General features: G+C 35.9%; 1 protein-coding gene across 2 annotated transcripts; it reads right to left on the bottom strand.

Moving 5' to 3' along the window:
* Positions 1 to 855: 855 nt before the first annotated feature.
* Positions 856 to 48,242, bottom strand: LOC128263086 (roundabout homolog 2). Of its 2 annotated transcripts, XM_052997783.1 has the most exons (13): positions 48,105 to 48,242; positions 27,900 to 28,093; positions 18,623 to 18,725; positions 13,544 to 13,828; positions 12,926 to 13,066; positions 12,654 to 12,785; positions 11,242 to 12,546; positions 11,011 to 11,109; positions 10,377 to 10,617; positions 9,629 to 9,789; positions 7,821 to 8,118; positions 3,220 to 4,121; positions 856 to 1,568 (listed from the first exon to the last, which is right to left on the bottom strand). In XM_052997783.1, the coding sequence occupies exons 1-13, from the start codon at positions 48,220 to 48,222 to the stop codon at positions 1,498 to 1,500; spliced, it is 4,050 nt and encodes a 1,349-aa protein (XP_052853743.1). In that variant the 5' UTR covers positions 48,223 to 48,242; the 3' UTR covers positions 856 to 1,497. The 2 variants fall into 2 exon arrangements, with proteins under 2 accessions (XP_052853743.1, XP_052853742.1); XM_052997782.1 differs by lacking the exon at positions 856 to 1,568 and having other exon boundaries at positions 1,966 to 4,121.
* Between the last annotated feature and the right edge of the window lie 23,847 nt (positions 48,243 to 72,089).

Here is a 72,089-nt window from a genome sequence, read left to right on the forward strand (position 1 = left end):
CCATTAGTTTTGATTATACAATAGTTGGTGGGCGGGCAATGGAAGTGAGCGTGGGCGTGGATGGAAATGGACATGGTCCAAGGGAAAGGTCTACGGCCAGACGACATTCAATTGAACGCTTCAACGCCTATCGGGCAATTTGGTGCCAAAAATTATGAGGCAGCCATGGCTATTATAGTCCCACGATATATGGCAATGTGTATGCTCCATGTTCATGATAAATTTGGGCTTATTTATCGGCCTGGTGGCCAGTGCCAATCGGTGGCCAGCGAGTGTTTCGGACACTAAGGCTATTTGTAGTTTCGGCTTGGCTAGTCAGATTGGGTATGGGTATGGGTATGGCTATGGGTATTGGGATGGGAAATGCGTAGGACATCGGCGTCCATTTTCGGGGGGTGTCGAAGCTAATGGTGTGGGCCTGCTCACTGATACATTTGCCTGGGCATTCACATTCACATTAACATTCACTGCAGCTGGTGCTGTTCGAGCGGAAAAAGCTTAAAGTTCATCCAAATGTAATAAGCTGGCAGTGCTGTTAAAGCGCCAAGTTTGCCATGAAAATAGGAACCCAATTGGGGATTACCAATGTGTTTAGTTAGGGAAAGGTCTACTGAAGCTTAAAATTGTAATTGAGAGACTAAATATGTACTTCAACATATTGAATAAAGTAAATAAATTATAAAATTCAAAATCCTTACTCATTTGCTCATGCTGTTCTTCTCTTTTAACAAAAAAACCTGTTGATAAATCCTTTAAATACTTTTTGAAAGAACAGTCAACGAAAATCAACAAAATTTGGTATAAAGCCTTATTGTTCTATTTACCCCTATAGTAAATAGATTAAATTCTGTAAAAAAAGTATTTTTAATGCTTATTGACAGCTTTGTTTAGTATAATCCTTCTTGTTACTATTTAAAATGCTTTCATCTAAAAATAACTCCTGACATCTTATCAAACCCAATACCAAAAATAAATTTGTAAAAAACGTTCAATGTTATTTATTACGCTTCATTTAATCAAATTGATTTTCATTTCATTTGACTTCCCTCCATGCAAACATTTGTTGATTATTCAATTTTAATGCATCCTTTTGGATGTAATTTCAAAGAGCATGAATATGGACAACAAAAACAGACATACATAAACTGTCAATAACAATTTGTAACAATGCTTGCAATCCCGAAAACGAGCAGCAAAAAATCAATGATAAACAAAAATAGGCAGGAAACTGCATACATTTTGTTTATCATGAATTTGCAATTGCAAAATGTTTTATAACGAATGGTAAATGCAGAGAATCCGGGGCAAAAAGGCAATGTCTCATTAGGGAACCCTACATTAATGAATTTGTAGGACAAATTTGGTGTTTGGTGGGCAGGCGGACAAAGTGCATAATTAATTAGCTGCCCGGCGATGGAAATCAGTCGAAAGTTTTGTGGATAGGCCGCAGAAAAGCTGGCTTTACCTGCTTTTTCCACCCACGCCCAGCAAATGGATTCAAATCACAAAATCCATCGAGTTGTCCAAAACCATGTAGGCACAACTGTGCCGACGCCAAATGGTCCTTGCTGAAATGGAAAATTTGCGCACACATTAGAGCGGGATTTGCCCACAAAAATTCAGCTGTGTGGTTAAACTGTAGGGTACAGTTCATAACTATAATTTGGCTAATGGGAATTGGGGACATTTTCTTTATAGTACGACTATTTTATAAATAGCAAAAAAAGAAATACAAAATGTAATTAATTTGTTAACATATATTACTTTAAAAAGAAAGCAACATCCACTACAAGGCAATAAAGTAGTGTTTACAAAATCATGTTTTAAAAAAAATTAAATTCAGTTTGACTAAAATATTTTTAGGTCACAACTTTTAATTTATATCATATTTTAAAAAGAAAATCACAACAAAAATTGTATCCCCTTGTAATAAATGAATACCAATTAGTGCCTTTCGTAATAAACAATAAACTGGACTTAATTTTACGAAACGCATTGTTGTGGTCTGGTATTGTTTGCTTTTCATATTTTTGTCTTTATTTTTAGGTTTTTTCATTGCATAATTTATCAATTAATTGATTAGTTTAGTTTATTTTCTCTTTTTTCAGCTAAATTCTTTTATTTGCTGTAATTCTTCCACATTCGGTTTTTTTTTCTCTCTTCAGTTTTCTTTTTTTTTAGCTATTCAAACTAAACCTAGTGTCAGTTAATTACATTTTAATGCTTTAATTACATGGTTTAAATGTAGATTTAGTCATTCGTTCTTGAATCATTTATGATATTTTACATTTAACAGCCTTATTATTAGCATTTGTTTAGCATTCTTTTTTTGCGGGAGGTGAGTTTTTTTTATTATTTATCCAACACACAACTAATTGCATCGTGCTTTGCTTTTATTAATATCTAAGTAATATATTCTCGTTAGGGTTGGGTATTTTCGTTTGGCCTTAGCATTGGTTTTTTATTTCGTTTCTGTGGGAGCACTTTCTGCAAAAGTTCTTAGTGTTTGGCCACAAACTTTTAAAGATTTTACTTGCTGTACTTACTTTAACTACTTCTGTGCTATTTTGGTTGTTTTTGGTTTCTGGTTTCCTTTTTTCTTGTGTGTAAATTAATATTATTTTTTTGCTTGCTCCAAATGCAATATTCTAAATGCTTTAGGGGTTAGGTTTTTTATATATAGGATATAGTAAGGGCAATAATATTTACAAGCCAATCTTTCTGGGGTTTTCAGTGTATTTCTTTACATACATTTCGTTGTTGTTGTTTTTATGGTTTTTGGGGACTTTCTTTTGGTAAACTTACAGTGAAACTTGGTTGAAGTCTAAGAGAACTATGGGTTGGTTTTTAAGGGTGCGAAATTATTAGACATTAATCTAGGGAATTTCTAGAGCACATCATCTTAATTACTTTTGTTGTTTATTCAGTTACCGCTCTACAGAATTATCTTTAAATTTGTTTTAAGAATAAATATGTAATAGAATATTTAAGGAAATCCCCTTTTAACTACCACAAAATTCCACAACCCAATTTCCACCTGCCAACTGATGTATCCTTTAAAGAATCCTCTAACTTATTGAGCAACTTTCTATTGAACCAAGCCTTAAGTGCTGATTTTGAAGCTATGATCTTAGACATTGGCGCTAGAACCAAAACTACTCAGGAATTTGCTATCGCCAGCTAAGCTGTTTACACTAGCTAAGGACTTGTTGTTGTCACCTGATCCGTTGGCCAGAAATGGATGATGCTGCTGTTGGTGCTTGAAGGATTGGTAGGCATCCGAGCTGACGGCCGACCAGGTTCCATCCTTGGCCTTGACATACAAATGCTGTTTACTGGGCTGCTTGCTGCCAAAATGATAGTCCCCGGGCGCTGCAATCGAGGCACTGGAGGCCCAATCGTTGAGCAACTGATTGGTGGAATTACAGAGGCCCAGTCCAGAGAAATCTCCACCCTCCGATGGCGGACCTCCGGTTAGAAAGTCCATAGTTGCTGGATTTGTCTGCTGCCTCAGACCCTTTCCCAATATGTTATTCTCACTTTTGTAAAGCGTTTTGGGCTGTCGCTGGCGTCTCAGAGTTCCGGCGCCACCGCCACTGGCCATTTGGGCCGCCAAAGTGGTATTGGCATAGGCCCCGAGTCCCTGTTTCAGGGCATTGCTGGCCAAGAGAAGCTGCTGCTGCTGATTGAACGGATTCATTCGCTCCGATTTGCCCTCCAATTGATCCATCTGGTTCTCGGTTATATTGATCTTTTTCACCTTGGCCGGTGAGGCTGTCAAGATGGCCGTACTTGCCGTTGAAGTTGTCATCAGATTTGGCTGCTGTTTCTGCTCCAGGCATCCATAGTGGGCACTTGGTGGAGCAGAGTACATGCCAGTCGATTGATAGTCATTGCTCTGATGATTGTTGTTATTGGTGCTGTTGCTGCTGCTGTTCTGGGTGGGTTTTCCCGCATAGCGATTCTGGTAGAGCTTCACATTGGCCACCACATTGGTGGTGGCATACGCCCCACAGCTGTCGTACAGCGATGCACCACCCATTGGTGGTGCTCCATGGGTGGGACTCTTGAATGTGGAGCAGGCCACCTCCGCATAATCGGGCATATTCAGCGGCGACAATCTGAAATTGGAGGAAGAGTTGCAAAATCACCAGTTAAAAATTGATTGTGTACGGAAATGAGAGCGAGAGAATTGAATCCACTTCAAAAACGGATTTTTTTAAACCTTTTAAAAGCTAACTTTAATTAACGTTTCATTTTAATCAGTAAATTGGAGGGAGATTGTTTTTAAAAAGTTGCAAGGAAACAAGAGTAATTTTTAATCTTTTTTAATAAATTTTTATGAAGGCAATTAAATTTAATTAGGCCTTTAAAAACAGTTATAAAAAAATTTTTTTTTCTTAACAAATTAATTATAATAATAATATTTATTTTCCAACTAACTTTTGGACACTACCCATTATTGTAATATTTTCTTTCAACTTCATTGGCACAGCTCTAGATTTCGTTTGAGTGTAAATAATTTTCTGTGGATTTATGCTTGTCTGGTGCTCACGTCAACGATTTCATAAATCATTCGATGTTGTTGTTGATGGGAGGAAATTGCTTTTGTTAGGCAGTGAATGCAACTCCGGAAATTATTCCCCACTCACACCTACTCATTAAAAATTTTGTTGCAATTTCCCTTAGCCATAGCAATCGCAATTTGGTTAAATATGGCAAATACAATACAAAAATTCTCCCTATTAGCATTTCAACTTTGTAATTAGAGGGAGTGTGCTGCAGAGGAATTAAAATGGGGAAAAACAGGAAATGGAGAAAAAGTACGAGTAGCAGAAATACCGGACTGCCATTCAAATCAAACTTTTATCCATTCGAGTTGGCTGTAAACACAAAAAATTAACGTTCCCCGACTAAAAGCACGAAAACTTTTTTATTGCTCAAATTTTCGCACACTAATTAGCTAATGAGATAATGCTTATCTATCGTTTTGCTTTTTCCCAATGAGTTCTCGTAAAAATTTACTCAAATTGCGAGTGTGGGTGGAGTGTGGATGCCGAAAAATGCGAATAGTTTTGGCAATTTCATGGTGGTTTGTATAGTCTAGAAACTAAGAAGGGTGGTGGGACTTAAATGTTAGAGAAATTTTTTGTTTAAATTGGAATATCTTCTTTAAAACAAAAAAAATTGAAAATAAAATTTAGAAATACAAAAAAAAAACTTATATTAATCTTTTCCTAAAATAAAATTGTTTTTACTTAACTGTCCAAAATAAGTAAAAATTTTATCACATATAAACCAATACCGTTCACCCAATTAAAAGCCCACTTCTTAAGACGCCTGAGAATATGTCAAGTAATTTGAAATTTTTCAGCTATTAAGCTGTGGCCTTAAGGACACTCGGGAAATATGAAAAATATGCAGATCTGAAGAGTTTGTGTTCCTTCCCCGAGGACTATCAATTTTTAATTGTTAATTTAGCGGTGAAAATTGCGTTTTTTCGAGGTGGTGGTTGTTAAGAACTCTCGAAATCAGACAACAAGCCGCCAAAGAAATTAAATATTTTAATTGGAAATTTTAGGTAATGACGCAGCAGCTCGCACGTGTTTCAAGGGTAGAAAATTGTGGAGCGGGAGTGTTTATGTAAACAAGGGAAATAAAAGAAGATCCTGTTTTGGTTATTCCAGCGCTTGTATTATACTTTTTACGACTTTACAATGTTGTTAAAAGTGAGCAGCGGTTCGCAAAGAAAAATTGAAACGGAAATAATGAAAATCGCGTAACGGAAGTGGCAACGGTATTTTCTTCGTGGGGGAGGGGGTGGAAAAGCTATGCGAGGGTGGTAGGAAATGTTCCAAATTGTAAGTGAAGTGGAAAGCCAGTGGTGAGGGTTAAAGGTGGGCGTATACGTATATATTGTATTCAACGCAGAACGCAGAAGGGAAGTCTAAACAAATAAATGCGTAAAATGCCGCAAATAAATACGCAAAAGTTTTTCCTGCTTAAAAGAGTGAGACAGGTGTAAAAAAAAGAGCAGGATGGCAATATGTCGCCAGCAGTTGCCACTTTTTTATTGCCTCTTGTTTGGATTTTTGTTTTATTTTTTTTTGCATTACTGCTTTTGTTTTATTATTGCTGCCGCAACGGTACATTAAGCTTTAAAGAAAAGAAAGAAAAACACAAAAGAAAATTTGTTACTCTATATAAATTCCTAAGTAAAAAGAAAATTTTGAGAGAAAAGGAAAAGTACATGGTCCTTCGGATTAGGCTCAATGGAATTAAAGCGATTAAACGAGAATTTTTTTTGGCTTACGAAAAACTTTCTTTAGCATTTCCAAGAATCATTTGACAAAGATTTATTAAGCTGTAAGTAACAATTTTATGATTGGATGGAAAAGTTTAAGAGTTTTGCAGAGCTTACTGACAATTTAAGCCACTTGGACATTGTTAAAGGTTGACAAAATGGTGGGAATATTTTCGGATTAAACAAGTCATTATTGATTTTACGACGACAAAGAGCTTAATTTTATAAGCCAGGGTTTCAAAGTATTTTTAAAATATGTAAAATATTAAACAAGAAACCTTTGAAAAAAATTGTGCTTATACAACTTTTTAAAAACTCTAAAAATAAAACATTGCTCTTATTAAATTATATTTATTGGCACTGTAAAATCTTTTGTTTTAAATTTAACTCAAATTAAGAAAGATTGAAAAATGCATTTCACCCACAAGAAAATTCATTAGCCTTTAAAGGAAACTCCCTGCCAAAAATAAAAAATCAGCCAAAAGAAAACAGCGAGATAAAACAGCCCCGGGAAATATGAATGAATTGCATGTATGGAAATTAAATAACGGCTGCAGTGAAAAACCCTCCTGCCAAAGTAAACAAAGTTGGAGGTCGTGGTAAGTTACCATGGCCCAAAGTAAAACCCGTTCAAGTGTAACAATTTAATGGCGTTTGTTGTTGCTGCGGTGGTTTTTCGGATGAAGGTGGAATGGATGGTTCTCCATTCGAGGGTGATTCGGTTTTTTTGGTTGGGGAATCTTTATAGAGGCAGCGGTTGCAGCTCCACAAAATATCTTTTACGACCCCGCTCGTAAATAGTGCCATGGATCTTTTACTTACAGCAAAGAACTCCTTCTGTTGTTACACAAAGGGAAAATGAGCACCGCAATAAAATGCAGAAAATGCATTTAGCTTAAAATGACAATTCGCAATATATTTTAGCTGCAAATTATTCAGATTTTTTTTTATAAATTATTTATTGAAATTAGAAAAGTCTAAATTTTTAAATGAGTTTTTGCCTTGTTAGATCATGTTTAATTGTCAAATAGCAAAAGGAGTGTAAAATTAAAAAGAATTAATTTAATGTATATATTTTTAAATATTTCTACACACTTGCAAAGGTGTTTTTAAGTGCCTCATCGTTTCTCTGGCCTTCCTGCATATTTCAAGATTTTGTTAGTTAATCTTTTTTCAATCTTCATTTACAATACTAATTTAGTTACCACTAATAAAGGTGTGACAAATAAAATGCAATACAATATTATTTTTTAAATAGCAGTTACGGTTTCAAAACAAATTTTATATATTTCTAGTGAGTTCTACTCTGTATTTAAGGCTTTTGTTAGTGAATCCCTTTTCCTGCGTGCAGTTGCCTATCAACCTACTCCCCCCAATTCTTACCCCATATCCTTTTACCAATGTAAGCCTTCTGCTTGCCAATTTTTTTATTGTAATTAAACAGTCAGCGAGGCGTGGACAGGATATTAAGGCAACTTCCTGGGCAGATTACCAACAACCCGCGGAGACTACTCACCTCTCGTAATCGGGCAAAAGGGTGGGCTGTTGTCCCTGTGTGGCCTGTGCGTATCCCGGAAGTTGCTCCTTTGTCGTACCCATACCCGTATTTGAACTCGCTCCTCCTGGATTTCCATTCCCATTCCCAGTGCCATTGCCATTTCCCGCACCCTGTCGCCAAACACCGCCGCTGGGATCGATCCATAGGCCATTTTGCCCGTTTGCGGCTGTCGAATTTGAGCCGACGGCACCGACGGCTCCGCCTCCATTTAGCGGCAATGTTGGAAACTTTCGCACGGTTCCGATTGCGTGATTGCCTGAAATAAAAAGAAATATGTAGTTAGTATACGGGAGACTGAATATATCGAAATGGCTTCAATGTGTGGGCTGGCAATGATTACGGCTCGTTAAAACTAAAACGGAGAACTCGAAAAACTGCCCGTGGTTTTGCGCTCAGCCATCGCAGCACGGCCAACGTGCAAATAATAAAAGATGGAAATTACTTTTTATATTCAATTGGCAGAAGCTTCTGCACGCCCTTTTCTAACCGGATTGTAAATACCCTCTAGCTGTTAATGCTGACGGGTATGTTTAGTCTGTCTATGCTTTGATGTTGTTGTCCGTTTGTTAAGTATTCTGTCCTTACAATAATTTTGTCCGTTAGTCTATATAAAAGTTGCTCCTTTTTTATAAAATATATATATTTTCTATAAATACTGTCCATTCTATAAGTGTCGGATATTCTTCCCTCACTCTGTCGTTAGTTCTGTACGTAAGTCTGTCCATTAAAATTACGAAAATCTGTCCGTAAGTCTGTCTGAAATTCTATCCGTTAGTCTGTCCACTAGTTTGTCCGTAGGGCTTATTATTAGTCTGTCCAGTATTTCTGAATTTTGCACAAGGCCTCTAAACTTTATACGGTATATATGAAACTCACATCACGCAACCTAAAACTTAGTTTTCTTACTATATTTAGAGTTCTCCAGCCAGACAATTGATGTGATTTTCACGTGAGCATTTGTCGTTTTTTTATGCTGTACACAATCCCCTTTCCTCAGTTTTGTTACTACCCTTAAAAAGAAAAAACCCACACTTCTGCTCTAGTTATCGTGGCTTGTTTATCTTTTTATAGTCGGTTTAACCTTGGCGCTGTGGCTTACTGCCAAAGATTATTACCCTTGGGTTTTTGGCTCTTCAAGTCTTTACAATGTTATGAGTGCGTGTCTCGATGTCTGCAGTTATTGTGGCTTACAAAATGGCAACCTAATTGAGACCGGCCATAAATGCTCAAGTCATAAATCATAGATTACTGAGCGGAGGAGGAGGAGGAGGAGCTTGCATGTCCCGAAGTGGAATGAAGATTGTCCTATAAAAGTGGGGGAGTACTTCCAGATGAAGTAGCAGAGTGGTAAAATGCAGGAGAACAAATTTGGAAGTGGAGATGGGTTTATTTTTCTCCTTAAATTAATTTAACACAAATTTAAGCTTCACATTATTTAAATAAATAAATTTGGTGTAGTAAATAAAGATATTTAACTCTTTAAATGAATACATATAAATTTTAATTTTAATTCACACATAAAAGTTCCTGTCGTTTATTCTCTACTTATACTACACACCATTTAAGCTCCTTAAACCTTAAATATTATTTGCATTATCCCCATCCAAACATCCCCTATTTCTAGACTAAATTAAACCTCAATTCACCCATAAATCCTTACCCAAAAAAGAACAAGCAATTACCGGGCTTCCCCCCACCGAAAAGAGAAAAAAAAAAAACTGCTCGAAGACGAAAATAAGTATAAATTTAAATTAAAGTTCACTCACCATGTAAACTGCCCAGCGAGGTCTGCTTGATAAATTGATAGCGCTTGAATAGAACCAATGCGCCCAATAGAAACACAATTATGGCAATGATGGAGCCCAGCAGGACGATAAACCAGGTCTGTGTTAAAAAGTCATCGGCAATATCACGACTGATGGGATATCTGCAATAGACAACACAGCACAATAAAGAGTCCGGATGAGAACGGCTATCGGAGGATGGAGCTTTTTCTACGTGAACGTGCCCGGGCGGAGGCTTAGTTTAATGGTCGCAAAAGTCGTTGCCCATTGTCGTTGGCCGTTAATGGATTGATGTGGATGTGGATGTCGATGTGGACGTGGCCCTCAGTGCGACACTTGGCAGTCAAATGAGCAGCTCCACAATGCCCAACGCCAACGCAAACTCAAAAAAGGGAGCTACACTTTAAAAAATGCTGGGGAATGCATGGAACTTGTAAAATATAACAAACTAATGCACCAAAAAGAATCAATCAACTCAAACGATTTAATAATATAAAATGGTGTTAAAAGTTTATGGCACTATTTTTTTAGAAAAAAAGTTTTAAACATTTTTGTTATATTTAAAAAAATCAATCAACCAGCAATTTATAAGCAAAAGGATTATAAACGTGTGACAGATATATTTAAGTGTATCATTTTACAGAATTGTAAAAATTATTTAAAATTATAAATCAATTTTTAAGGTATGTATATTTGGTATATTTTTTTTCTGGCAGTGCATCGCACTCACCTCGTATAGCCGGTGTCCAGGGACTGGGTGCGTGCATCGATGCGAAGGACGGCGGGTTTGCTGAAGGGACCGACTCCAACCCTCGTGGCCGCCGCCACTGCGATATAGTAGGTGACTCCTGTGGTGAGGTTGGCCAGAAGCAGAGTGGGCGTGGCCGCGTCTATGGTCATATTTTTGAATATCCGCGTCGTATTGTGCACGTCCAGGCCTTTGACGACCACATTGTAGCTGGTGAGGATGCCTGTGCAGTGGAGATTTTTTGGGAGGTTGAACGGAGAGTGAAAATGAAATTAAATGTAAACAAAAGAGCAGGGAATTCATCCGCATCGAGTAGCTCTAGCAGAGATATTTACACAAAGGCACTGACTGGCGGTTAAATTATGAGGGAATCAGGAGGCTAACTGAATGGGTCTATCTAAATCTTTTATCTAAATGAGACCTCTATGACTATCAAAACAGGCAGGTCTAGAGCCAAGTACTTATCGTCAAAAGGTACACTTTCAAAAAGGTTTTCTAAATAATTTATATATTCCAAACGTTGATTATAAAAACTTATTATTATTATTTATGTTTTTTTTATAAAAACCTATTCACAAAATAATGTTTAGAGGTTTATAATCAAATAAATACGAACCATTGCGAGTGCGATTGGGTTGCGGTGGTAGCCATTTCAAAAAGACAGAAGTGCGATTGAATTGTATGGCTTCCATGCCATAAGGTGGTGCCTCCGGAACTGCGAATGAAATTAGAGCCATATGAAAACCAATTAACCATGAAAACTGTACACAATAAACCATTAAATAATATATTTAAAAAAAATATTATTTTAAAGATTAGAAAAAGGATAGTACAACTTAAGCCTTACCATCTTCCAAGGTTCTCACGCGTCGCGAATTCGAGGGCTTGCCTACGATGCTCTTGTAAAATGGCACAAGAAAAAACTCGTATGTGGAGGCTTTTGCCAAACCAGGCACTGTGCAGGAACTCAATCCCTGACCCTTGTTCAGTAGAGTCACCATTTTGTACTCGCTGGAGTGTAGTTCGCGGGCATACAGATAGAAACCCTCGATGTACTGCCCGCTGTCGATATCCCAAGAAAGTCGAGCGGTTGTGGAGTCACTGGCATTGACCTCTAGCAACTCGACGACATCGTTGGCTTGCAGCAAAGTTTCCACATCACTTAGAAGGAGTTGTGAGGTTCCAGAGTTTTCACTACCATCCCGTACGCCCACAAGTTTTCCCGCCGTAATGGGTTCCGAAATCGGCGAGGGTGGCGAGAAGCCCAGTGAGTTTTCGGCTCTAACTATGAACATATAAGCTGCTCCCTGAGTTAAACTCTCCACCGTGAAAATGGGTTCACTCAAACGCGACGCAATTGGTATCCAGGTCTTGCTCTGATTGGTGCAGTACATTTCCACACTATAGCCGAGAAATGAAGAGGCTCCTGCTTTATCACTTGTGGGCCAAACTATTGTCAAGGCCGAAACAGTGGCATTGAGAACTTTTGGTTGTCCCGGCGCCGAGGGGCATTTATTCTGCTCCGGTGCTCTGTAGAATTTAATATTCGGATTGGTGGGCAGCTCTATCCTGAGGAAACCACTCCAAGTGGATTTACCAGCCCGCGAACTGGCCACACAGGTGTATAGGCCCTGATCCTGTTGCCGATCTAAATCTGATATGATCAAATCCCCGGAGGTGGTTATATTCAGCTTGGAGCTGGGCTGCACTGGTATACCATCCCGATACCACGATATCGTGGGACTTGGCAGACCTATGGCCTTGCACTGCAGCGTGGCCAGTGATTTGATGGGCAGCGTTTGATTCACAGGGCCTGAGATTATAATCGGCGGTGGTCGATCCTCCTGCGAATCCAAACTCAGTTGTACCCTCGAAGTAATGCTGGCCACTTCGTTCATGGCATTGCATAGTATAACCAAATCTTTGTCCGTTCGTTGGAAACTGGTCAATGTGAGTATGGAGTGACCTTCTTCGGTATTTAAGCTATGAAATCGATCCAGGGGCGGTGCCCCCGGAAATATCAGTGTACTATTGTTCTTGATCGTCCAAAATATAGTTGGCTTTGGGTTTCCCGAAGCTCGACATTCAAAGGAGGTATCGGCGCCAAGTTCCACGGATTTGCTCGCAGGACGTTGGATGAATTTCGGGGGGGCTATAGTGTGTGAGTGCGGGGAGTAGGAGTATGGGTAGACTAATTAGCTAAAAGTGCCCAACTAGCGGTATTCTATAATTAGCTTATTGGATATTTATTGGACTTACCGTAGACAGTTAGAGTACCCATGGCTGTGATGGCACCCACAATATTATCCGCCTCACAGCTGTATTCACCTTCATCGGCAATGGTGACCCTTTCCAGTCTCAAGCTTCTATCCTCCAAGACACTCACGCGATCTTTAAAAGTAAAGGAAATTATATAAAATTATTTATATAAAAAATCATCAAAAAATTAGAAATTAACAGGATTAGGAATATTTTCAATTTATGCTTTTTTTGTATTATTTGTTTAATGATGAATAAATATTTAGACTTACCTAACGGCATATTGCCGCCCGAGGCAGTTCTCAGCCACAGAACATCCGGCATGGGGTCACCGCCCACTCGACAGGGAAAGGTCACCGAGGCGCCCTCCAAAACCGTTTGATCGTGTGGCCCACGGATGATGTACGGCTTGACTGCAATGGAACATGGAACAGCCAACATGGGAAATGATAAGCGGCAATTTAATCAAAAAACCTCAAACCAACAAACAAGCCCAACCCTAGTCACATTCCGGCAAATTGGACATGACACATTGATTGGAGGTGCTTGGATTTGGTACCAGTTAAGGGGCTTTTCCTAAACTTTAACCCTAGACGGAGCATAGGCTTTAGTAGCTTACAAATTTATATGCAACATTAAATTTTAATTTTAGTTTTAAAAAGATTATAATATTTTTAGCAATTTTTTTTAGGACTTACTAAAAGTTAAAAATTTTCTGTAAAAACTCTTAGCACTGTTTTGTTATATATATATATACAAGTTGCATTTATAATATTTCAAAGGAAAAGGAATTTTGTATGGGTTGTCTTAGAAACCATGATTATTTTTAGATTTTTTTTAGAGAGGGTCAAAAAACAGCACACTCCAGTCGTTAAGGGTTAAGGACTCACCGTGCACTTTGAGTGTGGCCAGCGAGGACTCGCGCACCCCGACGGGATTCTTGGCTATGCACTGGTATTGACCCTCGTCAGTCTGCCGGGCATCCTGGATGGCCAAATTGCCCCCGTCAACGATGCGTATACGCTTCGAGCCCTCCAAATCCAATTTCTGGCCGCCCTTTTTCCAGGTGACGGTGGGCTCGGGGATTCCCCGAGGTGCGGCGCACTCGAGCAGGGCGGTATCGCCCTGGGCGATCCGTGCGTTCTGTGGCTCCAGGCGGAACTCATCGCGGAGGACTGTGGAGAAAGTGGGGGAAAGTCGGTTGAAAGATGACCAAATGATTATTACGGAGAGTGTGTGTGTGCGTTTGTGTGTGTGTGTTTTGTGTGGCTTGGCTCCTGTCCATTTGTTGGTGGTTATAAATTATCTGGGGGTTTTTGCATGATAAATGCCCCACGTCGGTGTCTTCTACTGTTTTTTTTTTTTTTGTTGTCCCTCCTGCTTCCCTCTGACTTCTGACCCCTGGCCATTCCGCTTTCTCAAACGTGTGAGTGCGTGTTTGCGGCCTGACAGCAAAGATAAATTGTTGGTAAATGGCATAAATGTGATTTTTATACGCCAGGAGGAGTGCAGAAAGATGGCCCTCTAGTTTGTAAAAAATTCCATCAGGTTCACCGATTTCTACGCTGCTTTTAGGCTAATTTAATTATGTTCGATATTGATGGAATAACAAATAGAATACAATATATTTTAATAATTGAACAACAAAAGGCAGAAAATGATATGTAATACAATTTTAGTTTTTTAATTTTTTTTATTTAATTATTTCTCTTTTATCAAATTACTTAAATCAAAATCATTAATCAGCTTAATCGAACTAATAAATAATAAATAAACTAATATTTTAATTAGATTAAATTCCCATTGGTTTATTATTCTAAAGAAATAACTGTAAAACATTTTTATAATGTTTTAAGTCATAAAACTTATTATCAAATTTTGTTTAAATATAATATATTTATATTTAATAGAAATAAAATAAACCTTTTTTTTCAAACAAAGTATCTTTGTTAAACATTATTTCTATGTTAGTCTCCAAAGTAATCATATTTATATCATGAAAGTGTGCTTTTAAAGTTTTTGTCATCCTAAAAATTTCTTTTAGCTCTTTTTTGCCATTACTTTCAACGATTTGCAGTCACAATCATGGAAACTGGATTTGCTCAAAAGCTCTCTATTTTATCATCCGCTTTTTGCATAGTAAATCAGAGTATTATCAACATTTTGCTTTTGCAGTCGCAGATTTGGAGCGACAAAAGCGTAGAGCAGCAGGATAATTCAGCTTCGTCCTTTGTGTGTTTGGTCAGGGGGGAATGCTGTAATTTGCACACACCTCAGAGCTCTATTTGTCCTGTGTGCAATGCATATCACAGAAGGAAGTTTTTTCGGGGAACCGAAGGCAGCAGGCAGTTCAACTCTGGTGTAATAAATCAAGCAACTTTCAAGTACTTGAAAAGCGTAGCCAAGTAAATTTTTCCACTTTTTATTTCGGCATTTCTCGTTTGCCCTCAAAAGCAACCTTTTGTGCAATGAAAAAATATAGTATATATATATATATGTGAGCATGGATATTCAACGTATAAATCCATAGCGAAAGCAGCTTTTACGTAAATTAAATTTTCGCTTTTTCTTTATTTTTTTTAATCTACAAAGTGAATAAGCGAATTTTTTATTTCCATTTTGGGGAGCTCTTTTTATCGGTTGAGATTTCGGTTTTTGCTTTGGTTTAGTTTTGCTCTGTCTTGGTTATGCAAAAATGCTAAAACCATGACTTTTATTAAATTTAAAGTTGAAGCGTAATAAATCAGCGTGAATCAGAGAATTTCGTGAAGGGAAACGAAATTCAACCCCATATTAAAGTCAGGGCAAACTTTTAATAGAACCCTGTGCCAAACAAAAAAGAAAAAAAGTGAGGCCAACACAGCAGGAAACACGCTAACCATCAATAAATTAATCAATGTCATAATCAGTGTCAGGTTCAGTGCCATTGGGCAAAATTTGTGTAGGCCCTGCGTTATTCCTTCTTTCAGGGGTCAGGGGTCATGGGTCACGGGCTCGTCGGAGCGGAAAAGCGGCAAAGTCGCCGACACGAAAGGTGCAAATCGCTTCCAGCTACCGTATTCGGACAGCTGCTGATAATGAGTTAATAAATGACCGTTTATCTATATTTATCATGGCCGTATTATGTGTCTTCCCGTGTTCATGGAGAGATTTATGATTGGGATGCCAGAAATGGCAACTACTTCAAGTCAGCGACGTGATCAATTTAAGCTAATGAACAGACTGTTCTGGCATAATTGGGCAACACTAAGGTGAAGTTATGCGGTGATTACTTCTAATTGCGTAATTGGCAATCACTAAATTTAATTCGGTAATTTAAGGTGTTTGTTGGTCTTTAATTAAAATGAATTGGTTTTCAATAAAGCCAAGGTAATATGCTTTATTATAGGTCTTTTCATAGTTTAATTTTATTTTTTTCTGAGTAATTTCAGATTTTGTCCAAATTTTTGTGGTGTCTTAGAGTTAACCAAAATCACTTTGAAATTTGTAAGAAAATTTTATTTGTTTAATATTAAAATATAATCGATTCGATTTGTACAGAACTTAAAATAGTTTGTTAAATCGTTTCTTATATATGTATTTCCTACTGAATAACTGAATGTTTGACTAAATTTAATAAAAATCTATGATGTTAACCAAAATAATTAAAAAAACATTTTAAAAATGTTACAAAAAAGATAAGGTTTAAATTTGGTTCCAGAAATTAACTAATTTTATTCAAAGCCTCTTAAATAAAAATAATATGCTTTGACGAACATATCAAGGCCCTTCAATTATTTCTCGCTTTGTCAGCTTTTTATAGCCATAATCCAAATAAGTATGGCCTATATTAAATTATAGATATGATTGCGAAAATGGCGGAAATAATTTCCCTACAATTTTCTAATTCCTGCTGTTTAGCATGTGTCTCCTATATATCCTACATATTATTTCCCCACAAAAGGGAGTCCGTTAATATCAGGTCAAGGGATTCGTGTGTGTGCTGACAGCGCTCAAAGCGAAATTGCGCTGACAACATCAAATGTATATACTTATATGCCCACAATGTGCAACTTATGTTTACTATTGACAAACTCCCGGCCACAGGAAAAAAAACGGGTGGAAAAAAGCACGTGAACAAGTGTGCCCGCCTACGTTTCTGCTGGCTTTTCCCTTTTCCTTTGGCAGTTGGCTCTTTTATTGCCTAACCCAATCAATGTGAACGCCTTTTGCCTTCGCCTACAAGCTCCCCACCGCAAGCCGCAATAACGACGTTTTAACCAAGCAAACAAATTTGACGTGCTTTTCGTGATTTACATGCAAATATTGAAAAATATTCCCCAAGGATATACCGCAAAAAGCAAACCCAACTCGGTCTGCGGCTCTAAACAAGACTCGAAAAGGAGGAGAACGGAATATATAATACAACAACGTAAAAAATAGAAGGAAATCTAACATGAAGGCAAAATAAACTCCACGCTGAGCAATATCGATTTTCATGTGGGAGGAGATGCAGGATCCAGAACATGACAGGCGGTCGAGCAAACAACAGACATACAGGAATGAAAAGGCAGAGGCAAATAAAAGAAATATTAGCCAACAAAAGACAAAGTGGCGGTCTCTGAAAATGGGTGGCATCGGGATAAGACCCACTCACACCTGCTCCTTGAACTCAGTGTTTAATAGCACATGTTGGAGGTTCACCTGAAACAAATAATTTTAACTGAACTGATATTTCAATATTCCCAATTTACAAAAATAAAAAGGGGAAAAAACATTTAATAAAAAATTAAGATTATTAATTCAAATATTTTCTAAATTAACTAATAATTTTTTTTTAATTTAACATTGCCAAAATGTCAAGTTAGTTAAAAAAAAAAACAATAAAAACTATTAAAATTTCTTGTTCAAATAAAATAATTTTATTTCTTAGAAGTAGCTGCGTTTTAAATAAATAATTTTAACAAAGATGTTTAATTTTGCATAAAGGGCTCAAAAACTCTTTTAGAATTATAAGCTAGTTTTACTTTTACTTTGCTTATAAAAAAAAATTAAAATTAATTATAACTTGTAAGCCTACAAAATTAAAGTCTATTTTAATTAAATCCAGCTTCTGTTTGACCACGCATTTGACCATGACATGGGCCATCAAAATTCATTTCAGACCTGTCCCAACTCGGGAACGGATTACCACTGTCTTTTTTTTTTTGGCATATGGCCCAATAAATCCGGCACACACACAAATATTTCTAGCCTTCTCGCCATATTAGGCCATCCAGAAAAGGCTAAAAAAAGGCTTCAGAAACCAAAAAAAAGCTGGCAAAAAAAACCAAAAAAAAAAAAGAAAAAGGAAAAGCTGATATAAAAACGGGTTAATGGAGGCAGCAATAGAGCGTGCCGAAAGAGATGGCAATAGGGGGAAGGGAGGGAGTTGGCCAGAGACCTCTGGCAAGACAAGTGGGTGCGTTCGAGCGTAAAACTTGTAAACGCAGCAGCTCCACAGCTAGTTAGTTAAGTGGGCGGGTGTTTTGGACTGCTGGAAAAAGGGCAAATCTAGTACGCCCCTATTTTTCACCCCTGCCACCCCACCCCCTTTTGAACCAACAACAACAGGAACATCACGAGCAGCAGCAAAAATCAACATCAATTTAGAATATTAAAAACACTCTTTAAAAGAGGGGTAGAAACACACAAAAATTAATGTTTGATTTGATTGAAATTTTTTAAGTTCTTTTAACAAGGCATGTTTTTAATTAACATTTTTAAAGATAATTAATTGACATAAAAAAAGAATCAGCATTTTTTTTCTAATTCCTTTGATTTTGTTATTAATCATACGTCATTCAACATTTGTTCGTAGTCTAATTAATTCAATTTTAATTTAATTTTTCACTTTTAATCACATATATTGCATAAATTAGTTCAGTTGTGTTGTTTCTGTTTTTCGCAGTGTAAGGACATTGGGGGACTGTGGATTTGAGTTGACTTACCCGCCACTTGCAACGTGGCATTTCGACTCCTTGCCACGCCCAGTTCGTTTTTTGCCTCACACCAATAGATGCCGGCATCTGTTTCGCGACGTGAATTGACAACCTGCAAAAAGATGTAAGGGAAAAAAAGCCATGGTGGCATAAGAATGAGTTAAGTACTGAAGACATGATGGGGGAGTATTGTTTGGTTGGGTTCTGAGAACGAGAAATGAACGAGAGCCGGGGGCAAACTGTGAGTAATTTTAATTGAAATGAGCAAGTTTTATTAGTAAATGGAAATGGATTTTATCTTGGGCGACTCTCTGGATACATTAATTTTGTTATGTGATTTGTTTTGCTTGAATAATTTATTATTATTACTTCTTTGGCATTTCTTTAATTGTACTAAGAAGCATAGAGCAGAGAATTTTACATTATAAGAAACAAAAATTACAAAGGAAAATAAAAAAACTGTATATATATACGGTCTTTTTTTTTAACTTTTAATTGGAACGTTTGACTAAGTTTTCTGTTTAATATTTTTCTATTTTTTTGTTCTTCACTGTCAAACTTTTTTTAATAAATCATTGAAGCTGGATTTCTATAATTTGCTTAAATAAATAACAACTTTACTAAGAAATGTTGAATAGAAATTTTATTTTATTGTTCTTTCATTTTGAAAAAAAAATAAATAAACAATTTCTAAATTGTTAATGGAAAATAAGATGGGTTTTTTCTTTAACATTTGAATTAAAAGAATTAAGAATAGGTATTCCGTTTATATTTTTGTAAGTTTCTTTTCTCCGTCAAATTAAAGAGTACTTCCTCTTCGCTTTTCCCGGCAAATCCCTTCCTATTTGTAATTTCACAAATGGCAGCTGGGAAAGAGCTGGAAAATACAGAAGCCAGAGCTCCCTAAGACGATGATTTGCGGGCTCTTCAGGACCTTAAGGGAAGGGCTTCTCGGCATCCTCGAACCCAGCTTTTCTGGGAGGCCATAAAACAGACGGCAATCTGTTGTCTGTTGCGCGTCTGCTGCCTTCAAGTGCTCAAATCATAAAATGTCTCTCGAGCAGCTTTATAGTTACTATACTACATGTCGTGCTGGCCTGCTCGAACCCCTTCGTTGCCCTTTATTTGGGGGACCCTCCCCTTTTGTGTTTGTTGTCTACACTGTTTGTTTATTTGTTTTTCGGAGCACAAAAGAATTCCCCAACATGCGCTTAAAATTAAATGTCAAACTTAGTGTGTGTGCGTGTGTGTTTGTGCCATATTTATCTGCTCCTTGCAGCAGGAGAAAATGAGAAAGATGCGGCAGGAGCAACAAAGTTCGCACAATTTACACAACTTGTGTGCCTCATCCAAGTGAAATTAAGTGTTGCGCTAAGTGAAGATGACAAAAGGGTTCTTCAGCTGTATTATTCTTTCATTTAATCTTCCCTCGCCAGCTGTATACACACATGTCGTCCTGAGTTCTGCGTTCTGCGTTCTGCGTTCTGAGCTCTGAGTTTTGAGCCGCGGGTGCGCTTTATAAGACAAATAAGTTGAGGCACCTCAGGCTGCTCGATTGTCATACTTCATATATTGTATGTGCTGGTTACTTTTACTGGGGAACAGCGAACAGAAAAACCAAAACAACAGATAGAACGCCTCAAAGGCTACAAGATTACGCAGCACAATGTAATAGCAGCATGTATTGTAAAGATACAAGTCTAGATACATTTAATATGATATCCTTTGTGCTGCTGATTTAACATCAAGAACTAAGCCAAAGTCCTGGCTGTTTTGCAAAAGAAAATATACTTATGTAGTAGTAATAATCTATCTTATATGGAGGTCTTTAAGGTCTAAAATGGTATAAAGATAAATTTAAATTAAAATCAACAATTCTTTTGTCAACTCATCATCCGAAATTTTTGTTAGTTAAATTGTACATGTACATGAAAACATACATATTTTGATTTATTTGATATTTCTGTGTTGCTGAACTTTCATCAAACAATTGTTTTAAAATTCAGTCTTGCAAAAGAACTTATGCTCTATAATAATATAAATTCACAATAAATTGTGTAAATGTACTATGGCTGAGATTCATCCGTTTTGCTCTTTAAATTCAGAACAAAATCCAACTTTTTCCATATCTTTGCTTTTAAATCAGGTCAGATTAAAGTAAAACCATACTTTCCGCCTGAACTTTTACTTTTGCTCGGCTTTGTCAACTTTGATAAGCCAACTGTGTAGAGACTTAACCAACTCAATCTAACCATTACCACTGACCCATTTCCATCCGTTCTGCTCTATCATCAACTGGCGAGCTGAATATTCAGCATACGCAACGTGGTCCCGGGAAAAGGTAAGCCTGAGCTAAGCTCATTAGCTAGGCACAGGGCGGATTCCTATTAAAAATTGAAATGAATTACACGGAGGGAGGAGCACCTAAGGCTTTATACTCAGATTCGAGCTCACTATCCTTTCGAGGAAGTTTCGAGGAAGGCAGGAGTCTCAAATAATATTAAAGCAAAATTCGTTGCAATAGCAACCGTTGAGCAGACAATAAGTCCAAAGAATACGAAATTTATAAAGTGCGTTTCGGAAGGATAAGGATGTTGAGAGTTTTAAAAACAAATTTAAATGCGTTTGATTTTAGTTTAGTTTTTGATCGTAGTTCTTTTTCCTAAAATATTTATACCAAAATGTAGCTTTAATAACTTAAGTCAGTAAAATAAATAAAGAACACTCCCACATTAAAATCTAATATACGAATTGTAAGTGTTACATTATCAACAGTAAGATTTAAGATTTCTTGTTATTTTATTTTGAAACGCACTGTCCTTTTGCTGACTTCCAACTCCCACTTTTTCACTCTGCCAATTTTTCTTGCTGAAAATTTAATTTGGATTTGGCAAGTAACTGCCTTTCTGAGCAAAAAAAAACGATCAAAAATCTAGAAATACAACAGGAGAACGAAGAATACCCAAGAAAACATTGCCAAAAGTCACATAAATTTATTATATCTTTAATGACTTGAGCCAGGCGATTCGCTGCGAATTGGTAGCTTATATTTATTGTTGTTGTTATTTCTCCGTTTTTGTTGTTGTTCTTACTGTTGTTTTTGTTGTGCGTGCAAACATTGAAACTGATTTGACACCAAAGAGCAAAACATAAAGCAAAGGTAGCAACGGAAAAATATTTGCCGTGTGCTACGTGCAACTTTATGGGAGGTTTTTTGGAGGTGACAAAGGGGAAGCTATAAAATATATTGGCTGTATCTGTATTTGTATCTGTGTGACTGCCACAGTGTCTCTGTATTGGTGTGCTCCATGCTGCTGGAGGAACACGTTGGAAACACGCTTCCGTTTTAATTTAAAATACCCATAAATTTTCAAAACATTTCATTTGGGAGCCATTCCCGTTTTCATGTTGTAACATTTCGTAATTGTCTGCTCCGTGGGCCAGAGGGAGATGGCCTGCCTGCCGCCATCTCACTCGCACCCACGCACCCTCTGATTCTCGCTTTTTTGTGCGTACACTTCCCCCTCTAACTCTTGAGTGTTTTATAATTTGGTTTAAATTTTAAAGCTCGTGTAAAATGCGATGTGTAAATGGTTTTAATTGAGCCTGAAAACGATTCTAAAACGAAATGGAATTAGGCAAATCTGTAGGATGGTTTAAATGGGCAGGGTTTTTGGTTAAAACACTTTCTCTTTTATATTTCAGAAGTGGAACAGGAGGAAAACCAACAGGCAGTGTATGGCATTTGGTTTTTAAAAGGCTACTTTTAAGAACAACATTTAGGTAAGGTACGTTTTAAAATACTTTTTAGTTTATTCAAATTTATATAGAAACTTTCACTTAATCACTGAAATAAAATTAATTTAAAGTACGCATATTTTTGAGAATTAAATTTTAGCATAATTTAGCTTTATAATTTATACAACTTCTACATACTTTTTTAAACGACAAAAAATTCATTAAAACATCATGTACAACTTCTACATACTCTTTGTAAAAGAAAAACCAAAAACTCCATTAAAAAAATCATAGCCCAAAAGAGTACACTCCTTGTTTATTCCTTTTAATAAGACTTGCAGCCTGCAAGCTTAGCCCCCACTTTCCTGTTAATCTGCTCATTAAAAATCCGCCTTCCTGCCTCGCATTTTAACCTCTGCCTTGTTCCTTTTACTAATTCAATCATCCAAGGGATTTCTTAAGCCCCGTTTCCCCCCTTTCAACCCCTCGTCAACTTTTTTCCTCTCATTCATTAAACGCGGCTCAAAAGCATTTTTCACTCACACCTTTAGTTAATAAACAGCCCTGAGGCCCTGAAAAAAAAGTAAATAAAAACATGATGGGAAAATCGTCGCCCCGTTCATAAAAACATAACTCATACGCAGTGTTGGTCCCAACACCACTCAACTCGGCTTAAGCCCTGTACTTATTTATTTATGTGCATATATATAGAGGGAGAGAGAGAGAGATTTTTTTATGGGCCCGCGAATGTGTCGAGCGTTTGTAAACTCATTAAAATGTGCTCACTGTACAGTGAAGTGCATAAAGTTATTTTCAGCTTAAAAGGACCTTAACTTTTGAGTCTCGACTGGTTTTTAATTAAGACGTTCTCTCACACTCGCACACCTCGAAAATGCAATCAGCCTGGATCCAAAGTCGCGCTTTGATTTATTTGCCCGCCCTTCGCCAGTAGATTGCCTTTTTAAAGTTCCCTCCAGCGAAGGATAAGCACTTTGGAGGTGGAAAAGTGGGTCGAAACTATGGCCAAATGTGGCAGACATTTAAATAAACGTTAGGGGTGGACCAGAGGTGTGGAAATGGGGTGGCCCACAAGTAGATAGATGTATATAAGCAGAGACTTGCTGGCAAACACTTGAGAGTCAGACAGAGCTTGGATAACTTTAGTCAAGGACGTGGAAAAGAACGATGTCTCTGCATTTCACATCGGAGTAGTGCTTTACTCTTGTATGGTACACTAAGCTGGAAAAAAACATTAAGCAAAATTTAAAAAAAATTCAGGATGTGGTAATTTTGTAATACAAAAAATGTTTTTAGTCTTTATATGAAGAAATATTTTCTTAAGAATATATATATTAAAATTCTGATATTTAAAAATATATAAATAATAAAAACTGTTTTTTAGGAAAGATCAATATTTATTTTTTGGTTCAACACATTATATATTTTTGCTTAAATAGTGCAAAAAAGGTCGAAATGTGAAAATTTATACCTCGCTAAGCTCGTAATTTAATTCCCAATGAATTGGCATTCACATCTGAGAGATTTTATTTTTTCGAGTTTTTGACAAAAAATAATGAAAAAACCTAAAAATGACCAAAAATTGTATTATTTAAATTAAGCCAAAAAGTGATAAGAATTTGTAGCTTAGCTTGTGAGCTGTATAGAACAGTCTTTCTTTCAGTTATGGGACGGCGTTTGTCCAAATAAAGTCTTAAAAACTATTGAAAATATTTGGTTTTTTGCCATAAATAATGATTTTAATTTCGCAAATAAAAGTCTTGATTTCGACTGTTTTTTGTATATAAAAATGCCAATATTTTATCAAACTTGGAATGCCATACCTCGTTTAACTCGTAATCAAATTTTCTATCCATTGGCATTAAAGACTGGACATTTTAATTTTTTCGAGTTTTTGACAAAAAATGATGATGTTACCCCTTATGAAAAATTCAAAAATTGGGTCAAAATTTTATTTAAGCAAATCAGTCAAAAAGTGATGAGATTCTTTAGATTAGATCGTCGGCAGTGCAAAACAGTAAACATTTCCTTTTTGGGTTACAATTTGTCTAAATTACAAACATCCAACCTGATCTAGTTGTTATCAACTTAAGTTTGGCAGTATTAAAAAACAAAACACATTTTCCTTGGTTTTTCCAAAAGTACTGTAAGAGTGAGCTCAGCTTTAAGGATTCTTCCACCAGATGATGTGCCGAAAGTGCTGCTCACAACTACACACGCTACACCCACTTGGACACACACACAGATATTTGTTTCAAATTCTAGTGTGTGCGTTTCGCTCCGTCTACTTGCCTTCGATTCAGTTTTTTCCTCTTATTTTGCTGTCGAGCAAGTTACGTAAATTATGGTCTGTCTTCCCATCGCTCGCTTCTCCTTGTCACTTCGCTTCTAGCTTGGCGCTCCTTCTTTTACTTTTTTGGTCCAAAACTCCTCTACACATTGTACATGGTTTTGTATTTTATTGCATATTCCCCATTCGCTTGTACATTTTTCTCTACTCAGCTTCGCTTCCCTTCAGCACTTAAAGGCCCCCGAAAAAAAAACAAAAAAGAAAGCAGGGAAAACTTTCTTTTCTCCCCCTAAATTAAAGAGGGATTTGGTTTTCATCTCTCTGTATGTTTGGTCGGCACATTTGATAGTGTTGCATACTGGACTCGTCCTTACTATATAGCAATAATGTCTGCTTGAAGTTGTCTTTCGAAGTGGTCTGGCACTAATAAGTAAGATGAATTGTCCTCTTTGGCGGAGGGGGAAAGCTGCCGGAATTAGAATTTAAATTATGCCCCTGGGGAGCAATGAAACGATGTGAAATATATTTTTGCGTTGAGTTGGAGGAACATTTTTGGGAGAGTTAAACAAGCGGGAACAGTTGTAAATAACATACTAAAAGATAGGTCAGGGACCGGCCATAAAGTTATTAAATTTGGTCGAGAAATAGGCCTCTCCTTATCAGCTTGAAATTTAAAATTTTGTTTGTTTAAATATCTGAAAATCCGTTCTGGTTTATTGATTCTAGAAACAACACCACTATTTGAACATTTTATTATATTTTAAATGTACTTTTTGGTAACACCCAAATTTATACATTTATATATTTTTTTGACATATTTTTCCAATTGTTAAACATTTTTAAATGAGCTTCCGTCCTTTTGAGTTTACCCTTGGATTCTTTTTATATGTCCGTTTTAGAATGTTACATACTTATTATTATTTTTAATATTTAAATCCTTTTAAAGTGTTTTTCTAATTGTTAAAGGTTTTTAAATGAGCTTCCGTCCATTTGTACTTGCCCTTGGCATTAAATAAAATCCAAAGAAAAGCTTACAAATCCACCAGAAATTTTCTTTTACCACTAACGCCATAAAAGCTAGAGTGACGATGGCAAAGGACACATTAGAAGGCAGGATATGGTGCCAGGACAGCCGTGGAATTAATTCATTTAAAAGTCGTTAGAAGAACGCCACAAAAAAGATGGCATAGAGACATTTCGCAGGCATCATCAGCGGAAGCTGGAGTCTAGAGTCGGGAAATGCCAGTGGCAACGGGAAGCAGAAGGAAAATGCTCAAATCCCTTTTTGCACTTAAGTGATAAACAAATACAGTTGCATGCGGCAAGTACAAATACAGTGGCATCATAAGCGACCAGACACCCAGGCAGATCGAGTGTGAAAAGTGGCAAGCTCAGAGTGCCACCAAATCCCCGGTCCCTTGATCCTGACTCCTGAATCCTGAATCCCACACAGCCAAAATCCCCATCCCAACGAAATTAAGACTGCGATTTCAACTGCATCATCAGCATAATCAACGCGGCTCCCGTTGGCTTTTTGCGTCGTAAATTTGCTGAGTGCTCTGCTCTGCTCAGCTCAGCGATGAGTCCATATCCAGGGAGTCGCTCATAGCACTCACTCATACTTGCAGCACTGAGAAAAAAAATTACAAAACCTATGAGGCCACAGAAAACCAAACTGTGTTTAGAGTTTCTTATATAAGAAAACTTATCTTTGGAATTGATTAATTTTATTAATATATAATTGTATTATGCCATTATAGAGAAAAAAATTTTAAGAAACGGTGAAAAAAATATTTTGTATTATTTTGAGAATTTATTTACACCTACACTTCTACAAAATATCGAATATTTGCTTTAAAAGTATAATAAACAACTAAAAGAGCATTCTTATTATATATACTTATGAGTTTCTGTTTGAACAACTTAATTTTTAAAGAAAAAATGTACTTAAGACTCCATAAGGTTTCAGCTTAAAAATATTAAATAAATAATTAATAAAACTTGCTATATATAATTCCAATGCATTTCTTTCAGTGTTCCTCCCTCGCTTTCTCCCAATCAGATCTCATCAGGCTGCAGCTGACTTTTGCTGGCTTCACTTCTGCTTCTGCCGGCTTCCGTTACGTCTTTATTTGTCTGTCTGCCGCTTTCTCTTTACGCTCCTGCCCTTCTCCTTTCTTCCGCTCTCTCCCACTTTTTCCGCACTCTCTCACCCCGCTTAATGTTTGTTTACCTTGCGTTAATGAAGTTGTTGCCCACAGCCGTCGACTTCCAGCGAACAATTTTTCTGCAAAAATATATTTGCAGCTCGCTGCCAAATGATACAAAAAGGAAAAGCAGAGCGGGCAAAAGGAGACTTAAAAAAAATTGAAAATAAAAAAAATAAAAGCAATTAGTTCGTTCATCACTCAACAGATGGCCTGGCAAAATGAATATTTTTTAAGCAACTTTCAGAATTATTCCCTTTGCACCGCTCGCATTGTCTCTTTCATTATGAAAAGAAAGCATGGAACTGAAATAATAATTATGTATGCAAATAAAAAAACAGGACGAACTGCTGAAGATAATGCAAGTTGGGGAAAATAATGCAAATACACCGCAGGCCATATGGCTAGGACATGCGAATATTGGCTGAAAAGGAAATAGCATGGTGTATTTTTAAACTAGACACAAGACTCAATAAGAACATTAATTACAGATCGTAATGTAATGTAATTCGTTCATCTTCTTCAATAATATCTCCCTTTGGTTATATGAATTTTTAGAAGTATTTTAATTATTAAAAAAAATAATTTTTGACTATGATAATGACTGTTTTATGTAAATTATGAAGTTAAGTCATTGTAAGACAAATGCATTAAAATAAAACATAGTTTAATTTAATTTGTTTATAAATTGATAAACAACTAAATTGTGTTTTTCATTCTATGTTCATATGAGTGTCATTGTCTTATCATATCCTGAGTATTCCAATTTACCACCCCAGCTAAACTAAATCATTTTAGTTTTCCTAGCTTACCATAAGAAAAAACAATCGCTATATATAATTAATGAAAAATAACTATTAAAACAAAACAAACTTTAATTTCTTTTCTTTAAAATTGTTAGTAAACTAAACAAATTGATGTAAAATCTTTATTTTTTTTAACAAATTAAACCATTGTCATATCGGATCGTGGGTATTGCAATATCAATTTACCACCCCGGCTATGTTTAACCTTTTCAATTTTCGCTGCTTACCTTGAGGAAAAACAATCCGCCAGCTGGCAGGGTGATGCGATGCGAGCCCGGCAGGATCTTCAGGGGAACCCCGTCCTTGTACCACTGGATGGTGGGCGTGGGGCTGCCCTCGGCTTTGCAATTAAGCGTGGCTGGCTCGTGTCGTGGCACTGTCGTATCTATGGGATGCTCCACTATTCGCGGCGGATGGGAACCTGTGAAGAGTTGTGAAAAAAGTGGGGAGATATGGCGTTAAAAAGAATTGTGGAATATAAAAAAGAGTAGAAATGCGGGGCCTTCCGTTTTCCGCTGCGTCATCATCGTCAGCGGTTTGCTCAAATGCGAAAAGAAACGAAAAAATTAAAAAAAAAAAGTGGGAAAAACGCTCGTTGGCAAATGAAAACAATGTTAATGCGCATTGCCGTTGACGTTGCAAATGAAGTTGCAGCTGAAACTGCAGCAAATGGGGGAAAAATTGGGGGGCGGAGTGCTCGGCTCAAAGGACTCAGTTTGGAATTAATTTGTTTAGATTTGCATATGCGGCAAAGGAGGACCCGGGCAGCTTAGCTTGCTAAGTAGTTTTTTTCTCTGTGTCTATTTTCTACCCTTTTTGTTTTGTCTTTTATTTAGCATAATGCAAACGTTGGGGAAATTAACTGGGTGGTAGAAAGGTGGAAAAGGGTTGGGCTCATAGGTTAGATAAGCCAGGGATTAGCATAGTCTTTTGTTATTCCCTTGCTTTTCCACTAAGAACTTTATTTGAAAATTTAAATGCCAGAGAGAAAATACTATAAATAGAGAAGTTTAGTTCTCTATCTTTTTTTACAAATCTCTGTTAGTCCACCAATAAAATACTATTCCCTAATCTCTATTTTTCCACTTGATCAGCTATTTTTCACCCTACCACAATCAACCGAAAATCCATTTCCACTTGTTTCCAATGCTTAACACCCCACCGACCATATCTTCCAATCTTTATTTGCCAACCGCAGAAAAACTCTCGAGTGTTTGCTGCTAGCAATCTGTCAATGGCAAAGACATAAATTTCAATTTTCATGCCATATCTAAACAATTTGCTGTCACCCACAAACACCAAACGCCGAATGCCAAAAGAGAGAAGGGGCAAAGGCCAACGGGGCAAGATGCAAAACTTTATTCATATCGCTGCTGAAATCTATAAATATATTTGTTTTGCACTGGGAATATAAGAAACTAATTTTCCATAAAGAGGATTTAAAAAGCTTACATTTGGAATATACACTTTAATTCTCGATTGGTATAAAAATATAATCATATTTTAAACCAAATTTCCGTTCATAAGATTTTATAAGCTTACATTGGGAAAATTAATTTAAGTCCTAAGAAAGTGGTATAAAAAAACATTAAAAAAAGGATAATTTTAACCTTAAATATATTATTTACGTACTTTAAATTAAATGCACAAAAACTCCCTTGCTAACTTCAAACATAGTAATATCCTTCAAAAAAATTCAACATTTTGCCACAGTGCCTCACTTTATATATCTATGCAGGCAAACGCCGCGTGAAAATTGATATGTCAGAAAATGCTGGAATATTGAAACGTTATTTAATAAAAGGCAGCGTGGAGGCAACATTTGTTGCTCTACCAGTTTGTTTTCGATTGCAATACCACGACAACGACAACGAAAACGACAGCAAAAAACAGCTTGGGGCAAAAGTTGCATGTCATCCAGAGCGAAAAAACAACAAAACGAACAGACGTTGCACCAAAGTCGCAAGCTTGAAATCGAATTTCGGATCGCAGTTCAGAGCAAAATTTTCGAGGGGTGAAGTGTAGACGTGTTGCATGTCCTGCCCGGAGAACTTTCCACCCTTGAATGGGTGGCGAAAGGGGGTGGGGGAGGGGTTAGGGGTCAGGGGTCAACCAGCAAGACGGCATGTCAATGTTATTTCAACAACGAAAATGAAAATAAAACACCAAAGTGAACTGAGAATGGGAATGGGAATGTGAATCGGAGTTATGGCAGTCGAAAAATCAACATGCAAGGACAACAAAAAAGACCGAATTTCAAACAGTGGGGGATTATAAAAAAAGTGAATTTAATTGAACGTTGAAAAGACATTTCTAAAAGAAAGTTGTTTGAAATAAGGATTTTTTGATACTCTTTGATTATAAGTTACTAATTAAAGATATAAATATTGATTTCTTCAAGTAGAGAAAGAAATCATTTTATATCAATTTTACATCGTTCATAAATAAATATCAAATTATTACTTGCAACGTTTTTTGTGTGGTTGAATAAATCTAACTCTTAGTTGGCTTGTTCAATAATATTTATTTATTAGCTATTAATAATGCTGACAACCAAAATTGGATCGAGATTTTTATAGTTTGGGTATTTTATGTTTATTATTAATTTTATTGCATTGTTTGTGCCGCAATGATGTCATAAATTAAAGTTTTCCTCTGAAGCCACCTTTTTGCAGAGGAAGTTTTATTAATATTTCTAAACCACCTAGCAAACTGTTTTTTTATTGCACCTTTTCTACAACAAATCCCAAAGCAAAGGGAAATCTACTCGTGACCAAGTGTAAGCATTCAATGTGTCCACCGAGCACCATTCGAGGGTTAAATGTCGCATGTGGGTTTGACCAAAATAAGAAAAAAAAAAGAAAAAGGAAAAAAGAGGGCGTGTTCACAACGGAAAGTTGCTCAACCATGGACATAATTTTTTACTCCTGTTTGTGCATATCTTTGCTAACCAGGCGAAAAGGACCACGAACAGGACCAAAAAGTTGGCTTGTGCGGTTTTTGGCCCTGCGGTGATGTTCAACACCTCAAAAAAAGGGTTCGATGGATGGGGTCTTTTGTTTTGATTACGCTTCATTTTCCAGTTTGTTTTTGGGACATCGCCAACCGAACTTTTGCAACTTGCAGCCAAATAATTAAATTAGTAAACAGGGCAAATTTGCCAACAGCAGCGATTGCAACCGACCAGATGGCCCACAGGCCTACTAATTTAGTTTTAATTGCATGCCAACGAAAGTTGCACTCACATATATACACATATGCATATATGCATTTTACGGACGAAACTAAAACACGACGAAGAATGTAACGACATGGAAAATGCTTGAAATTTGCATAAAAGCAGCAAAGGCATTTGCCCAGCGCTTATGCAAAATGCATCAAATAGTGCTGGCTGTTGGGAAAACGAAAAGGGCGATGCTTTTCTGCAGTAAGCAACTAAAATCCAAGGAACCAAGGAACCAAGACGTTGTCGAAATGCCTGAAGAAATTGCTGGGTAAAACGTTTCGCCAAACTGGGTTTCACTTAACAAGCAAAATATTTGCTGCAATTTCCTTAAACATTTTCTTTTCCTTTTGGCAGACAGAGGAATATATAGAGTTGGGGGTCGTAAGTCGCCAGGCATGTGTATGTATATAATAACACACATTTGCTTGGCTACCTCTTGGGCATCTCTCACTGAAGTGGGCAAAGCCAGCTGATGGTTGATTTGAGTAATAATACATTTCGGAAGAAACTATTAATATGTTTTGTAATTATACCAGTTTTTTATAATACCAATCGCAAATGTTATATTTTTATATCACATTTTGAAGGATCTAGTAACTATACAAAAACTAAGAGTATTGCAACTTTTTTTTGATGTCTGAAGTTTGTCCATCCATATACATATATATTTATACAAAATCCATAGTTATATTGCTGTAACTATACGAAAAACCAAGAGTATTGCAACTTCTCTTTGCTGCCTGAACTTTTGCCTGCGATTCCTATTGTTGTTGTTTGTGGCACTGCATAGTTTGTTGCCGTCGCTGGCGGGTCAAAAAGAAAACAAAGGTTTTAAGGACCTGCACTACCCCCCACCTTTCCACACCACCCCTTTTACCCACCCAAAAGTGCGGGTTCCTTCAACGCCTTTGCAAGTTGCTTATGTGTTGCATACTTCAAGGGGCCAGCCGTAGTAGCTTTAGCTGCTTTTGCATCATCAATCAAAGGCAGCCCCATATAAGAAGGAGGTCCCTTATCCCCCTGCCCCTCCCCCCACTCCCCCTGACCAACTTGCCATTGTTGTTTTAATTATAGCCCCGCTCTGAGACTTGCTAATTGTTTTAGTAGCGTACTTTTCGACATACTATACAAGTTTTGTTGTAATCGTTTTTGTTGCTGCCTCCGGCTAAGGAACTATGTTAGTTGGCTTTCCCCGTCCTCGTCCTCGTCCTCGAAGGCAAAGTAAAGTAAAATAGAACGGCCAATGCAATAATTAAATTTTTGCTATAATTTACGTAAAAAGCAGCAACAGCTGCTAAGGAAAGTGTGTCTTATAGGGGGCGAAAAGCATCAATAATGGATGGGTGTCAGTGGGGCATTTAGTGATGGAGGAGCTCTCCAAATTGGACTGAATATATGTATATTTAATAGGCAAAAAGGTTCATCATCCTTAATTTTGTGTGTCATTCTTAAATATATACATTCTGCATGGGAGGAGAAATATTTTCTAAGAAGAGTAATAAAATTAACTGGAGAAAATTTGAAAGCCAGAAAAGAATGTGGCTTTGACTTGATTTAAAAAGTTCTACAAAACGTCCCTAAATTGAAATAAAGGATTTTTACAATAACTTTCTCAGGAAAACAATAAAATTAGGTTAAGGAATTTTTGTTAGCTGATTTATCTAAATATGCAAAAAAATAAACAAATGAACATTAAATAAAATATATGTTTCCTAACAACCTTCAAATGTGATTCCTTAAATTTCATATATTCAACTCAATAAAACCAAGTAAATACCAACAACATAATGACTGCATTTAACTCTGAAAATTCCGCAATTCCATCCAACATTATACATGTAAATTTCCAATGAAACAACAAAAAAGTGTTCAAGTTTTTTCCAAACATTTCCCTTATGCCAACCAAAAAAGTGAGTAAAATTAAACTTTTGTAAACGCCTCGTGTTCGTGTGCCGCAAATTGTTTCCGGGGATGTTGTCGAGAAGTTGTTCTTTGGTTGTTCTTGTTTAGTTATGAATCATAACGACGCACACCCAGCACTATAACAACCCGAAACAAACCATAAATTGTACCATTTTACTCTTCTCTATCGCAGACAAGGGTGTTTGTTTGGCCATGACTCACTTGATTTTATTTTTTTATTTTGTTTTTCTGTTGTTTGTTTTTTTTGTCCACTTCGAGGGGGTGTGTTGAAGTGACACTTTTCTAATTGTTCGTACGTAACATCACCCCCGTTAAAACCGAATTTGACCAGTGAAATGTTTAAGAGTCACGATGCATTCGACATCCCAGTAGAACTTGAATTTTTTTCTTCCGTTTTATATATATTCCCAACTTTATTTATGCTTAGACAACTTCGACTTGTGCATATAGAGTGCAAGGAGTATAAATAATTCAGGGCACACGGGAGAGCTCACACATTTGCATTGAGAGCTGGGCAGAAAGTTGTGTGCCCCTTGGTAAATGCATTACAATGCTAACAGGGAACGAGTGGAGGGGCTCACAAAAATTCAGCAAATACTTGTGGCATATACACATGCACTGGGGAAAAAATATTGTTTAGTTTGGAATTTTATTAAAATAGTTTTTATGTTGCTTTACCATTTTTAAGTTTTATTTGGTAGAAAAATTTGTACTTTGGTAGGATTTTCATGACTTTGAATAATGTTTGTCATGTTTTTATGGAATGGTTTGTTGTGGTTTTTTTAATGTTACCAAAATATTTTATATATTTTGTTTAACAGAATATAGTTCATACTGGGAAGTGTTATTTTTGTTTAAATAAATGAAAGGTACTTTTAAATTTTAATGAAATATTGGTGTATGTATTTTGTTATGATATTGTTTGTGAAAGTTTTTTGTTAAGAGTCCCAAAATATATAATTTAAAAAGGAGTTTCATGAAAACTTCCAATTTTTTCTCCGTGTTTAGCCTGCATAGCCGTGTGCATATCTTTTGCTGCTCCCACATGTGGGTTAGTTTGTCTACAGAGAATCATTGCCAACTATTGCTCCACATTTTCGGTGGGCCTCCTTTCCTCGAATTCCCTTTTGGAAAAAGCATGTGTCCAATATTTGGCATACATATGTATGGATCCATGTACAATAGATGCAACTGCACTTGGCTTGGGTTTTTGGCTTCAGTTTGGAGCCTTAACGGCAGCTTAGTCTCCAGCCAGCCATACCTGACACTATGCAAAAACCACCTGCAAAAACAGGCACACTCTCATCCGCCCACACACACAAACACTTTCGAACATCGTATATCGTACATCGCACATCGCACATGGCAAATGCAAAGTTTTCACATTGAATTTTCCGGCGTAGCGCATCCGGTGACAAATCCTTGGATCCTTGGAACCTTCGGCCTTCATGTCCTGTGTATTTTTTTGAGTGGGTGGAAGGATGAAAGTGTCAGTTATCCCAGTTACAATTCCCAGTTAGATCTATCTGGCAAAAGTGTGCAGGCTTTGTTGTCAAGCTTCAGTTCAAGCTGGAAATGCAAGTGGGAGATTTGCGAAATTGAAGAATATTTTGAAAGCCAAAACACAGGTAAATAAATTAGTGTTAAATTCTTGAATTTAGTTATCGCACGGCAATATTCTATCATATTCTATATTCATTAAATTCTTGAATTAAATTATAATGAAATAACTTATTTTTAACACAACTAATAAATTTATTAAATCAAACAACAAACTAAACATAATTTAATCTATTATTTAAAGTTGTCAATATATACTTCCTTCTTCATTTTATGTTAACAAACAAATCCTTAATGTGTTTTTTTTAAGAAATCTTGGTGGTGTGCTTTTACCGTATATTTTAATTTAAATAATAACATTAATTATAGCGAGGAACTACTTTTTATTTGCTCTATTTACAAATTTGAAAGGGATTATATTAAATCAAATTTTTGCATGGCAAATAAAGTACACAATTAAAGTCAATTAATTAAATACTCCCATAAAGCTTTACTCTTTATATACATCTTATTATAGTTTAAAATAAATCGGAAGAGTACTATATTATACCAAGTACCTGCAGCGCAGATCAATAACTGTGTTATTGATTTATTCCTGTTATGTTTCACCTTTTTGAATTTTTAATTATTCAATAATCGACAACTTTCTGTAGTGTCTTGCCAAGGAAACCTAGCTAGGGTATATCCAACTTTACACAAGCTTAAGTTAAAATTGTTGCAGCAACTACATTTTTTCGTGTCCCAAAACTTTGTCGAGCGTGCAATGTTACGAGGGGAATTCACTACTCTTTGTCGTTTTGGTCCAGAGGAGCAGCCACAAGTATGTATAGTATTTTTATTTGCACACGGGGACATTTGCGATTCCAGTTGGGCGATGGCTCATTAAGCAGGAGCACCTGGAGCAGCTGGAAAATTGGAGCCAAAAGCAGGAGCAGGAGTCAAGGATCTGCCAGCTGTGAAGCTGCTGTGTCAAATGCTAATTAAAATCAAGCGCCGTTCGCTTGTTCAAACACAAATCCTGTCCGGGAACAGGTAAAACTGAAACTGAAACTGAAATCGGTGGAAGGACATGGCAGGACACCGTGGAACGGCGCCATCATCATCATTATCCCTGTCATCGTCAACAGCAATCAAGATAAAAGATAAGTTAAATGCCGAGGGGGAAGCTCGCTATTCCTGTTTGTTTGTTTTGTAATAAAGTCCTGCCGCGTAACCACGCCCCCTTTTGCCAGCATCAAAGAAAACTTGGGCTTTTTGGGGCTAGTGATTTGAACGCTTGATTGCTTTCAGTCAGGACGACGATGGGACCGAAAGGACCAAAAGGACGAAGACGAGTACGTGCCAAGCACCCAGGATATAGCACTCCACCAGAACAGCATAACAGTGTGTTCATGTTAATTTCTATCTGCCTGATTGCTGGAGCTTCCTTCTCCAAAACACGTTCGCCTCATAATTTTGGGAGTGAAAATTTTCAATTAAACTTAATTGCATTAAAAGCGAAGGGTTCAATCTGTCGTTATAGTCGTTGTCCTCCGTTATCCCTTTTTTTGGGGGAACACATTTAACCCCCTTTTTTGGGCTCCTTTCATTAGTTTGTGCCCGGCTTTTTATGGTCTCTGAAACTTTTTATGCTGCAGTGCGTTTTATTTTCCAGAATGAAATTTCGTAGAGGGCTTTCATTTTTGAAGGAGGTGTCTCTGTTTTTTTGGGGTGTTTCGTGGTTGGGCCCCTTTGAAATATGGCATAATTTAGTTTCGGATCCTGTTTTATGTACACCCATAAGTCATTAAGTTTTTGTGCTCTCCAGAATATTATTTTGAATTGGTTTCGGTGGGTTGCCAAATTTTTGATTAAATTCATGGCAACAATATTTTGGGCCTAATAGCGGCATTAAGTCACATTGAAATATTTAAGAAAATATCAAGATTGTGAGTATTGTAGTTTTTTTTACTATTTAAAATGGCTACTATATTAAAGTCATAAATAAAAAAGTTTTAATGGCTACCAAATCAGCAATAAAATATATAAATAAAAGTGTTTTATAGAATTTTAGTAAGTACTTTAAAATATACCCATTTATTAAAAAGCTAGATAAATTTGATGGATTTTAATTGATTAATTAGATTTATATAAAAGGTTAACACATTGGTATATTTCTTTTTTTCCAAACAATTTCTCAGGATTAAAATATTTGAATGAATTTTCCCACCACTCAAGTAATTTAACACCCTGATGAATAAGTACTAACCAGTAAAAAATGGTTCGCTAAAAACACACCCACTAGACTTGTATAGTCCTTGAAAGAGACAGCTAAAAAAAGAGCGAAAGAGTGGGGGAGGAAGGCTTCTTCAGTATTGGAATCCGTTTCAACACCTACACAGTGCCCGCAAAAAGGACTTCCACTCAATCTAAGCGTTGGGCAAACATTTTTGCCGCACTTCCAGATTTTTTCCCCCCTTTTTTTTTTCCTGTGTAAATTGCAACGCATAAATCTTTGTGACAAACAGACGAAAGCGAGAGGCAGATGAGGAGAACGAAGGACAAACACTCAAAAACACAATAGAAGTGACGCGACAGCCATTTTTCAAAACAAAACATGCATCACAAAACGATCCAGCACACACACAAAAAAAAAATATCTAGAAGAGGAGAAATTGGAATGAGAAGTGTGAGTTGAAGGAGCATTCTGACAAAAACACTTGATGTAGTATATGGGGATTTGGGTGGAAGGGGTTTTTGGAACGCATGATTGTCTTAATGGCTTCGACATGTTTGCAAAACGACTGTCAAAAGCAGGCAATGGAAATGGCAATGGCAATGGCAGTGGCATTGGCATTGGGCTGTGCTCCACCAAGATGAAAATGGAAATGAAAAGCTGGAGCTGGTAGCTGCTAGCTAAAACAGAATCTGAAGCTGGAAAACCGGCAAAGGCGTCATCAGTACCACCACCACCAGAACATGGCATCAAATCACAGATTCTGGCGTTCAGTCACTCAAAGTTGGAGTTCCCCCTTCGATTTAGGGCTGTGTCTTTTCGATTTCTCGGTCTTCTTGTCTTTTACTATTTGCAGCTGTGAATGCGATTAGAGATGGGAGTTAGCCATGACTAAGTCGATTATCATTTGATTTCTTATACATAAAAGGTATAAAAGACAATTACATATATAAAACTTAAGATTATTATTATTTACTGAAAAAAGGCAAATGTATTTTATTTAAACAGTAAAGGTAAATAAGTCAAGGTTTAAATATATTAATAAATTATATTATTATAATATTATTTTTATAGACAATTGATTTAATAAATAAAACATGGATATTTTAAAATTAGAATAGTAAAATATAATATAATTTTTCTAAGAACTCGAGAGTTTATTATTCTAACTAATTTAATTTTTTGTATAAAAAATAGAAACTAAAGGCTGTTCTCAAAAAATATTTAAAGTATTTGCATAAAATATATATATATATTATATTTATGTATATAATAACATTATATTATTATTGTTATATGTTTTAATTTATTGCTTTGAATTTCATATTTAAATAATTGGCTGTATTTTGACATCAAGTTTAATTTAAAACACGTCTGTTGGTGACACCATGTCATCATTATTTAGGACACACTTGGGCTTGTCATCTGTCTACTTCTTGGTTGCGTTTTCCCTGGCTTCTATATCTTTTTTTATTTCGGCATCTCTTGCATCACAAATCTATGTTCTGACAGGCAAAGTCACTCAGTCATGCAGCCGCACACTCGATGTGCCCCCAAGTCACCAAGCCATCGAAATTCAGAATGCTTCTTCTATAGAGTTTCTTCCCCATAGCAAAAAAAACGCTGTAGGTAACATCCCAAGCGAAACCCAATCGCACACTTAGACATGTTCGGCCTGGCGGGCCTATCTGCACATTGCAAATTGAATTTTTCACCTGAATGAGTTGGAAAGGTGGAGGGAGAGGAGCTTGTCTGCATGTGTAATTATCGTTATCGATATCGCTCATACGCCCAGTTGGCTGGAGTTGCTGCTGACAAACTCAGACAAGTTGCGTTAAACTGTTTTTGGAGCGGGGCGGGCATTTAACCCTCGTTAAGCAAAATCGAAATTAACGCCGACGCATTCGTCCTTTCGTCCATGTGAAAAAGGACACTTTTAATGCTGCCCCCCAATCCTTGTTTTGAGCTCAGCCTATGAAGTTATTAAAAGTAAATTAGGGTTGCTAACCAGCAGAAACCGAAAACGAAACCGAAACCAGTTTTCTTCCTTTCTCATGGGTGGGTGGTTATATCTGTCACCCACCCACACTCACACGCACACCAACGCCCCTTTTTACCCACTCCCTTATCCTTTTTTTGGTTTTTAGGGTTGCGTGCCTTTGACGCATTTCAGTTTTCAGCTTTCAGCTTTTGTTTTGCTTCTGTTATGTCTGCGAATGGTTTTGTTTTGGGTTCTTTATGTCCTTGTTGTATTTTCTGCTTAACTTAATTGTCAACAGGGGAATTTTTAAAACTATGCCATAGTTTCGCTTTAGTCAGCTAGTTGTTTTTTTGGGATTTTGTCTGTCAACTTTCAATTATTTCCAGATTTGTTAAATTATGGGTAAGGCTGTTCGTTAAGGAGTGTTCTGTTGAAATTGATTTTTAATTGGCGGTGCTCTAAGCGCTCAAAGGCAATGTGTCAATCATTGTCTGATTGAGAATGCAACTGGGTTATAGTGTATAGCTTTATGAATAATTCAGAAGATAAGGTTGAATGCCTTCAATTGGGTTTAGCGATTCGCTTTTAATAATTCCTGGGAGTTTCATGTTCGTATTTGAGCAGATGTTGTTTTATAATCCTTTAAAATATTTAAAGAAAAGTTAGCTTTTATTTTATTTATTTCAATTCAATTTTTTATTATGAGCTATACTCCTTTAAGTAAAATATTTATGTAATTCATTTGAGAATCTTGTGTTAGTGCTGACAAAATCATAATTTAGTATGAAATGTTCAAGAACTAAACTCAAATAATAAAAAAAATTCCTACAAGCCCAGAATGTTTGGTCCTTTTCTAACAATATTTTTGATATTTATTATTTCCTTATTTTAATTTAAAATTGTTAAGTTGTTTTGTGCATAACATATTATTTTAAAAATTGTAGGGCATAAAATTTGAATGAATTCTTTTGCAATCACTCCCAAAACCACAGATCTACGATAAGTTTTTGGCCTGACACACACCGCAAAAAAGAGGTGTAAGGGCGTGGCACACATCCAGTAAAAAACACACACAAGCAGACACACACACAGCGGCACACCTTTGAAGTGCAACAGAGAGGGCCGCGGGGCAAAGTTGAAAAGTGCGCTTGTTAACATTCCTTAATTGCTGTTGTTGTCACAGCCGCGGGGCTAACTCCTCTCAAGGGGGGCGATAGAGATGGGTAGACAGGGAGTGAAAGAGATGGGTAGACAGGTGTGAAAGAGAGGGGGAGTACGGGGCCAAAGAGGATCCCCAACAAGGATGTCGACAGGCGACAATGACGAGTGCAATTATACAAAAACTACTTAGGCGCGCATCCTGCCTGTCAGGAAAAGCAGGCGATAAAGGCAAAATAGGGAGTAAAAAGGAGTTTGAGTGAAAGAAAGAGAGAGAGCCCAAGCAGGCAGTGCGAAAGAGAAAGGCAATCCCGTCTCCTGTCGTTGCAACAAAATTGAAAGAAAATTCACTTTCGCGTTTGTAAATTTGTCAACATCCTTGAGAAAAGCAGCAGTGAATGAGGAAGAAAATAGCTCGGGGCTGGCGTTGACAAGTGCAGGATGCAGGCCACAATGCAATTTCAGTTAAGTCTCTTATAATAGGAAACTCAAGCACTTTGGCTCACAAACAGAACCGTACCGAACAGGAGAAACGTTAACGGCAGCGGGAAACGGGAAACGGGATTGGGAATCGGAAACAGGATCTAGGAATGCAATGTAACACTGCCAGAATTTGTAATAAAATAATACAGATTTTATTTTAGAACCAGTGATGATTTTTTGTGTAGTAAGTAAAAAAAGAATAAGTAATTTTAAAACTGTTTACGGCTTTGTTCAATTCAGTATGCTCCCATTAGAAGATTTATAACCTTAACAATAAAATAGGGTGTTTTAAAAACACAAAGACAAACTTGGTAACTAACAAATAATTTTTTAGAATAAGTTATTACTTTACATATTTCTTTACTTTTTCCAGAATATATAAAATTATACAAATATTTGGCAAGAACTTTTTAAAATTCCTCGTAACTTTTATCATAGAATATATGATTCCTCTTGGAAATATATACAAAATTACTAAACCTTTTCCTACTTACCGTTCAGGGCTCCCATTTCTCGTAGTGCCTTGTCAGTCATTGTGTTGCCTAACTACATTTGTCATTAAGTCAATAAGCGCATTGTGCTTAAATGCACATAAAATAAAGCCTACAATGGAGAGTCGAGCAAAGCCATAAAACGAGCAGAACCTGAGAACCTAAACGGGAAAAGTGGGATGTGAATTTGAGGAGCAGAGAACCAGAACACCAGGACCAAAACCAGGAAGGATCCATCTCATGTGCTGACGACAAAGCCGATTTATGCCCAATTGGATTTGCTGCTAAGAGCCACAATTCATGTTTTTATGACCGGATGCCTATTACGCAGAAAACCCAAAAAACCCCCCGAAAAACCAAGCGAAAGTTCGTCCTCATTTTTTTAATAAATATAAAATGTCCTATGGCCAGCATACAAAAGGTAAGTCAACAAAAGATGGGACTGGAATGGAATGCTTAGCCTGGGCCATTGATAAGCAGCTTGGACTCGGGTCAGCAGGCATGTCCTTTTCATTTCATTTCATTTCATTTCTTTTCTTTTCGCTTATTTTTTGTATTATTTTGTTCGCTCATATCAACAATATCCCTGTCGTCGGCTTTTATTCGATTTGCTTGTTAAAAAGCCCAAATTTTATGGCCTCTGGTTGGGCAACAAGTAAGTTTATCGATTCGCCAAGATACCGAGAAAGGACAATGAAATGGGCTTGGCTACAATCTGCTGTCCTGGCAATTTTCAAGCGAGAGCGTTCATCATCATGGTCCAGCTTTGGCATTGATAAATTATGCAGACTTCACTCCGATATTTCCGGCGCAACAAATGGTGAAGACGAAAAAGTATGGCTGCGATTTTCCTTGGACGAAGTCAAAAGCAATGAGTTGGCAAAAATTATAAGTCATTAAAAGGCGGCAGAAAGGGTTAACGAATGGCATTTAAAATTTAAGTGCCCCAAAGATGAAGCCGCTTAAGGATTTAGGGTTGATAAGAGTTATAAAGTTAAAATTTAATGTCGTTGTAAAAAGTGGGAGAATATTAAAATAGATGAAAAGGGCAGTTGAGTCTAAAAAAGCTGTTGAAATTAAAGTTATGATATCCACGGTAAAATAAGTGAAATTATGTAGCTGCTACAATACGATTAAATGTATAAATCTAAAATATGTTTTACTTCCCCTTTATGTTAAATTTAACTTGTAATTTCTTTAAATACTCATTTAAATTTGTAATGGCCAAACTACTCATGAACTTATGCGGAAATGAAGTACTTCAATTATAAACTTCATTCTTGATTACTCCGGTTCCGTTTATTTAGCCAAACTAAAGGGAAAAACTTTTACGCCCACTTCAATTTCAGTTTGTCAGCTGAACTCTTTGCCTCAGCCACTCAATCTTTTTTCCCTTTTTCGCTTCCCTTCCATTTGCTGCACTTAAAATTATAACCTACATTTAACATTTTCTGCACTTTTTACAAAGCAGCTTACGCTAACGCCCAGAAATTTTCGTTCATGAATTGACAACTTTGACATAAATGACTGCCAGTGCACTAAAGCACTCACAATGCGAAAAAAAGAAAAAAAAAAGAGCCACAAAGTAAATAAATAAAATTTGCCACAACCCATAAACACCGCAAGTCCTTGAGCAGCTGGTATAAAAGTATATAGTACAAACAAAAAAAAAAGCTGCAATGCAATGACGATAATGACGAAGGGAAAATTACAATAAAAAGCTGTGGACATTGAGGCGACGGAGCCTGTCGACTATTTTTATAACAATTTGATTATATTATGAACTTAAGCATTTTTCTTCCGCTTTTTGGGGTCGTCATCTTCATTAGCACATTAAAATGTCAATGACACTTGCTCCGCAGGTTCGCGGACCCTTTTTTTCCGCCTTACCCCGGCCAAAGGGTAAGTATTTGAAAAATGCGCGAGAAATGCAAAAGCGGAGTGGGAGTTTCACCAGCACATCATCACTGACCGCATGGCATTCTTATTTTTTTCCATTTTTTTGTTTTTTTTTTTTTGCTTTATGATTGTTTGACGGCGCCGCAGACTGGCAGATTGGTGGGAAAAGAGGTTCTGGAAAATATCAAACTTGTCGTAAAAAATATGCTCAACACTTGTTTATGTCGTCATATTGGGGCACTCTACTTTTAAAAGGACACAGTTAGCTGTCATGGCTTTGTAAAAAGGGTTTGGGAGGAAGTTCATTTTATAAATATTAATTTAAAGTTTAAAAATCGATAACTGTTTAAACTATGAAGCCAAATGGATCCATGCTATTTGTTTTAATATTTATTATAACTTATGTATAAATTTAATAATTAACATTGAAATGGCTTATTATAAATATCTATTTGTTTATATCCTTTCATTTGTATAAAGGCTAGTTATGCCTTTAATTTACCAAGATAAATAGTAGGTTTAAAAAATATATAGTTGATGTTGTGATGCGAGATTTGATTAAATCATTTTTCATATTTTTTTTTGATTTAATAATTTACTTTGGTAAGGATTTTTGATTTGATAATTTACTCGGAATATAATTTAATGATAATTCCTACAAGTGCAAATAAATACAAACATGCTACTAAATTGTCGTCATACCAAATCAGCTGGCAACAAGCTAAGCATTTTAAAATATTTAAATATTTCTTTAAATTTACTGAATTTTCTATTTATGCAGTTTTTGTTGAACTTTCTAGATAATTTTGTGCTGTAGCTTTAAAACCCCAAACAATGATAGTCTTCTGTTCTGTGGCTTGAGTATAATAACCAATTTCCCAACACGCTTTTCAAACTTCAGCATTTTCCACCGAAAGCATAAAAGTTTCGCCTTCGGTTCATTATGCAAAAAATACTCCTGCCTTTTGTTGATGTTTTTGTTTCCGTATTTTTGCCAGTGTTAATTTTTTCGCCTCTTCCATTTTTAATGGCAAACTCGAGCACTTTAAAGTTTTGATGGCCTCATTGCGCCTTGGCAGCTGTTTCAGCCACGTTTACTATGGCAATTCATTAGGCTCAATTGCCCCGCTCCGTTGCTGCTGCTATAGCTCTTGTTGTTATTTTCATGGCTGTTGTTGCAGTTTCTGCTACCCGCTGTTCTATTGTTGTTGGCCCAGTTCGGATAATAATGAAATGAATTATGTTTTCACATGGCAAACACTTGAAGCTCAGCGGGTAATCGCAAAGATGGCAGGGGAATTTGGATTAGCATTGGTCCGAAAACACACACACACACACAAAACAAGGACGAGAAATCGCTTAATTAACTTAATCAAAATATGGCGATTATGAGTTCGCATTCAATGGCATATCGTGCATGTCCTTTTGTGGACATTGTTTGCTTAGTGCGTTTACCCCAACAAACAAATAAACAAGTATCCGTGTGTGTTTTTGTGCGCATCTCTTTTATTTGTATTATGACAGCCGTTCGATTGATGCAGAAATTAATTAAAATTTTTCCTCGTGTGTGTGTCTCTGTGCATCCACTATACAGGACTATCTAACTGAATGGTCCTTTGGCCTAAGACTAAGATAAATTACAATTTGTCAGGACCAACGTTGTGAATACAACTGGAAACTGGTAATTGCTTTGCATGGAAATTGTGTGTGTAAGAGCAGTAGAAATTGACTAAAATAAACAGATGAATAGTTGGTGTAATTTAACTAAGTCAAATATTTCAAATGGGATTAAATAATAGAGCCATAATTGCACTTTTTGAAAGTAAGACCAGCAATATTTGTAATAAAAAATTTAAATTAAATGTAAATACGTACAAATTAATTTTAATTCTCATTTAAAGTAAGACCAGAAATATTTGTGATATTTTGTTTTGGTTTTCTCTAAACCTTTTTCCCTTTTTTGTTTGCCTTAATTTTGTCTAGTCAATTGCCACTGTGTTTGATAAGATCCCAAGTAAATATTTTCTCTTTTCCAGCTGGCTCAATTTCTGAAATATTTCTATATATTTAATAGACTGCAAATTAATTCCATATTACTTTATTACTGGACTGGCTCGGTCCTTTTCCCTTTAGGAATAAATACCTTCGCCTTTTCAATTAACTCGAGTCTGGCCAAATAATACCTATTCTCCTGGGCAACGACAACGAAGTCGGAAAAGAGCAAAATTCAAGGCAGGTCCTTTGAGTTATTTGGTAGAAAAGTCTTAAAGGCAAAACGCTGGGGTTCGTTCTGGCATCGGCATCTAAAATAATTTAACCCTTTTTTCCCCGCCCCCGTACTTTTAAAGTAATTTAATGCCTGAGCAACGCAAGGGAAAACCCTCCACACATTCAGTAGAGATATGGCAAGTTTCGCTGTCTGCCATTGATGCCGCAGGGTTAAAGGGCAAAAATAGATTCGGCATGACTACATGGGGAATATTTCATGGCACTTATCAAAGGCAGCAACAATTTAGGTTAAATACTCATTAATATTCCGGTCTGCAAAACTTTTTTTCTTAGATGGCTCTACTGCTGACTCTACTCCTGTGTGTTTTTGCCAAATAAATTTATGCCGTTTGCTTTTGGCCGCCGCCAGGCACGAGGCCCAAAAATATAAGACAACCGAGTGTAGTCCTTTTCTTGAATCCCAGCCAAATAAATAAGCACACGCACATGCCGGGGAAATACTATACACACACACACAGAGGCAAAAATATACACAAGAAATTAATTTTGCGTAGCCTACTTTCTTCGGGGGGCCGAAACAAAAATGAGCGAAAGACAAAAACAAGCGAAACAGCAATTTCCCAGGAAAATGATAATTGCCTGGTAACGTAGTCTACAAAATGCATAATTTATAAATTAAGCAAAGTTGAAGAAAGTTGAGATTCGGAAAGTATGGCAAACAACTGGGAGCCGTTATGCGAAAATGGCATACAAATTGGACTAAAGGCAAAAAATAAGCAACAGAAAATAGTGACGAAATTCATACGGTCTAGCTGAATTTTGTGTATTGTTCATATAATTTTAATTCTTTTCAGATTATAAACAGAATCCGTTTCATATAAATATTTGTTGAACTAAAGCATTAGTACTCGAAATATTTATTTTAATTTACAATTTTAGTACTTTGTGCTCCTGACAAAAGCTGTAAGCCCTGCCGGTAACAGAGGTGCGATTTAATTTACTCAAAGAAAAATCTTTGCCCAAAGTATTTAATTTTCTTTTATTGGACACACCGCACACACGCAGAGGAGCGGAGCCAACAGACCCACTAAAATGCCAATATATTTTTTGCTCCCAAATTTATTGCATACTTTTCAGAGTGGAAAAAAGAGGGAGCGAGACAGGGAGTATGTGGGAAAGGGAGCAAGATATACGGGAGCAGGAACACGCGTGTTGTCGGGATTTATTTATTTACTCCTCCATATCCTTCATCCTGCATTTTGCGGATTTTGTGCGCTGATAAAAATTTTGACATGCCAAACGAGGGGAGTTTTTCGCGGTGGGTTTTTCAAGGGGGGATAATGGGTAGCCCGAAGAGGATGTAACAACAAAATGACAGGATATTATTCAATTGAATTCGTTTACATGCATGAACTACATAATAAAAATGCCCTTAACCAAAAAAGGAGAGTCAAGCGTAAAGAACGCAAATTGAACAGCAACAGCAGCAAAAATGGGAATGTACACACATACGACGAGTATACACCTACGGAAAATATGAAATATCTTTTGTATCATTTGTTGTCGTTTCTCTTTTTTTTTTTTTTTTTTTTTGGGGCCAACCAACCAAAATTTACATATTCATTTCGTTCACTTTTGGTGGAGTGTAGTGGGAAGGCCCTTATTAAATGCGCATATATTATGCAACAAAAGCAGTCCGCTTGAGTCATGGCCCTGAGTACTTTGAGTATGGGTATCCGAGGCCCACGACTCGAATTCATACTCATTTCGGTTAGTTAGCCAGCCCAAGGGGAATCCCCATCTCGTCCTTGTTTCTTGCCAAAAACATTTTCCACTAATTTGCTTTTGGGCGTGTGGAAACTGCGGAAATTGTTTTGCGTCTGGCATAAAAGTTTTCCACATACGAGTATTCCCATTTGATGGCTACAACTTAATGGTGAGATAAGCAAGAGTTATGAATTATAGTTGGCAAAAGTTTTTGCGGCGGAGGAAGTAATCAATGCATTGCGTTTAAGTATGTTTGGCCGGAAGAAATGATTCTGGAAATGCCTCAAAGTTATCAAGCAGTTTGGGCCAATAAATGCAAATCAGGAAATATATGCTTATCTGGCAAATAAACTTAAGTTACGTTTAGTTTGGATGAGCAGGGATATAAATTCAGAATGTTCATTGCAGCTAATCTGTATAAATTATGAAAAATCTTTAGTATTTGATTTTGGAAAATCATTTAAAATCAGTTAAGTATATACATCCACACTATTTATACTTAACTAATTTTTAAGTGCACACTTGTCTTATCAAAAATGTTACATTTCAATAATGTTGTTAGTTTATTTTTTTTTTTCAAAAAATATTAATCAAAGTTCCGTATTTTCTGAATTTAGATTTAATTTAAATATATCATTAAAAAATCACACGAACACAAAAATATCTGCTATCATTTATCCCATTTAAAACATGTATAAATTAAAGACAGAGATATAAAAAATCCCATTTAATTTTTATTGAAATCTTTGTTTAAAAAATCATAAGAATTCAAATTATCTACTTACAAAGTATGAAATTTAATTTTAAATTATTTTATTCTTGCAAATAATTTCAAAAAGTGTGGATTCCTAATTAGGCATAGCTATTAATATATTAATCTTAGTTCATAATTCATAGTTTAAAATAAATGATGCTCATATGCTTACTAAGTACTCTCTATACTTGACTTGACACATACAGAAATGTACTTATCCTAAATATTTTTCTATCTGGGACAAGACTAACTCTCGAATGCAGATTCCCAGACAACCTGGCGTATCAATAAAACAGCATTCATATGCATTCGAGCTTGACATCGCAGGGATTCCATTTGGAATCCAGCTCGAAGCTTTGTGCCCATTCAACACCTGCCGGCAATCATCATAAATATGCCGGGCTCCCAAAACTTCTCGGCCAAGTGAGGTTGAATGTTGAATGCTGCATGCTGCATGTTGAATGAGTTAAATGCAACTCATTACGGGATAGCACAGCCATACAAATGTCACACATTCACGAGCTTGCATTTCTCTTACTCTCTGTTGAGCAATTTTCTATGGAATATTTGCAATTGCAGGCCGGCTGAATTGCACTTCAATTGCACCCCGAGTACACCCCCTTTTTTGTGGCAGCTGCAAACAAACAGAGAAAATGCCAGGCAAACTCAAACACCCAGAAAGGAAGGAAGGATATCCATGACCAGGATGGGTTTTTATATATATTTTTTTTTGTAGTCAAGCTTACCTAGTGCATGGGTCCACTTGAGCAGGAAAACGATGAATACGAAACGTAAATCCATTTTACAATTTTTTACAGTATTTCGCCTTAAGATAAACTGGCTAAAAAAGCGTAGCAAGAGCATTTATTTGCCCAGACACCGACACACACTGGCACACACACTCAACTCAGGGAGCAAAACTCCCACAGGGATCTAGATATATATATATATATATACTATAAATATATATTTATATTCGTGTTGCTTGATTTTTTACACACAATTCGTTACATTTCCCCTGAAGTTCACATTGTATTTTGCGGTTCAAATGCTTCCGCTTCCTTTTGGCCTGGCCAAAATTGGCCAAAGTCTAGCCGGCCCATGTCCGTGTGATATCAATTAGTTGAATTCCGAGGAAAATCGCACTTCGTTTGTTTATGTTTGGCCCCAAGAACCAAAAATCGCCACAAAAACTCGACACGCGCTCACTTTTCGGTTCGCTAACCGTTGGCGGCAGTAACCAAAACTCAACTGAACGGCTGAGCCGATGCCGAAAGTTGATATGGGGGTTCCTTAGCACCAGAGACCGAGAACAGTCCACAGCAATGTTCGCTGGGGTGGTGAATTCCGCACTTCGTTGTTGCTCGGGCTTTTCGTAATTTGACTGGGGAAAGCGAAGGAAACTTTTCGGACTGAATTCCTGCAGGGAAATCAGCTGTTCTAGAGCGGGGAAAAACCGAGGAAAAGAAAGGCAGTAAATATATGTAAGGGAACTTGGACGGGTCTAGTGATAAGAAGTCATATCAGTCACAATATCATACCATATACAAAATTTGTCTATTTTTTGATTAAGAATTAAAGGATTAATCTTAAAACAACTTCAAGCCTTTAGAAGTCATTGGCTTATTATTATAAATAATAAATATTTGCTTAATAAAATTATAAATATATTTAAAAACCTTAAAGCTAATTTGTACAATAAATTACTGACTTATATTGCTTGATTCTAAATTAACCTAAAATGTATTCTGCTTAAAACTCATATATTTTCTGGTCCCAGCCAAGTTTGTTTATTATCAGACCTTAGGATAAACATTTGTTGCTGAATCCTGCCGGCAAAAGTGGTGAGTCTGCGCATTAAACACATAAACAAAATTTTCGGAGTTCCAACCGGAATTCCTTTGCTCTCTAAGTGCTTACAAAAATTTAGAGAGAAAGGTGAAAAATATTTACGAAGAGATATTGGGAGTCAGAAAGAGTAGCGAGTCAAATTTGAATTTCAAAAAAATAACCGTTAAATTCCAATGCAGCTGTGGAAATTTTATACTGCTAGTTAAACATTAAGCTTCTCATTTTCAAATCAGTATTTTCATCATAAATATTATGAAATAATAATAATTATAATTTCTTGTTGTTTAACATTTTATGTGCTTAAATATAATTAACAAAAACATAAATGTAACTTTTGTTTATTTCAACATTTATAATTATTTTTTCTATCATCTTTTAATTATTTACTTATTATTATTTACTTAGACATTCTTTTATGAATGCATTTACATTTATAATTTATTTTTGAACAAACATTGAATTATTTTTATTGAAATATTAATTATTTAGTATTTTAGACATTCTTATATTCTTACTGTTAAAATATATTGATTATATGATAATAATAAATAAATACATAAACTTTAAGAGCTTTTTACATTTCTTTTAAACATTATTATGTTTTTTCTTTTCAATTAAACGAATTTATTAATTTAACGTTTTAATTTTGAAAGCCAATAGAGAAACTTTAATACCTCTTTACATATTCATTATTCCCCTGATTTAATTAACTTGACTTCTACCTTGGGCTTTGTATTCCCCGAAGGCATTAAGCATTTAAACTTCCTGTTAACCTGCATTTGAGGCCAATCTGCTGAATGCAACCAAACATCAGTGGCACAGTTAATTAGGAACCGACATCGTCGTCGTTCAACTGCTGATGCACCGCAATCAAAATTAGCTCAGTGGCTTGCGGTGGTGCACTTTGATGCCCGGGAAGGCCCCGTTCTAGATCGGATAAACAACAATTAAAATGCTACAAATTGCACATACAAACATTTTTCAATGGGATGTCACTTACCTTACCCCTTATCGTTTCAGTCCGATAAGTATCCTCTTTTTGTGCTGCTCCTGCTGCCTTCCTTATTTTCTTCAATTATTTCCGATTATTACCAGGAGAACGAAGTGAAGGTATATAGGGTGGCTGCTTGAAAATCCATGTTAATTGCTATTTTGCTCCCATTGGCTTTAAAAATCCTTGCAAGAAAACTAACAACCTGGGGGTCAGATTTTCCTGATTTGCCATTCATTCTACAGCCAGGACAATAACAACTCGGAGGGAATATCCTTGTTGTTCCCCTAATTCGCTTTTCTTTTGCTTTTGCTTTTGCTCATGGGAAAAGGGAAACCGGGAAAGCGGGAAGGCGGGGGAAAATCGTGGCCAGTGTGAAAGGAAAACCGAAAGAGAGGCAACTAGATGGGTGGGAATAGGGAGGATATGGAGGACAGAGAAATTACAGTGACGACCCAGTAAAGTAAGTTCCGAAGATAAACTGCAATCGAAGGACGTTGACTGAATGATAAATTACACTTGACAATGGGCACCCCCATGTGTGTGCGGTTGTTTTCCTGAGTCCTGTCCAGGATTCCATTTCTTTTCCTTTCCCATCACAGCTGCCCTTCTCTTGCTCGTTTGTCATAAGTTTACTTTTAATATAAAAGTTTCCTCGCTTTGGTAATGTTGAAAAGTGATCATCGTGATAATTACACGGCCATAACGATGGGGCTGGTACACAGTGGTAACAGAGTTAATAAAAAAGGCAACAAATTTAAAATGCTGGTAATTTAAAAACATTAATTTAAAATAATGCCAAATTTAAATTTGTTTATTTTTGAAACTGATTTTTTTTTTTTTTCAAAGCTTTAGATAATTTCAAATTTAACAAAAATGAAACTATGATTAATAATCTATTTCATTATGTTTCGTAATAAGTAAAATGGCATTCTTCAAGAAATTTTAGCTTTGATATACGTCTTGTATTGAATAGAAAATTGTGATAATACTTGAGAAAGTTGAAAAACAACCTTTCCTTATGAATTTGTTATAAAAACATAACAAATAAATACAAAGAGCTTACAGTCTTAGAATTAAAACTACTGATTTAATAAAATTAAATAGTTCAAGACTCTTTTAGCTTTTATGACGTATTGAATTAGTTGTGAATTGTATGGTTTACAAACCGTTTTTTATTGTTTTAACATCAAATTTAAATATAATTAATTTAAAACACACACTTTTTTATATAAAAAAAACATTAAAACTTCTAAATTTATGACAGCACTTAAGCACTTATTTGTTTAATTTAAAATGCATTTATAAATAGGTACACCGCTGTCAACCCATATTTCATGGCAAAGTTTTGCAGCAGTTTCCGTATTTCTTGACACCTCTCCAGTCACAGTGGTTTTCCGCGTCCCCGAAGATTTATGTGCTCATGTGGTCAGAGATACGGAAAAGCTGGGAAAGGCCCCCCGCCAGGAATTTTCATCCAGCTCCCCAGTTTTTCGGTTTCTTGCGTGGAGTGGAGTGTCGTGGACCTCGAGTGTGTTTGTCAGTTGGGTGTGGGGGTGGTGGGTGTTTGTCCAGTGGTTGGGGCCAAGTGGGCGGGGTAATTATGATGGTTTGCTGCTGTTGTGGGTGGCAGCTGCTGTAGCCCAGTTTCACTCATTAAGGATATCCGTGCAGGAAAACAATGCCAAAGCCAGTACTCACCCGCACACAAAAGCCGTTACAGTGTAGCCGCAAAGGGAGAAAGCAGTCAGCTTTACCCCCGCTTTTCCCCGCTTTTCCCTTGAATTTTCCTCGCTTTTTTTCCCCACTCTCCCACCCGTTCACGTAATGCATTTAGTGGCTGCGGTTTTTGAGCTCTCACAGTTCGTATTGTTTGCTCTTCGGCCTCGCCACTCGCCCCCAGACAAAACAATACAAATTTATTTTGCTGCCACGCCCACACCGAATAGAGGCGGTGGCGGAAGAGATTCTTTTCAAGCGAAGGCAAAGCGACGGCCCAGAACTTGAGCACAGTGCACGGAAGTTCCGGTTGAGCCGGTGTTCTTCCTTCTTTCCCCATTTTTTGTTGTTGCACAGAAAACTTTTCAGCCAGGAATTATATCAGAAAGTTGAGCGGTGACAGGATGCTGAGAGGGGGGAGGGGAGAAGGAGGTATGCCGATACCCATGCCAAAGAATATACACCCAAAAGTGTTAATTCATTTGCCTTGGCATAATTTTATTCATTCGGGTTTTGCTCTGGAATTAAAAGTTTGGCCAGCAACTGGCATAACAAATTATAAGAAAATTGTACGAGGTAAGTGCTATGGTACCCATGAGGAATTATTTATGTTAGTCCAAAAACAGCTCGGTAAATATGGAAAGAAACTTTGGTCAGTAGCTTAAATATTTATTAAAGTTAATTAAATTTAATTTGTTAGACTCTAAGTTCTAACTAATAGTTTTCAAGCTACAAACTTTCAAAAGCACTGACATGGCAGCAGAATAATGCAGAGTAAAAACAATTACTTTTGATTATAGAAATTTATAAAACTCAAATTAAATTTAACTTTTTTCTAAGATAATAGAAAGAATAAAAATGATATTCGCATACAATTTAACTTTACTTTTGATTTTAAAAATTTGTAAAATTCAAACAGTATTTTACTTTTGATAATTTAAATTTGTAATGTTTTTATAAAACTTTCTTTTAATTTTTTTACAATAATTTAACAAAAAAGAAACTCTTTTTTGTGTAATAGTAAAGTAATTTACTGTTCTTTTATACAACACAATAAAGTAATTGTAAATTCTACATTTTTTTATATGTTTAATTGGGATATAAGCAAAAAAAACTAACACATTTGTATAAAAGCTCAGTGGCGTTAGGTTTTATCATACAAAACAATAAAGTAATTGTGATTTCAACATTTTTATACCAAATCTTAATAAAATGTGTATTTCCCTAACATCATTTGAGGATGCCGGAATCAAATCAAAAGTAAATCTAAATGTCCAATACTTCAGACAAATGATCAATGGGCGAATCACTTAGCATAACTCGGAGTGGGAAATGCAAAATGTTTTTCCGCTCTCTGGCTGTGGATGTGAGGATGTGGAGAAGAGAAGAGCTTTTCCAACTTTGAGTGTGATTGATTGCGAGGGAAACGTAATTGAAATGCCGCTGCCGAGTTCAACGGAAGTGGATCCGAATAGACAGTGACAAAAAGGGAAAGTTTTCACTTTGCCTTTTCCCCCAGATTCAAAATGCAAGTTTCGCCAGACGAAGAGCAGACATTTCCCGTCATTCTGTATTCACAAGATGCATATCCTTGGCTTAAAATCATAAATAAAAGGTGGGGGGGAATCCAAGGGAATGCAAAATGCGAAATCAATCCGAGACTTGGCATTAAAATTGCAACATTGTGAAGACAATGAAAGCGAAATTCGCGCTGAAACAAATCATAAAATATATCAGGATGGGGAAAAAAATAGGGGTTGATACCAAACCACTTAACTGCAACAAATTGGCATTAAAGTGGAAAATATTGCAGGCCACAAAGATTGCCATGTCTTATCTCAAACTCCACACACTTTGCCAAGCAATAAGTGGCTCAAAGACAGAGAAAACAGAGAAAACCAATTCCGATGACCTCTTTAAATATTAATACGCGTGCTGAGATTGCACTGGGAATTGTGATTGACTTTTTTCTGGAACCCAGCCAACCCCCGTGAATGGCGCATCCTTGACATTTGAGCTACCCCTCAGGTACTTGAGCAGCTAAATGCACAACCCCCGAATCCAAACCATCTAAGGAATCCCAAATCCCAGGAGATGTCTTTCCCCCAAACCAGCCTAAGAAATAAACTTTGCACTTGACAATGTCTGGCTGCTCATGAAAAAGAACGAAAGCAGCTCGCCAAAAAGGTGGCAAAGTTTTTTTTTCTAATTTTCATTGAGTGGGAGAGGCAGTTCATCCAATTAAGAACTTGCCTCATTGCACATGCAAAATCCGTCCGCAGCACGCTTTCTCATTTGTTTTCGCTCGGTTTTGTCAATTAGCGCACTGAAATGTGCAACAAAAAACACGAGTTCAACCAATTAAATGCAAATTTATTGAAATCAATGCCAAATTAGTTTCCAATAAATGCTCAATAAATAGTCATTTACGTATGCAGATGCAGCTTGAGCTGAATTTTTTCTTACTCAAAAAAAGTGGGAAAAAAATTGTGGATAATAGAGATTTTAAATTGTAATCTCTGGTGTTATGACTATTTGAAAGGTTAAAAAAGAATTTAAAATGCCATTTAAAAATATGTGTTTATATATGTATAGTTTTAAAATTTGTAGAAATTAAATATCTTTTCAAACAAAATTTTGTATATTTTAATGCTATATTTTCATATATTATACAAAAATTGACTTCTAAATCTTCTGAGAACGACTTGTTCACACTTTCTTTAAAATCTATAAAAGTTTTAATTTTCTACTTCAAAATTGAATTGTTTTATATATTGCTTTGTTAAATCACATAAATCTCCCAATAGACTGCAGCCCACACTCAACATCTTAAAGTTAGGCTCTCGAATGTTTAGTTTTTATGATCCGCCCATGGCCATGAGCACAAACATTCCCCTCAAATGTAGGATCTATGGGATTTATTAAGCCTCTTTGCCTGTTTTATATCTACAGGAATGTTTTTGCATATTCCATTAGTCCGAGGGTTGCTCGACAGTAGCAACAAACATCAAATGACCCCGCCCATTGGCAAAACGAGAAGAGGTCCTTGAGCTTTCTAAGGGGAAATACCCATATATACCGTAGCCAGTTTTATGCCCACTTAATAGTTTTGTTTTTGTGTCTAGGATATTTAGAGGTTTGGTTGGGGGGTGAAACAGGCAAATGACTAACCAGAAATGTGAAGATGCCTTCGGTATGTATAGTACGTTCCCTGCCAAGTGTCTGGTAATTTATGGGACGAGCGTCAAATGGCAGACGCGGCGGCTACTTGACAAACCCCAAAACTCACTGGCCGAGGGGAAATACCTCTTGATATATTTAGCTTAAGTGTGTGTCTCTGCCATGGTATGTGTTTAGGTTTAAATTATATTAAACTGCCAGCGTGGCATGTGTCCTGTCCCATTTCAAATGGCCACTCCAAATCGAGAGTGAGAATGGCACGACCAGAGCGAGGACAGTTCAGCAAAAGCGTTCATATTGTTACCTCAAGGCACTGGAATAAAAAAAATGTACTCAATAAAAATTAAAAATATTTATAACGCTTGCTCTTTACTTTTATTATATAGCAAACTAAAAACCACTTAGAAATACTATTAAAATATATGAAAATTAATTGAAATTATATTATATATTATATTAATATGAAAGAAATTGGTGTAAAATTTTCTATAAGAAGAAGTAATTTGTGTTTTAGTTTTTATAAATCTTTCTTTGAAATTTTAATAGTTTAGCCCCTTTCTAATTTTACCAAAATACAGATCTTTTAATCCCATAACCTTCTTAACAAAAGTCAGATATTTTTTTTCCACCCTCCCAAATCTAATTTATCGACCATTTTTCAATTTTTTGTAATTTTTCGTCAATTATTTTCAAAGTGTATACAGAGCTATTAAGTGGGAAGAGCAGAACAGACATTTATCATTGCTTTCGGTCGCTTTCGGACACTTTGCCTAATCCTGAGCAGAATTTCCATTTAGTGCACTGCAAATGTCAAAAGTTGATACCCAAAAACTTTTCAACACTTTATCCTCACCAAAACCCAGAAGAAAACGTGAAAGATCTAACCATCGGGGGGTCGTCTAATTTAAATTGGTTTGTTTTTGTCTGCTGACACTGCGCTTTTTTCTCCCACTCCAAATCCAAAGTATATCTCCCTTTGGCTGGTCCTCTCAACAATTACGACTGTCGCCCCTTTACTTACCTTCCATTGCGTTTTTTTCCACTGGGTTTGCGCCGCACTTGCAAAACTTTTTAACGCTCTGGGGATTTTTGGGGAGCCAAAACGGCAGGAGTGGCGTCCGCCAGCGGTAAATGGCAGCGTTTACTACCGCTCCGTATATGTGTATGCTGTCGCACATTTCATTTTTGCTACGTCGAGTGAAATTAAAATGCTTGTTTTCACTTTATGCAAATTCTTCCTTAAAAACGACCAGAAAAAGGAATGAAATCAAATGAAAAGTCAGGAAAAACTCAAGGTCATTCGACTTGGGGATACTCTCGTAAATAGAAAGGTACTCAGAGAAAGTCATTTGATTTTTAATCACTTTATCGGTGCAGCCCATGAAATTTATTTTAAATAAATTGCAACGAAATAAAGTTGAAATTTGGATTAGAAAGATTTGGTTAACTCTTGTTTTTTTTTAGTTTTACAGTTATTGATAATAAACTTAAAGTTAATGAACATTTTGATATATTTTATTATTAGTTAACATAAATTACAGGCTTAGAACATACATAGAAATAAATTTGGAATTTAGATTACTGATAAGTAGGTCTGTTGTATGTAATTTTCGTTTAGTACCATTAATATTGATCTAAATATACATTTAAGCAAAGCACAAATAAATATTTTATTATTTTTACATTTTTTTGTAAATGGTAATGTCTTGTATACACATTTTTATACATTCTTCCATACCCTTTAGCCCTACGCATTTACAGGGTATTTGAAAAAACCAAGCAAAGACTTGCTGAGTGCCCGAATATGCATTAAAAAAAAACAAAAATGTAAAAAAAAACGTGGAGCAAATAAAAATGGCGCGTATTTACGTTTGGGAATATGTAAATAAGCGACCGTTGTATTTATTTTCCTTAGCTTGACGTGGCATCCGGACAAAGGAGGGTGCTCAGCTCGTTGGGGAAGGTGTTCAGTTCGGTTTGGGATGGTTTGCTATGGTTTGCTCAGCCATCGTTCGGTTAAGGGGGAAGTTTTTGGTACTCGTGGGGCTTACAAGCTATTAAAATGTCGCTGCAAGTACTTAACTGCTTGATGTTGTCAATTTAAATTAAAACCACTGCCGCAAAAGTTACGCAAACAGATGGAGACCTATAGACAGTACCTCCCCTCCATAAAAGAGTTTGGGGCACAAATGGATATTGCACAAGGGCATGCGTGGCTTAACAATAAAGGCCACTGTGGAAGGGGCATCAAAAGTTTTCTTTATGACTGCACTGCACTCTCTCTTCTGGATCCAAATCCACTGTCTATATGCTAATGGTGGCCGGATGGGCAAACTGGGAAATTAAAAAGTTGCCGTCTAAGGATCTGAAAATGTCTTGTCATTAAGGAAAGTGGCTTATTACGTACATTCGTCTACAAATGGAGTTGGGTGAAAATTTCCAGCACTTGACGTAATTGTTTCCAAAAAGTTTGAAGACTCTCCTACATTGTCGAAATTGAAAGGTTTTCTCGTGGGTGACAATACATTTTACCCAAATTGTTGGTAATAAAGTAGGTTCTTTTTATTGTTCATAATTTATAAATCGTCGTTAACAAGTGTGACTTGGAAATTTTTATTTAAGGTGCGTGATGAAGTGTTTTGTAAGACACTCAATTTTAATTGACTGACACCCTTTTAATTATTGTCTTACATATTTTCTATATATTTCCTTTATGAAACACTTTTATTCTTAATTTTCAAAATCAAATACTAAAAAGTAAATTATAAGTCTAACAATTAAAGTCTTGTGTTAATAAAGTAAAACCTGCTTCCCTAATAAAATCACTAATTATATATAATTTTCTCGGGATCATATTTCTAGAATTTTTACAGCCCTTCTTTTTTAATAGAAACATGTACAACTTCAATTAACTTGGCCAACAAATTGCAAGCTTATTTTAAACGATAATAATCGGAGGATATGCCCAAATAAAAATGTATGTTTATGCCAAAAAACAAAGTTGGCAAAAATATATAAAAATATGCCAAGAGCTTTTCTTTCCTTATATATATATATATATATATATATATATATATTATAGAATAAAAAGGAGGCTGTCAACAACTGTGTCTCTCCCTGTCTCTTTCCCTTTTCCTCTTGCTATCTCTTTTTGTGGCGTAATAAGCGATTCGGCTTGAGGCATTTTAGTGCACACACAACACTCGCATACACATACACGTAATCGCATAAAAGCAGAGCCAGAACGTGCTCTGATTTTGTAAATAATTGCAATGACGATGCCTTCGAACCAAGCATTTCGCTCGTATTCCGCAAAAACAACCTCCTGGCGCCAAAGTCAAGCCCACGACGACCGAGCACATGATAATATTAATAATAGTGGTAATAATCATACGCACTGTATGACAAGTACACATCCTCACATAAGGCGGAACAAAAGAAAATCCCGCCGCCGTCTGACGCCTGGCTCCTGTTTAATATGATTAATGCCCCATCCGAACAAAGACTTGGCAAAATATTTACACGTATTCGCGCAGCAACAAGGCTTCTTTGGAAGGCTTCCCTTTCAGCATTGAGCTGAGACGCTCTTAGTCCTGACAATCTTCAAATGAAATGCATTTTCAACAGGATTTAAACAATTTATGAAGAGTTTATCAGGAAAACACTAATATTAGTGAAATAAACGTTTATTATATAGATTAAAAAAAATAAGCTCAGAAGGGTGTTAATAAGATCTAAAATTAAAATAATAATATATAGCTCGATTTTTCAAATTTTTTTGTAATTAAAATAACGTAAAATGGAAAAGAATTCCAATTAAAAATAAAATCTAAATTTTACATTTGGCATATAAAATGTATAACATAATATTAATTAAAGTGAAAGTTAAATATTGAAAATCATTTGATATTTCCATTATTAACATAACTAAGATATAGGTGCCAATCACAGCGAAAAATATTTAAATTGAGCATAAAATGCTTGAACTTAATAAGTTTTGTATCTGTGTATTAATACAGAAAACCTACTGGCCTATGAAAATATCGCTGAAATTATTTTAAATTTCAATGGCTAGAAAATATTATTTTAAGAATTTTCCTCAATATCTCTTTCAGTCGAACAAGTTTTCTTCTCCACTTTTTCATAAGCCACCACAGTTGCATATAAAGTTTACTTTGAATTCAATGAACCAAGCGAAATTTGCCTGACAATTAAACAGCTTGAGCTGCCAGAAAAGAAGCCGAAAGAAGTAAAAGAGGAAAATATTCCATTCATTCCACGGCTGGCAAAGCAAAAGTTTATGCATCAAAGTTAGCTGTGTGGCGCCCAAAAAAAACTTGTGCAGCGATTTCTGTAAGCGATACGCAAAAATTGAGGCGAAGAAGTAAAAAAAAAACCGTGATGCAAAAGAGTAGAAACCAATTGCAAAGTTTTTGAGCAGAAAGATGAGGCATAACTTTCACAAGGTAAATCTGTCTCTGCAACCGCTCGTCCACCATTGTGAATTTATGCCTTTTGGCTGCCAACGAGTCGGCTGCATCGAATGAAATGAAAAAAAGAACGACATAAAAAAGCAAAGGTAGGAAAAATGCAATAGCGCAGAAATTAAAGAATAATATTTCTTTAGGTCCACCCACGAAATGCAAGCGAGCGTTAACTGAAAAAAACGCAAAGATAAACAAGAATTGGTAAGTGAAGTTGCGAGAAAGGGGAGGAAAATACAGGCGAGACTCTTTAAAAACGCATAAATTGTCATTGGTTTTTTGAGGGGTGGATTCCAGGGTTGACACCCACATCTTTAAGTGTTATTCTTGGGCAACTAACCCCTATTGAAAGCATCTAGAGCCGGGGTCGTAATACGATATGTTTACTTAAGATGAGAATACGCTTGCCCCAAAACAGGTAAAAAGCTTTTGTCAATCAAAATTCCAACTGACAGTTGACAGAGTTTTTGTTTTTAAAGCTTGCATAAATAAGCCATAAATGGACTGATCAACAACATTAATGGTGGGGCAGAAACAAGAACATTAAGAGTATAAAATAAAGGAATATTTAAATTATTTGGCGGGGGCATAAATCTGCATGCAAACTAAATGACAACAATGCGTGGCGCAAACAACAATTGCATCATCAAGTCGTGACGTTTGACAAATGAGCCTTAACCTCCCCATTTGGCAAAGTAAAATATTGCAGGTTCACATACACATGCAGCACTCAGACACTCAAATATACACACTCACCAACACACTCACACACTCACACACACACACACCCTCGTGCCTTTTCAAGGTACATCAAATGGGTGTTGCAAGCGCAAAAATGGCAACGGAGCAGTCAGACATCAGGAGTTCAGAGTTTTGGAGATGGAAAATTAAGTCCAGTTTATAGTAGAAAACACTCTCAATTTTTTTTTTATTATATATATAATTAAATATTTATTTTTTGAACAGAACAATTATTTAACTTGTCGTTAATCAGTCAACTTCTTATAATATTCCTTCAAAAAAATGTTTTTATTATTTTGTATAGCTGTTTTTTCACCATTTCATAATTCTCAAATTCCTATTTTCGTCGTGCTTTATTCATGAAATTCTTCCTTAAATTTTGATTTTCCTCAATATCTAAAATAAATCAGTGAAACTCCACTTTAGAGTTGATTAACCTTTCATCAAAATAATAAAAAGTATTTCAGTGCTGATAATTTTCATACAACATTTATACAGTTTTCCTAACTGACTCACGTACCCATCTCGAGTTTGTGCTACCATTTCAAGAGTTCCCTTTTTTAAGGAGACGAGACAAGGAGAAGACACTTTCGCCCCACAGTCACCCACTTTCAGTGTCATAGTCGAGTCAGCACAAAATTCAGACAGCTTCCACTCTGCCGTCGCTTTTTATGGCAATTGTCAGCGCTGTCGTAATTTTTAAGTTAAAAAATTGTTAAAAATTTTCGTAGCATTCATTACCATGCCGCCGCCTGCCACTCACTCTCAGTTCAGATGGTTTTTGGCTTGGGGCAGGGGTTTTGGGTCGAGTTCAGAGGAGTACTGAATATTTGCGCCCCCCTTGTGATGTCTGCGTGTTGCACAATAATTTATTGCCGCACAATTGCAGCTGCCACACATTCCAATGCACTTGGCGCCCTAGCAGCCACACGGAGTATGGAGTATGGGTTGCGGGCTTTGGATTCCCATTTGGTGGGGTTTGTAGTGAGGATTGGATAGAGTTTGAGTTGGAGTTGGAGTTGGAGAACCCACTCCTTGTCAGGACACCCGCGGCGCTTGTAAAAGCAACTCACATTTGGCGTTGATTTCCAGCGGAGGATGCCGGCTTGTCGTGCTGTCATGGCACCGCCACCATCTCAACCTCTCGGCAAATACCCATTCCCACACAGCATAGACATAATGTAATTTTAAATGTATATTCCCGACTAGATTAAGGCACTGCTGCCAACGTGCCGGGATGCATGGCATACGTACTTTCTAATGAACTCTTTTCGGGGAGATTCGCAAGATAAACATTGTCAGAGAGTGCGAAAATGACTTGGTACCAGATGATAAACAGTCTTTATTTTTGAATGAAAAGCTTTACAATTCAAAAGTAACTAAAAAACCAAACTAAAGTTTGAAATTTTCTAGATATTTTAAAATATTGTTTATTAATATTAAGGGTTCATAATTTTTACAGGCCTCAAATAAAAGCCAATCCAAATTCTCATTTGGATATATATTAAATATCACATAGCACATTTAATTTATTAGTTGAATATATCAAATTGATAAATATCCTACCCTATTCTTTCTTCTGTCTTCTGCCTCCCTTTAAACCATAATCAAATGCAAATGTAATTGGATATTTTGCAAACAATGTTTGCTCGTATGTCTGCGACTAGAAATTGCTGCCATTAGGGATGTCTTCGATAGGGTAGAGACTATTTTGATGGATTGTCAGATGGAATGAGGGTCGTATGGTCGTTTGGTCATAGGAAAGAGATTGCGGTCTGACAGTGGCTTTTGCGGTCTTGTTGCGCGTCTTCGTCCATTAGAGAACCTTGCGAAAAGTGTCAGTTACAACAGATGTCAGAAACAATTAGAGGCATAAATAAGTCATAAGGCCCCACGCACATGTGACATCGAGCTGCTAGCTAAAAGCCACCCACAATTGTCTGGAAAACCTAAGGTAATCGATAACTTTGACCTAAACCAATTGCGTGCGGCTAATTAATAGTTGGATGGGCGCACCAGGAAAAGGTGTCAGATACAAAACAAAGACATCGCGGGTCAAAACTGTTAACATTTGAATGGGTGAGAATTGAGGGGTAAACTTGGCATGGTCATTGTGCGTGTTCGGGGCCAATCAATAGCCAAAATTATGGTAATCAATTTTAATTAGAGAGTCGGTAAGAACGAAAGCTCCACACAGCCACAACCCTTCGAGCAGCTCACTCAATTCATGTCCAAAACGCAACTGAATGAGAGTGGACTGAATCGGACGCTTTTGAATGCGACTGGACTGCAATTGACGTAGTCAAAGCGCAGCTCATAATCCAATCACCATGTTTATAATCACACTGCGGGAAATATTAACTGAAGAACAAAAAATAATTCTAGAGTTATCAACATATACAATATAAAAACCTATATAAGGAAAAGCTAACATTTTACTTAACTATATGGATATGTTAGTTAGACTTAAATACTATATAAATTATTACAGATTTACAATTTTTTTAGAGATATCCAAAGTTACAAAATACATTTCCTATACTGCAAGCGAACATTATAATTTATGGATATCTTAGTTAGACTCAGTTCCGTTATATATTTATTTATTAAATATACAAATTCTATAGAAAACTAAAAGTACATACAATATATAAACCTATATAAAGTTATAAATAATTTCTAGGCAAATATTTTTCTACATTTTATGGATATCTGAGTTAGAATTTATCACAATAGTGATTAGGTTTGTAAATTTTTCCAAGGAAAAAACTGTTTATTTAAAATCATTGAACATTTTCCACTTGCAATTCTTTTGACCAAAGCTAATTTATTTTAAAAATTAATAAATAAATTCACAGTGCACTCAACCAATTGGGAGAAAAGCTGGAGGTGGGGACTGAGCTGGGATTTTTGCTTATGTCAAAACTCGAACAATGGCCAAGTGGCTGGCCAAAATTGAGGCTGACAGCCCTCATAGTAGCCCCATCTCCATCCCATCCCAGCCCTCATCGTCATCCTCATCCTTGTCCCCATTCAAATCGAAACTGATGGACAGTCAGCCACATGGAGGAGCCAAATCGAGTGGGCTGAATAGAATGGTGGTCATGCAGGAAAGCTTTCGGAAATTGAAGCTGGGGATGCCAGAGGCATCGGCTTCAAAATTCCATTATTTGGATTAGACCAATTGTTGCTTTGAAATCAGCAGCCCCAATCGCAAAACGCTTATTGAATGGTTGAAATTATGGTTTGATACCCTGAAGACGGTAGTCCATATTTGGTATTAACCATATTAAAAAGATAAATTATATCTGATTCCCTAAACAACCAAAGTCATATTTGAAAGAATAAATTGTGTACAAACTAACAATGAAAAAAAATTGTAAAAGCAAATAAATTAAATTTTTGAAAGCTTTAATATACAAAATCGTTGTAAACAAAATAACAATAAATAAGTTAACAAAAAACGAATTCAGCAAATGATTTTCTCAAGTAAAATTAACTATTCACTAAATTGGTTTTGAAAAGCTTACAACATTTTAAGCATAAAATAACAAAACTAAAAATAAGGTTAATTATTAATTTCTAAAATAAAATCAATTCAACATTTTTATATAAGAATGCCTTTAAGTCCCGCAGCATATTTTCCAAAATTAATTCCAATATTGCGCCAAACTAAAACCTGCCAAAGTTGCCAATCTACGGAGGTCAAAGTTGGCAAACGCAAAGTAATTTGAAAAGTACACAACATTGGGCAACTGGAGCAGCTGCTGCTAGCTGCTTGCTGCTGCCAACTGCTGTTAACAGTAAATGACTGGCCTAATTTATGCACCTTGGTCCGACGGTCCCACGGAACACACACACACACACACTACACACATGTTGGGGGGAATTACAATTGTATTGCAGTCAACATTTCCATTGCCATTTCCATTTTTGGCAAGGGGATTTGGTTGCGGGGGGGAGTTGGGCATGGGCAAACAGGACACGCCGCAATGCCGTAACTTGATGGAATAGCTAAGCCGAAAACCAGACTAGAACTCAACCGAATCCCAAGCCCAAACTACTGATGATTCCCCCCACTTTTTGCAACATTCATCTCCCTGCGACTGCGGGGGAAATTGCTTTACACAATCGAAACGCACGAAATGACAATATAAATCGAGGGGCGGAACTAATTTTGGCAAAAGACTCGAAATAGGCCGGGCACGACCACAAAAACCGGAATGATGATACTTGAAGGGGTGGCTCTGCTGGTTTTCATACGGGGAGCAATTTCAGCTGGTGCTAGTCCCACAACTATGTCTGAATTGGCCAAAATTAACGCAACGAGTAGAAAACTTTTTGTATACGGAAATTGCGTAACTACGCATTAATGAAGAAAAATTGCACCAGCACCATGGTGGAGGGAAAACTAACGCCCCTTTGAAAAAACGTGGGGGAAAAGTTCCCCAAATTGGACGACACTTTAGCCATAAAAGGCCTCTGATTTATGCCAATTGAAGCTCGTCCAGGTAAACTGCTTCATAATGAAGTGAAGTTCTGAAATGAATCCGCTGCCAGAGGGTGATTATAGTAGTTAAATGGGTGGTAGCCAGCTTTGATCATCATCATCGCCATCTAATCATTTGTTATTCGCAGTCCTGTATTCTCTCTGCCTTTCGCAAATTCTTTTATGGCCATCATTAAATCTCTGACCGGACAAATGGAGACATCTTTCATTTACGGCTTTGGCCAACTACTATAATCATCGTCCATCATCTGTTGCCTAATTAATTGTAAAGTTTTTCCCAGTCTTACTTTGAAATCGGTTGCGCCCATTAATATTGTCGCAGATGTCTTAATTGCCGGGACATCGGGTCGAATGATTAATATATCAAAGTTTTGCACTTGCAACTGGCCAAGTGAAACGGCTTGATATTTGTTGGTTTGAACTATGAAATGTATTATACTTATTGTTATTTTTATGAAACGAGCTATTCTAAGTTGTTAAAAAACGTACAGTTCTAACAACAACTTGGTTAAATTTACATTTAAATTTTTGTTTCAAATTTTGGGTTTTCAATTTTTTGACATATCTTCTTAATTAATTTCCGAAAAAAGTCATTGTAAAAATGGTACCAAAAACCTGCAGTTTTAATTCCATAACTTTTCTCGCAAACATCCGATTTCAAATTGGCATATTTTTAAAGTATTGGGGCTCCAGTTTCTAAAACTCTGCGTTTAAAAATTGGTTTGTAATTTCGGATCGATTTTTAGTCATTTTTATGATGTAACCCCTTTCAAAAATCTCCGAAAAAGTCGTCTTCGCAGAAAAGTGACCAAAAGCCTACAGTTCTAAATCCATAACTTTTCTTTCACGCATCCGATTTTAATGTTGTATATCTTTAAACTCTTGTTGCCTAAGCCTTTAAAAATTTGCATTTAAATTTTGTTTTAAAATTTTGGTTTTTTTTATTTTTTGACATATCTTCTTAATTAATTTCCGAAAAGAATCATGGTAAAAATGGAACCAAAAACCTGCAGTTTTAATTCCATAACTTTTCTTGCAAACATCCGATTTCGAAATGGTATATCTTTAAAGTATTGGGGCTTAAGTCTCTAAAACTCTGCGTTTAAGGATTGGTTTGTAATTTCGGGTCGATTTTTAGTCATTTTTATGATGTAACCCCTTTCAAAAATCTCCGAAAAAGTCGTCTTCGCAAAAAAGTGACCAAAACCCTACAGTTCTAAATCCATAACTTTTCTTTCACGCATCCGATTTCAATGTTGTATATCTTAAAACTCTTGTTTCCTAAGCCTCTAAAATTTGCATTTATATTTTGTTTTAAAATTTTGGTTTTTTTATATTTTGACATATTTTCTTAATTAATTTCCGAAAAGAATCATGGTAAAAATGGAATCAAGAACCTGCAGTTTTAATTCCATAATTTTTTTTGCAAGCATCCGATTTCGAAATGGTATATCTTTAAAGTATTGGGGCTTCAGTTTCTAAAACTCTGCGTTTAAGGATTGGTTTGTAATTTCGGATCGATTTTTAGTCATTTTTATGATGTAACCCCTTTCAAAAATCTCCGAAAAAGTCGTCTTCGCAAAAAAGTGACCAAAACCCTACAGTTCTAAATCCATAACTTTTCTTTCACGCATCCGATTTCAATGTTGTATATCTTAAAACTCTTGTTTCCTAAGCCTCTAAAAATTTGCATTTATATTTTGTTTTAAAATTTTGGTTTTTTTTATATTTTGACATATTTTCTTAATTAATTTCCGAAAAGAATCATGGTAAAAATGGAATCAAGAACCTGCAGTTTTAATTCCATAATTTTTTTGCAAGCATCCGATTTCGAAATGGTATATCTTTAAAGTATTGGGGCTTCAGTTTCTAAAACTCTGCGTTTAAGGATTGGTTTGTAATTTCGGATCGATTTTTAGTCATTTTTATGATGTAACCCCTTTAAAAAATCTCCGAAAAAGTCGTCTTCGCAGAAAAGAGACCAAAAGCCTACAGTTCTAAATCCATAACTTTTCTTTCACGCATCCGAGTTCAATGTTGTATATCTTTAAACTCTTGTTGCCTAAGCCTCTAAAAATTTGCATTTAAATTTTGTTTTAAAATTTTGGTTTTTTTATTTTTTGACATATTTTCTTAATTAATTTCCGAAAAGAATCATGGTAAAAATGGAACCAAAAACCTGCAGTTTTAATTCCATAACTTTTCTTGCAAACATCCGATTTCGAAATGGTATATCTTTAAAGTATTGGGGCTTAAGTCTCTAAAACTCTGCGTTTAAGGATTGGTTTGTAATTTCGGGTCGATTTTTAGTCATTTTTATGATGTAACCCCTTTCAAAAATCTCCGAAAAAGTCGTCTTCGCAGAAAAGTGACCAAAACCCTACAGTTCTAAATCCATAACTTTTCTTTCACGCATCCGATTTCAATGTTGTATATCTTTAAACTCTTGTTTCCTAAGCCTCTAAAAATTTGCATTTAAATTTTTTTTTAAAATTTTGGTTTTTTTATATTTTGACATATCTTCTTAATTAATTTCCGAAAAGAATCATGGTAAAAATGGAATCAAGAACCTGCAGTTTTAATTCCATAACTTTTCTTGCAAACATCCGATTTCCAAATGGTATATCTTTAAAGTATTGGGGCTTCAGTTTCTAAAACTCTGCGTTTAAGGATTGGTTTGTAATTTCGGATCGATTTTTAGTCATTTTTATTATGTAACCCCTTTCAAAAATCTCCGAAAAAGTCGTCTTCGCAGAAAAGTGACCAAAAGCCTACAGTTCTAAATCCATAACTTTTCTTTCACGCATCCGATTTCAATGTTGTATATCTTTAAACTCTTGTTGCCTAAGCCTCTAAAAATTTGCATTTAAATTTTGTTTTAAAATTTTGGTTTTTTTATTTTTTGACATATCTTCTTAATTAATTTCCGAAAAGAATCATGGTAAAAATGGAACCAAGAACCTGCAGTTTTAATTCCATAACTTTTCTTGCAAGCATCCGATTTCGAAATGGTATATCTTTAAAGTATTGGGGCTTAAGTCTCTAAAACTCTGCGTTTAAGGATTGGTTTGTAATTTCGGGTCGATTTTTAGTCATTTTTATGATGTAACCCCTTTCAAAAATCTCCGAAAAAGTCGTATTCGCAGAAAAGTGACCAAAACCGTACAATTCTAAATCCATAACTTTTCTTTCACGCATCCGATTTCAATGTTGTATATCTTTAAACTCTTGTTGCCTAAGCCTCTAAAAATTTGCATTTAAATTTTGTTTTAAAATTTTGTTTTTTTTTATTTTTTGACATATCTTCTTAATAAATTTCCGAAAAGAATCATGGTAAAAATGGTACCAAAAAACTGCAGTTTTAATTCCATAACTTTTCTTTCAAACATCCGATTTCGAAATGGCATATCTTTAAAGTATTGGGGCTTCAGTCTCTAAAACTCTGCGTTTAAGGATTGGTTTGTAATTTCGGGTCGATTTTCAGTCATTTTTATGATGAAAAGAATCATGGTAAAAATGCAACCAAGAGCCTGCAGTTTTAATTCCATAACTTTTCTTGCAAACATCCGATTTCCAAATGGTATATCTTTAAAGTATTGGGGCTTCAGTCTCTAAAACTCTGCGTTTAAGGATTGGTTTGTAATTTCGGGTCGATTTTTAGTCATTATTATGATGAAAAGAATCATGGTAAAAATGCAACCAAGAGCCTGCAGTTTTAATTCCATAACCCCTTTCAAAAATCTCCGAAAAAGTCGTCTTCGCAGAAAAGTGACCAAAAGCCTACAGTTCTAAGTCCATAACTTTTCTTTCACGCATCCGATTTCAATGTTGTATATCTTTAAACTCTTGTTGCCTAAGCCTCTAAAAATTTGCATTTAAATTTTGTTTTAAAATTTTGGTTTTTTTTATTTTTTGACATATCTTCTTAATTAATTTCCGAAAAGAATCATGGTAAAAATGGAACCAAGAACCTGCAGTTTTAATTCCATAACTTTTCTTGCAAGCATCCGATTTCGAAATGGTATATCTTTAAAGTATTGGGGCTTAAGTCTCTAAAACTCTGCGTTTAAGGATTGGTTTGTAATTTCGGGTCGATTTTTAGTCATTTTTTGATGTAACCCCTTTCAAAAATCTCCGAAAAAGTCGTCTTCGCAGAAAAGTGACCAAAACCGTACAGTTCTAAATCCATAACTTTTCTTTCACGCATCCGATTTCAATGTTGTATATCTTTAAACTCTTGTTGCCTAAGCCTCTAAAAATTTGCATTTAAATTTTGTTTTAAAATTTTGGTTTTTTTTATTTTTTGACATATCTTCTTAATTAATTTCCGAAAAGAATCATGGTAAAAATGGAACCAAGAACCTGCAGTTTTAATTCCATAACTTTTCTTGCAAGCATCCGATTTCGAAATGGTATATCTTTAAAGTATTGGGGCTTAAGTCTCTAAAACTCTGCGTTTAAGGATTGGTTTGTAATTTCGGGTCGATTTTTAGTCATTTTTTGATGTAACCCCTTTCAAAAATCTCCGAAAAAGTCGTCTTCGCAGAAAAGTGACCAAAACCGTACAGTTCTAAATCCATAACTTTTCTTTCACGCATCCGATTTCAATGTTGTATATCTTTAAACTCTTGTTGCCTAAGCCTCTAAAAATTTGCATTTAAATTTTGTTTTAAAATTTTGTTTTTTTTTATTTTTTGACATATCTTCTTAATTAATTTCCGAAAAGAATCATGGTAAAAATGGTACCAAAAAACTGCAGTTTTAATTCCATAACTTTTCTTTCAAACATCCGATTTCGAAATGGCATATCTTTAAAGTATTGGGGCTTCAGTCTCTAAAACTCTGCGTTTAAGGATTGGTTTGTAATTTCGGGTCGATTTTCAGTCATTTTTATGATGAAAAGAATCATGGTAAAAATGGAACCAAGAGCCTGCAGTTTTAATTCCATAACTTTTCTTGCAAACATCCGATTTCCAAATGGTATATCTTTAAAGTATTGGGGCTTCAGTCTCTAAAACTCTGCGTTTAAGGATTGGTTTGTAATTTCGGGTCGATTTTTAGTCATTATTATGATGAAAAGAATCATGGTAAAAATGCAACCAAGAGCCTGCAGTTTTAATTCCATAACCCCTTTCAAAAATCTCCGAAAAAGTCGTCTTCGCAGAAAAGTGACCAAAAGCCTACAGTTCTAAGTCCATAACTTTTCTTTCACGCATCCGATTTCAATGTTGTATATCTTTAAACTCTTGTTGCCTAAGCCTCTAAAAATTTGCATTTAAATTTTGTTTTAAAATTTTGGTTTTTTTATTTTTTGACATATCTTCTTAATTAATTTCCGAAAAGAATCATGGTAAAAATGGAACCAAGAACCTGCAGTTTTAATTCCATAACTTTTCTTGCAAGCATCCGATTTCGAAATGGCATATCTTTAAAGTATTGGGGCTTAAGTCTCTAAAACTCTGCGTTTGAGGATTGGTTTGTAATTTCGGGTCGATTTTCAGTCATTTTTATGATGAAAAGAATCATGGTAAAAATGGAACCAAGAGCCTGCAGTTTTAATTCCATAACTTTTCTTGCAAACATCCGATTTCCAAATGGTATATCTTTAAAGTATTGGGGCTTCAGTCTCTAAAACTCTGCGTTTAAGGATTGGTTTGTAATTTCGGGTCGATTTTTAGTCATTATTATGATGAAAAGAATCATGGTAAAAATGCAACCAAGAGCCTGCAGTTTTAATTCCATAACTTTTCTTGCAAACATCCGATTTCGGAATGGTATATCTTTAAAGTCTTGGGGCTTCATTCTTTAAAACTCTGCGTTTAAGGATTGGTTTGTAATTTCGAGTCGATTTTTTTCCATTTTTATGATCTAACCCCTTCCTAAATATCCAAACAAAATCGTCTTTGCAGAAAAGTGACTAAAAACCTGCAGTTTTAAATCCATAACTTTTCTTTCACGCATCCGATTTCAATGTTGTATATCTTTAAACTCTTGTGGCCTAAGCCTCTAAGAATTTGCATTTAAATTTTGTTTTAAAATTTTGGTTTTTTTTATTTTTTGACATATTTTCTTAATTAATTTCCGAAAAGAATCATGGTAAAAATGGAATCAAGAACCTGCAGTTTTAATTCCATATCTTTTCTTGCAAACATCCGATTTCCAAATGGTATATCTTTAAAGTATTGGGGCTTCAGTTTCTAAAACTCTTCGTTAAAGGATTGGTTTGTAATTTCGGGTCGATTTTTAGTCATTTTTATGATGTAACCCCTTTCAATAATCTCCGAAAAAGTCGTCTTAGCAGAAATGTGACCAAAAGCCTACAGTTCTAAATCCATAACTTTTCTTTCACGCATCCGATTTCAATGTTGTATATCTTTAAACTCTTGTTGCCTAAGCCTCTAAAAATTTGCATTTAAATTTTGTTTTAAAATTTTGGTTTTTTTTATTTTTTGACATATTTTCTTAATTAATTTCCGAAAAAAATCATGGTAAAAATGGAACCAAGAACCTGCAGTTTTAATTCCATATCTTTTCTTGCAAACATCCGATTTCGAAATGGTATATTTTTAAGGTATTGGGGCTTCAGTCTCTAAAACTCTTCGTTAAAGGATTGGTTTGTAATTTCGGGTCGATTTTTAGTCATTTTTATGATGTAACCCCTTTCAAAAATCTCCGAAAAAGTCGTCTTCGCAGAAAAGTGACCAAAACCCTACAGTTCTAAATCCATAACTTTTCTTTCACGCATCCGATTTCAATGTTGTATATCTTTAAACTCTTGTTTCCTAAGCCTCTAAAAATTTGCATTTAAATTTTTTTTTAAAATTTTGGTTTTTTTTATATTTTGACATATCTTCTTAATTAATTTCCGAAAAGAATCATGGTAAAAATGGAATCAAGAACCTGCAGTTTTAATTCCATAACTTTTCTTGCAAACATCCGATTTCCAAATGGTATATCTTTAAAGTATTGGGGCTTCAGTTTCTAAAACTCTGCGTTTAAGGATTGGTTTGTAATTTCGGATCGATTTTTAGTCATTTTTATTATGTAACCCCTTTCAAAAATCTCCGAAAAAGTCGTCTTCGCAGAAAAGTGACCAAAAGCCTACAGTTCTAAATCCATAACTTTTCTTTCACGCATCCGATTTCAATGTTGTATATCTTTAAACTCTTGTTGCCTAAGCCTCTAAAAATTTGCATTTAAATTTTGTTTTAAAATTTTGGTTTTTTTATTTTTTGACATATCTTCTTAATTAATT

The sequence above is a fragment of the Drosophila gunungcola genome, unplaced genomic scaffold, assembly GCF_025200985.1.
Source record: "Drosophila gunungcola strain Sukarami unplaced genomic scaffold, Dgunungcola_SK_2 000001F, whole genome shotgun sequence".
NCBI classification, from domain to species: domain Eukaryota; kingdom Metazoa; phylum Arthropoda; class Insecta; order Diptera; family Drosophilidae; genus Drosophila; species Drosophila gunungcola.

What these genes read in the sequence shown, in the direction of transcription:
- LOC128263086 (XM_052997782.1), bottom strand. Translation starts at nt 48,222, where the DNA reads ATGCTCTTGCTACGCTTTTTTAGCCAGTTTATCTTAAGGCGAAATACT. An exon ending in GGGCGGCAATATGCCGTTAG is followed by an intron (nt 12,786 to 12,925) that starts GTAAGTCTAAAT and finishes TTACTTTTAAAG; the next exon opens with ATCGCGTGAGTGTCTTGGAG. An exon ending in ACCCAATCGCACTCGCAATG is followed by an intron (nt 10,618 to 11,010) that starts GTTCGTATTTAT and finishes TCCACTGCACAG; the next exon opens with GCATCCTCACCAGCTACAAT.